At 39.5% G+C, this 72,089-nt stretch overlaps 2 protein-coding genes across 2 annotated transcripts; one reads left to right on the top strand and one right to left on the bottom strand.

The window, feature by feature from the left end:
• Nucleotides 1–16,124: 16,124 nt before the first annotated feature.
• Nucleotides 16,125–36,946, bottom strand: LOC121526714 (RAS guanyl-releasing protein 1-like). Its single transcript, XM_041813409.1, has 17 exons — nucleotides 36,637–36,946; nucleotides 35,874–36,049; nucleotides 26,588–26,693; nucleotides 25,099–25,161; nucleotides 24,888–25,019; nucleotides 23,404–23,557; nucleotides 23,101–23,274; nucleotides 22,216–22,332; nucleotides 21,866–22,141; nucleotides 21,397–21,477; nucleotides 19,613–19,717; nucleotides 19,362–19,471; nucleotides 18,850–18,994; nucleotides 18,725–18,761; nucleotides 18,202–18,345; nucleotides 17,252–17,571; nucleotides 16,125–17,169 (listed from the first exon to the last, which is right to left on the bottom strand). Exons 1-17 carry the CDS (start codon nucleotides 36,771–36,773, stop codon nucleotides 17,035–17,037), a joined length of 2,412 nt encoding a protein of 803 aa, XP_041669343.1. The 5' UTR covers nucleotides 36,774–36,946; the 3' UTR covers nucleotides 16,125–17,034.
• A 10,071-nt stretch (nucleotides 36,947–47,017) lies between these two features.
• exd1 (exonuclease 3'-5' domain containing 1) lies at nucleotides 47,018–54,512 on the top strand. Its single transcript, XM_041812179.1, has 11 exons — nucleotides 47,018–47,300; nucleotides 47,446–47,511; nucleotides 47,636–47,669; nucleotides 47,759–47,832; nucleotides 47,914–47,984; nucleotides 48,730–48,816; nucleotides 48,933–49,037; nucleotides 49,117–49,197; nucleotides 49,321–49,464; nucleotides 49,551–49,742; nucleotides 53,635–54,512. The coding sequence occupies exons 1-11, from the start codon at nucleotides 47,171–47,173 to the stop codon at nucleotides 54,283–54,285; spliced, it is 1,635 nt and encodes a 544-aa protein (XP_041668113.1). The 5' UTR covers nucleotides 47,018–47,170; the 3' UTR covers nucleotides 54,286–54,512.
• The last annotated feature ends 17,577 nt before the right edge of the window (nucleotides 54,513–72,089 follow it).

Here is a 72,089-nt window from a genome sequence, read left to right as displayed (position 1 = left end):
AACGGTTCCGATGGGAGCTTTGCAAGATGGATTCGCCAGTGAAAAACATAGAAACGGGCGTATCCATCTGCTTTGCAAGGTTAGATGGCAACTGGAAGTATAAAAATAAATAAATAAATAAAATTCTTTCACTGAAACAAAGGTGCTTGTAAATGAAAGGACAGTTACACAACACTGCTACGGGACGGTCACAAAAAAAAACCCTGATGCAACACTGCTGCTGTACACGCTCCTCTTATAGTGCAAAAATCCACCTTTCATTGTTACGCACAAGTACTACCACTATAGGAAATTATTAAAGCGGGTTTTAAGCAAATAATACTGGATATTAATAAATAAAGGTTTGATTGATGTATAAAGAGTTTAATTACTCTATATTCTAGTGAGCTCAGCATAAACTATGACAGACTATTAGAATATATTGTGATTGTGAGATCTGTCCAGGGTTCATTTACACACACTCTGTATGATGCAGACAGCTGTATCTGTTTTGTCTTGCATTAAAGCGAAACTTATTCAAACAATAAATGATAAGGTGAAAAAGAAAATACAGGCTTTGTGGTCTGCTAAATTTCCTCACTTCTTGACTTTTGGTTTTCTACATCAAATGACGACATGAAGGACGATGTTTTCAAGTTAAAACACCTGAAAGTAAATATTAACACATTATATGAGGAAGTAAAATAAGGCTCACAAGGCATACATAAAAATGAAACTGTCTGCTAATGATGTGGACAGTGAAACACAGTTTGTATTTAATGGTTTCTAATGCATTCATATACAAACTGGCCTCAGTTCACCACCTTACCGTTGTGTTGACAATTTCCCTCTGCCTCTGAAATATTCATACGCGTGGGTCACAGTTGGCTTACAGGTGCGTACATCTTAATGGAAAGAGGCGCATGCTAACTTCAGGCCCTGTTTCGTGTGCACGCTTCAGTTATGAATCAGACACCAGTTCTGTTGGGAGGAATGGGCCAAAATTCCAGGAGATGGACTTGGATGCAGCCGAGGACCTCCACTTCATACCGCAAGTCGGGCGAGTGCCACCATATCCTGTCTTCTAATAACGGAAGTCACTTGAACTGAACGTTTTCTTCGTTGTTTTCTTTGTGTGTCGCCGCCATGTTAATAGAGAGTTTTCGGACTAACAAACAGCTATTACATTACATTTATTTTAATGAATCGAATTATGAGCCAAATTCACGTATCACTGAGCACAGACATAAAATGTGGTGGAAGATTGGTTTGCTGGCCGGACGTCGCCGCCATGTTACCAGAGGCAGAGCCACTACGTACTTTAGTACAAGTAGAAAAGGAATGTTCAAGTTTACGGAATAAAAAGCTCAAATGATCAGATAAAATTGATTTTAATTAATCATTTATACTCCATAATCCATAATGTATTTTTCATTCAAAATGAAAAATATTTATACATATATGAAACTATGTTATATATAATTTTTTTTTTTTTAAATCATGGAATACATCTTCTCATCTAACTGAGAAAATACGAGACAGTGGATTATGCTTTTATGTTTCACTATCAGTTCTTTTTTTAATATGGATCACTGACTATAAATGATTAAATAAGTCAGTGTCATCTCTTCGTTTGAGTTTTTTATTCCGAAAACTTGCACATTCTTTGTCTACTTGTATTGCATAACGTAGCGGACCTGCCTCTGGTAACATGGCGTCAACGTCCGGCTAGCCAGCCAATCTCCCGTTGTAAAGTTGAGGTCCTCTGCTGTATCCAGGTAGCTACTCTTGAATTCCAGCAAACTCTGTGAGAAGCTTGTGGAAGGATAACCAAAACATTTGATCCAAGTCATACAGTCTAAAGGCAATGCTACTAAGGAAATGTAAACTTATTACTCTGAGGAAAGTAATGAAAAAATTCTCTCTCCCATTACTCTGGCATTTAGCAAATAGAGATAATTTGGGTAATCCTAACTGACCTAAAACAGGAAAAGTTTAGTCTTTTATTGCTATATTTACTTTTGTAAGCAATGATATAAAAGCAGCAGTTTTTTGAACACTAGTTGTGCAAGATTACAATTTGCCCCCCCACCCCCATCATGCAGTAACTGTACAGCTTCTCCTTCCCCTTTTTTCTCCCCCAGATCTGACCTTCAAAGAGCATATAGAAGAGATGAGGAAAAGGACTGATAGAACCATCTCTTCCCCTGACCTTTAAGTGATGTATCGCCTCTGAGCTGTAAGTGATATCAATGGTTTTGTGCCATTATGATGTTCCAAGTACATATGTCACTGTATCCTCTAGGCATTTCAGGCTGACTGTCCTGCACACGAGGACGTGTCACGCTGAAAGCAGCAGAGAGAGGAAGACCAACAGTGAGCAGCAGACTCTTAAACAGCCTGCTGGCCTTCATTAGAGTCCTGTGGCTATTTCAGCCAGCCGTGATGGAGAGGTGTGCGACTGATGGTGTGAGTAAATGGACGGTCTCACCCTCTCTGTGTTATTGCTGCAATGAACACCTTTCCATTAAACATTGATGCACTGCTGAGGCAAACTTAAGCTCCATTGAACAAATTATCACAACTCTAGGACAATGGTGTAACAACAGCCCTAATGTTTGAGGGATACAGTTTGATTGTAGCACAACAGACCATGTGTCAGTGTAAATATGCAGGCTCAGCGAGGGTTTTAGTTTTATTAAATCAAAAGCCTGGGTTAACTAGAGAATTAATCCATCAGACAGACACAACAGATTATCTCTGTCAGTGTGAATCCATTCTCCAATGCTACAGTGTTATATTTAATTTGTATTTTCACTCTTTATAGGGACACTTTCAGCTGTTATTGGAGGCGATCCATTTTAGGTTATCACACTGTTCATGACATATTAATGTAAAACAAAAACATCGCTTCAGTTATTAAATTTGCCCTCAGTTTTTATTTTCTGTCTGCTTATATCAAAGCCACCATGAATCAGCTCTAGCTCTATAGCACATATTGGAACAATCTATGATTGTTTTGAGATACAGTATGCATATATAGGAAGTCTGCAGGCTGCTTTATGTAAATGAGGTGCAGCAGCTGTGGAGGTCTGGCCTCAAGGAAAATAATAAAGTCCTGCCAAGAGGCAAGAAGAATAGAGTAGGAAAAATAATTTAGACAAGGTGGCTCCCCTTTACTGTATGTGTGATTTAGAAAAAAGAGAACTAAGCTTGTAAACTACTTTATTGTAATGCAAAATGAATAAACTTTTGTACACATGCTCCCAACTGGATTCCACGGTTGTGGGCTGGTTCTGAGTTTTCATTCACTTTTGTCATTAGATGATCAGGTAATTAGGTTCATTGGGGCTTGTAGCGTAGTAGTTATGTCTGTGCATGCCAGGTACAGAGGTTGTTCTCCTCCAATTGGGCAGCCCACATTCAAATCCAGCCTTTATCTCCTTCCCCACTTAATACAGACGAGTCAAGAAGGCAGTCGCACGTGTGATTTCTGGGTCCTTTATTCACTACTAATATTCCCTTTTTAAGGGAAATATAGTTCTTTTCTGTTGTATTGTACATTGCAATTGCTTCATCTGCAGCATTATAGGTGTGGGAGCCATTGTCCCACCTGCAGTTTGCAGGGTACTGATGCCCCTGGAAATCCCCGGTCGTATCCTGGGTGGAACCACTGTAGGTTTCATTTAATGTAGCGCCTTATTGGTGGTCCCAGCATTGGCCTGCGGCGCTTGTCGGAAGAGGCTTTTTGGGGCAATGGACTCATTGCAGCTCCTCAATCTAGAGATGTGCTTGATCTTGTGTGCATACTGGACTGTCTCAGAGGCCTTCACTGGTGTTGAGGTGTCCACTCTGGTGTCTGTATTTATCTCCTTTAGCCCTGCAGCTGTACTCTGGAGCATCTCCTGCTGGGAGGGTAAAGGCTTGGATGGTTCACTACCATGATGCTCTATTTGCATCTTTAGTTCCTTCACCTTCTTTCTCAGTTCCCTCTCCACATCAGTCTTCTGCTCAAGAGTGGAGATCAGACTGATGTTGGCTTTTGTCTTATCCACCAGCTGTGCCATCTGTTTGTGCACTTCCATGGAAAGAGACGTGATTCTGTGCAGATCATCTTTGCTTAGAGTTATGATTTGCAGACTAAGGGCATCTCTCGTCTTTCAGCCTCTTGATTTCCACGTCTTTATGTGCACTTTTCTGGATTATATCCTGGTATTTGTGATCTTGGTATTTTAGATCTCTTTTAAGAGATCCAATGATTCTGATTAGTTCCTCTTTAGTCAAGTCAGAATAATCAGAAATCCCCTGTGTTAGGCTGAAGGACATATCTTGATATTCCACCTTGTCCTTCTGTTTTGGCTCAAAGCTTCTGATGCTGTTTTTGGCGTAAAGGATGTTGATTTCCAACTTTCCCTTCTATGTGTCAGCCATCACATGATCAATTGACTCTTCCAAGATGTTGATGTGTGATTCTGTCTTAGGCCGAGCTCCATCTCTGTTTATTTCCATTGTCTTAATGGAGTCTTTACTCAAGGTTGAAGGACTGTTGAAGTGTTTGTGAGAAGAACTTTCAAAGTATCTTTAACATACTGCTCAACAACTGTTTGTTGTTTCTGTATTTTTCCTTTTCATCAAGTCCATCAATTGTGCCCTCAGGCAGAGGAACATCTGCCAGTGCATTGAGTGGCATCAGTCCAGTATCTACTTCATGTAAAGCAGGAAACAGGCAAAGCTCTTTTCTTTGTTGATCATCCCTTGCATCTTGATCCAGTGGCTGACAATGCCTTGGTGGCAGCAGGATCGTCCAAGTCTTGTTGCTGAGATATTGGGATAGCAAATCCAACTTTGCATCCAGGGACCAGGACCTGATCTTGTTAGGTCCCCAGTAGGTGCCATCCTTGTAGTCCAAGTCCAGCTCTCAAAGCAAAGGACTTGGAGGTAAAGGAATCCCCTGAGCCCTCTGGAAGAGATACTGGGACATGATTTCAGATAGTTGGTCATTCAGAGATGGATGCTGGAAGACCTTGAGGTCCTGGAACATGTTCTCCCTGGCTTATTCTGTGTCTTTCCTGTAATTAATCTCGGCCAACACACTGAGGAGCCTCAGACAAACATCTTCATCCAATGCCTGGTAAATGCAGGGCATTGCTGTGTGGATTTTACGTTGCTGGAAGAACAAATCAGCAACCTCTGATCCAAGAAAGGATTGCAGACCTCAGGCAGAGGACTTGGAGGTAGCAAAGCTCCAGGAGCCTCTGATAAATGAAACTTAGCAACCAAGTTAGCAGATATTGTTGCCACAGGCTGTGATTCAGCACGTGTCTGTGGACGCTCCTCCTCACTGGGTGGATATGGTGGGTTAAGGGATCAGGCAATGTCTTTTAGAGGGTCAAAATCCAGCTTCTCTGGTTCTAGTCCCTCTGACAGCGGCACCTCCTCTGCTTTGAAGAACATGCAGAAGTAATACTTCTCTGGTGTCAGAGTCATTTCTTCGACCTTTCTAAAACTTGCCCTCTTGAATCAATTCAACTGTAGAGCCATGTTGAAAACAACTGTTCAATAATAAAGTATCTGGAGAGTTATCGATAATATATCCATACTCAGAATAACACTCATGAGTTCTGTCTGAACCGGAGTGAGAGAATGAAGGCTCAGGAAGCCTTTGCAAATTGGATTTTCCACAATATTTAATGTTTTGAGATAATGGATTTTTGCTAACAAAGAAAGTCTAGAAATACACTCTAATATTTGATGGGCCGCCTTTATCTTTGATTATGGCACGCATTCGCAGTGGCATAGTTTCGATACTCTTCTGCAATGTCACAACCAGAGTTGCATTATTTTTCGCCAAGATCTTGTATTGATGATGAGAGAGTCAGACTGCTGTGGAAAGTCTTCTTCAGCACATCCTAAAGATTCTCAGTGGGGTTAAGGTTTAGACTGTGGTCCATGTGCAAAACTGATCTCTGATCCCTGAACCACTCTTTCACAATTTGAGCCTGATGTTATCTTTGAGTATGCCCATGCTATGAGGGAAGAAAAAATCCACTGATAGATTAACCTGGTCATTCAGTATATTCAGGTAGTCAGCTGACCTCATTCTTTGGGCACATAACATTGGTGAACCTAGATCTGACCAACCCCATTCAAGATTTTTTTCAGACCACATTTCTTCCTCAAAGATGATGGTTCCCCACCATCCTTCTAGTTTTTAATAATACATTCGACAGTTCTTACTCCAATTTTAGTCGTTCCAGCAATCTCCTTAGATGTTTTCTTTGCTTGATGCATGGCAATAATTTGACCCTTCTGAAAAAGATTAACATCTTTTCTACGACCACAGGATGTATCTTCCAACATGGTTGTTTAAGAAAAGAGAAGCTACTCACTGCATCAGTTAGGTTTAAATAACTTGTTGCCAGCTGAAACGTAATCATCCATGCAGTAATTATCCAATGGGAGGCTCTTACTTATTTGCTTAGTAAAAGCCAGGTCATTACTTTCTTTTGGACAAGAAGTGTATTTCACTTTGTATGAGATAAACCCTGAATATATGGATTTAACTTTCTGAAGTAAATAATTTGAAAAATGTTACTAGATGATAGTCACATTTTTTAGATGCGCATGAACATGCCCATGTTAAAATGTTAAAATGAGGGCTTTTTGAAATAAGCTGACATCTTGGTTTTAAGAAGGAAACAAGTTATGCATAAATAGAGATGTGACTGATGTGATCACAAGCCAGCTTATTGTAGCTGATTGGGCTGAAGACCCACCTCAGCTCCATCTCTTTGTCTTGTTACAAGGATGATTTGAGACAGCACTTTCAGTAGGGTTGGACTCAAAAAAAAGCCTCTTTCAGTAACCAAATGGCTGTCACTAAGGCTTTGTCCAGCATTTTCTTCAGTCATTGATTGAGACGTAAACAGTGCCATGCAGGGTCACGGGATCAGAGCACAGACTTTATTCTGAGATGAATTAGATAAGCAGACCAGACCAGCATGAGTCAGCAGTTTGTAAAGTTCACTTCCACAGTTCTTAATAAGTAAGCATGAGTGCATGTGGGATGTTTGTTAAGTGTGCTGAGTTAACAGTTTCTCAAGTTAAAATTACTGTACTAATTTAGTTAGTCTGTTAATGACATTTTCACTGTGTGATGGTGTGTTTGGCATACTTAAATTAGCATAAAAGCACTGCAGTTCTTGAGCAAAGCCTGTTAGAGCTTGTTATGTATCTGTAAAGGATTATTTTAGAGGGAATTAGGAGGGGAGTCTGGTCAAGTGCTATTACAGACCATAGTACGAAAATTAGGACTTGTGGCTGCAGTAGTGCAAGTGTACTTCCAGGGTAGTGCCAAGGTGCCGCTGAGCATTTCATTTCTTTGTTGTAACAGTGGTTCTTGGCAATAACTCTTATACCGTTGGAAAGCCTGTTTACTTCCCTTCTAAATGGGCCCCAAAGAAAGAAATTTACCCAACACAAATTTTCTTACTTTTTTGTGGTATGCTTACTTAAGTTGAGCCCCCAGTAAATGTTTACTTGGTAAATAACTAACATTATCTAAGGCCTTGTCCACACGGAGATGAAAACGATATATAGCTGTTTCGTTTTGGAATAGTTTTCTGTAAAGACAGGATTGTTTCAGGAAATATCCGCGTAACCACGGAACCACTAAAACGATTGAAAACGCTGTAGTTCATATGCCAAGCCTATACGTGGCGCTGTAACTCTGCCACGGAAATGCACCAAAGTAGAAGAAGAATATTACAGAAAACTGACACTAACTTCCTTTCAGTTGCTCTTCTGGTTGTTCTCCGCGCTGGATTTGAGAACATATGGTGTATGCATTTCGCGGTGGTGGTAAAGGAGCATTAGATTTTTCTGTAAAAGCCATAACAAGCTCAGTAGCTTCTGCCGCACGAACACAACCGTGTAGTCCGCTATTACTGTTTTGGCTGAACCCGCGCAGGTGCCTTAAGGGAGCTACGCTGTGTGTGGCGTAACCGTTTCAAGAAAGATGCGGATAGCAGTCCACACAGAGACAAAACGGTAGTTGTTTGCGGATTTATGCACTCTGGGACCCGTTTTCAAAAAGTATCATTTACAGTCACTCAACACGTTTCCGTGTGGATGAAATGCCGATACGACAAAACACTTTTACGTATACACCCGAGTTCATCTCCCTGTGGACGGGGCATGAGAAACTCAACTCAAAACTGTGTTGTAACTAGTGTAGTTTAAATTTGACTGTAGCTCACTGATAATGCAGGTCATTGTCCGATGTTAAAATCGACACTTTTTACCTCTCCTCCTCAGGTCAAAGGATGTATCCTTGGGTGAGATGCACTTAAAGGTGCACTTTGTATGGATGTTTGCCTCCTCCCATACAAAGTGTTTGGTGAGGGCAAGACTTAATAAAAAAAATTCTCAGGAGGTGATTAAACCAACATTCTGTCTGTCACATTCATGAGAACGACCAGGCAAAACAAGGAAGTATGCATGCATGCTCCACTACTAACCTGAGCTGTACAGGCTAGTGCTACCATAATTTATGAAAACCTATTGGGAGGCATGCAAAAACATATCTACTGAGAGAGGCTTTTGGTATAGCTCTTTGCTCCTGTTATAATAAAGAAATATGGTTGAGGACTTGTTAAGCTGTCGCTACATCCAAGCTATCAGCTACAGCGGTAGCAGCCATTGTGTACACTGGCCTTAATACGACTTAACCCTTCATGTAATAATTGCAAACTCATGCTGAAGCAGGTCAGCAGAAGAGTGAAAACACATTTCAGCTTTCAGTGCTGTTCTTTGCTCTTATTTTAATGATGTAACCCTTTCACCACATGCCTGTTAAATATAAGGTACTTTATTGAGCACAGAACAAACTGTACCCTTTCTATGTCTAATGTTGAAAGAGACATCTTGTAAAATAACTGCTAGGGTAAATTATGACTCTCACTGTATGATTATTTAAAAGCTAACAAACAAGCTATGCAAAATTACCTTGGGTAATGTAAGCAAAATAAATGGATGAGTTTGAGAGCATTTAGCAATAAACAACAGAAACACATATCTCAGTTTTGCATTTTTGTCAGTAGATTCAAATAATTCACATGAAATGCAGAAAAACACATTTTAGAAATAGCAAAACACCAGAAGAAATTAAAAACCCTGATTATTTTTTATAAGTTTCAGTCTGTTTTAGCCTTAATTAAACCTCTTTAACAAGCAAAAGGAAGGATCGGCAGCCAACTTCTCTCAAGTTATGGCGGTGGCCACATTAGGCTAACGCAGCTAGCTCCCTTTTTGGCCAAGAAAAACATGCTCAGTTAGCAGTAAACACTCACAAAAGCACGCAAATTACAGCATGGTAACTGGCAACAGTTTGCAGTCCAGCAGGAGAACAAGGGCGTCCTCACACTAGGCCATCCACACCGTGCCTGGGCACATTTGAGCCTAGTATGTTTGGCCAGTGTGTATGCATTCATTCTGTGCTTGGGCGTAGCACGCTTCACGGCCCCGGCACAGAGGGATGAGGTGGGCCAAGGCACGGCATGAATGCAAATTAAGGTTCCCTAATGTGGGAATGTGACGTAACGTGAATTAACAAGAAAAGGACCCACTTTAAAAGCTCAAAGTGCACACCAGGCAGCAGCTGCATGCTCAGCAGATAGAGAGAACTACATAATTTGTCTCTTTGTATTTTAACAAGTTACAAAGATTTTATCAGAGCAGAAGAATTTAACTTCACACAGCTCCACTACAACCTCGTTCTGATGGATCTCAGACCAGTCCATATGTCTGACCAGTTTCTTTGACAAATTTAGGTTTTTTTGGTTTGTGAAATGAATCTTCTTCCCTTGACTGAGCCACAAACAGCAGCTCACAGGATGACAAACACCTTTCCTCCTCTGTGCATAAAGGAGAGTTTGCCAAATAGGAGTGTGTGCCGGGGTTAATCTCATGTCTGATTTAACCTCTCATTACTGGAAATTATAATACCAAACTGTTATCTACTGAATTTACCTATGATTATATTTCATGTCATCAAGAGGTGAAATTGTGATCTTGATCACTGACATTTGAACAGAACATTGTGTATTAATCCTGTGATGTATTCACTTCAAGCTCTCATCAGATGGTTAAAATTGTGCTCATCCCAGTATAAAAAAAAAAAAAAATCTTTTAACTGAAGATTTAATCCTGCTTTGGACACAGGCTGTCCTATGACATAAGAGCTTGTTGAGAAAACAAGCAAAACATTTAACCCAAGTTTGCTCCACTGCTTCCTCTGTGGTAATAATGATGGACACCTTACATAGCAGTCTCCATTATTATTTGAATGGCTGAGTATGGCCTGCATAGAAAAGTGCTCTCAGTTGTAGTTGTCTTACATGACGCTCAGCAGTCTTAAAATGATTGTGCTTGTGATATGTAGGCAGTGTTAAGCACCACAATTGAATGGTTCAATCTTTTATTTTGGAACATGCAAACAGAGATTAAATGATTCAAAAAAGGCTATCAATCAGAACACCATGGCAGTCTGGGACTCTGTTTTTTCAGTAGAGCTTGTTTTCTTTCAGTGCTAGTGTAAACAGCAGGCTTAGTTCCTATTCGGCACAAAGAAGAGTCCAACTGTGTCTGGAAGCAGATGAAGATGTTCAGTTTGGAGGCTTCGTTCCAGCTCAGACAACTTCATGATTTGCTCTTTGTTACTCACCTTCACAGGAAATTCTCACTGGGGGAAACTCTCCTCCTTTTCCCCACTTCTCCCTCTCTCCACCTTGCTCTCTATCTGCTCTTTTTGCTGCAACGCTTTGCCTCAGCCGTCCTTGATCTCGGCATTGTGTTGTTTCAGAAGGTTCTGCTGATTGTTGTAGGCGCTCTGGTTACATCTGCTCCTCTCTTATTATTGTTTTTCTTTTTCTCACTCGCCTGCTGCCTTTTTTCTCCAACAAATCTCCTCTCCTGCAGCTTGTCTTTGCAGTGTTTCTTCTCCTATGTAGCATATCCTTCAGTTCATGGCATGTGGGAGTACTTAACATGAAATGCAGTGATGCAGTTTGGCAGCTTCATGATAAATATGTTCAAGGATGAAACAAGATGGAAAAAATCCAACACTAAGCTCTTCATTTCACCTCATATGTGATCTAAAGAGATGCTTCAAGTTCAGTTTATTGCATCTGCAATATTTAAAAGGTATTTCTGTTTATTTGGCCAACTGCACTATGAGGATCAATTGCAGGGAATAATGGCTGCCCATAAGGGGGAATAAAGGAGAATGTTCCCTGGGGCCCGACCATATGGGGGGCCCATGGAGGTCAGCAAAATCATGGTCTATTGTAAAGTTGCGCAGTAATAACTATTTTTATTTTTAAGCCTGAAATCATCACTCCTATCAAAGCAACAAAATAAATCTGACTTTAATATATGTATGCCTTTATACAATACGGTCTTTTCAAGATGTAAACAGATTTCCCTGAAACATAATCACCTTTTAATTGGTAATGTTTACAATGTTGGTGGGCACACTGAACTAAACCATTTGGATAGTAATATCAGACTTCTCGCAAAGTCATGATGTGCACAATCATCAAATTACCAGAAAATTATGAAGGAATCAAATCAACTTTGAGAGAAAAATAAATAAATAGTTGTCTAAAAAGCAGTGAAAGAGTGGCAAAAATTGGCTTTAACTGGCAAAAATTGGTGGTAAAAAAATAAAAAAAATAAAAGTTAAGAAAGGAAAAGTGGCAGGAATAGGCATAAAAAATGGCAGAAATAAGTAGAAGAAAGTAGTTGGAGAAATGCAAAAATAGGTTAGAAGTGGCAAAAATGGCTTAAATAGGATAAAAGTCAGCTTAAATGGGTTAAAAAGAAAAAAATGGCAGAAATAGGCTGGGAAACTGGTTAAAAGTAGTAAAAGAAAGCCATAACATTGTGTTTAAAGTTACAAAAAATAGGTCAAAGTGGTAAGAATGGGTGAAAGATAGCCAAAAATGGATGGTAAAAATGGTCAAAAGCAGGGAAAAAAACTGCAAAATTGGTTTTAAAGTGACAAAAATCATTGTGTATGTAAGTATTCACTCACCCATCCAAATAATTGAAATCAGGTGTTTGAATCACTTCCATGGCCACAGGTGTATAAAATCAAGCACCTAGGCATGCAGACTGTTTCTACAAACATTTGTGAAAGGATGGGTCGCTCTCAGGAGCTCAGTGAATTCCAGCGTGGTACTGTGATAGGATGCCACCTGTGCAACAAGTCCAGTCGTAAAATTTCCTTGCTCCTAAATGTTCCACAGTCAACTGTCAGTGGTATTATAACAAAGTGGAAGAGATTGGGAGCAACAGCAACACAGCCATGAAGTGGTAGGCCACATAAAATGACAGAGCGGGGTCAGTGGATCCTTAGGTGCATCGTGTGCAGAGGTCGCCAACTTTCTGCAGAGTCAATTGCTACAGACCTCCAAACTTCATGTGGCCTTTAGATTAGCAACGGTAAAATCAGCTGTTTGGCATTGGCAGAGAAGATTTCGCAAATTTTTCATGAGTGCAACCCACGTACTCAGCTCTGCTGCTCATCCCACAAATGCATGTTCCTTACAAATGTGGCACCATTTAAATGGGTAATAAACAGGCTTTCCAATGGTATATGCCAAGAAGCATTGTTACAACTGAGAAATAATCTACCAAAAACAAATTTCCTTACTTTTTGTGCTGAGTGTATATATATATATATATATATGCATTCACATTGATCTTTGCCTGGGGCCTCCAAATCTCTTAAACCACCCCTGCATACATGCAAACCAAAGTTGTTTACTGCATCACTGCAGCATGCAAATCAACCATAATATGGGATGTTTTTGGCTTTTTAAATCCTGCAAGTGGGGATGAATACAATTCTATGAATGCAGCCAAAATTCATGCCTGTGCCAAACCAATTTGGGAGCCATTTCTACAGGAAGTGAAGCTGCATTGTCTGGTTTTCCAGCTAGAGAAACTACTGTGAAGCTTCCCTATTGGAGAAAAAATCTGTGTCCGCAGATTGCTTTATGTGGGCCTTTTTCTGGGGAAGTCACAGCCAGAAACGTTAACAGGAGTTTCTTTGTACTTTCACTGTCAACAATGTTTCCCACAAATTCATTACCCTTGTATCAGCTTCAGGCGTCTCCCTCTCTCTCTCTCTTTTCTGCATTTACCAGGAACTGATAAGTGGATTCAGACTGCTAAAACTTCCTCATTGTTAAAGGCCAAAGAGGGACACAGGCAGATGAGCAATCACACTTCTCTTGGCAAACTCCTGCTGCAGCGCGTCTCCCGTTACACTCCTCCGCTATCATCAAGGTTAATTAAAAATTTCACCATGCCTTCACACAATTTTCAAACCACCTCCAGAAAAAAAAAAAAAAACTCAAAATGTGCTTCTTTCTCTTCTCTTCTTTTCTTTCCACCTCCACTGTAGTGTCTCTCTCTGTGCTCCTCCTTTGGCCATCATTAGATCTTAATGAACTCAGTTTAATAATCAGGGGAATTAGTGGAGCTGAGTTCGGCAGTGGCATTGCTGTATCCTTGAGCCTTTTCCTCTGCTTTCCTATGTGTTTGAAATGAGCATCGCCCATGTATTAAATGTGTTCTCTTTACCATTAGGGGGACATGAAGATGCTCCACATCTTTACCTAATTAGTTTCAGGAGTGTGTTCATTAAACTTAGCAGATTTAGTTAACTTATCAGTGTTTCATGTTGGCCCACTTCCCCTTAGCAGCACTGATGTCTGTGCGATAAATCATCTCTGTCTGGTGCTCTAATTATGCAGACTTGTGAAGTGTCATACTTTGCTCTTAATGTATGGAGAACTCAGTTAGAGAGGTGCATTTTCCTCCAGGCTTAAATGCATCACAATCAATTATGTCTGCATTCTTTGTTATTTGTTTAAGTCTCATATTTAAAACTGAGGTTCACATGCATTTCTCGTTTCATTGGACGACGTCCCTTGAGGTTTAACACATGTTCTCCCTCTATCACTTTCTCTCAGCCAGCCATGATATTAGAAATTATTCAGCATTAGTGTGCATGGAGCCTGCTAGACTTGGGGTGTTACTCCCTTGCAGCTGGGTGTCACATTCAAATAGAAGTAAATTAGCTGTCACCGAGGCCGGGCTCAGGAGCTGCTGCTATGCCTCAGAGACTCTTCTCTTTTTTTTCACTGGGTCTCTGCTTGCTGCCAAGCCAGAGCAAGGCAACAAGTCATTATCGCTGCAAGAAATGAAGACATGAGATATAATTAGAGGCCAAATGGCTTTCTTTATCTAAGGGTGAAGCACAGCTGTAGAAGTGTAAACACAGAATCACAGCATAGAGAACATAGATGTGTAGACTCATCTGGACTCTCCAGGATCACCTGAGGTCCACAGAAGGATTAGGTACTTGGTTAGAGTCTGTGCTTATCAAACAGCAGACAGTTGCCCTCTCATTATCTGCAGGCCAACACTAACTCTAGAGCAGGACTCATTACCTGCAGCAGAGCCCAGGAGAGCAGGTAGATTGGCACTATGGGAAGCTGACAGGGTGACACAGTCTGTCTTTAAAGGTGGATGTCACACAAATCACAATAAACACTGGAAAACTTTCCTTTTGTCATATCCTTGGCAACCTCAGCAGAGAAATGTATCTCCAGTAAAAATGCACAAAAAGTGGCTACTCCTTGCTGACCCTGTACTTTACATTCATAAGTCCTGTTTCCTAAAAATCCTTATCCTGCTGTCTCTAAAAGTAAAGCAAATCCCTTAAGCTCACCACACACTAACCTTACAAAGCAGATGGACCGACCAGATTTCATGTCTCCAATCTGAAGCAATTGTGCCAGATCTGAGACAGACCAATCAGTATCATTTGAGGAGAATGATGCAGTAGCTACAGACAGGGTCTAGTTGCACTGGAAGCCAATGGCAATGACTGCTGCCAGCGTGGTGTTCAGCTGTGGTAGAGTGGAGCTGTGGCTGTTCATACACACACACACACACACACACACTTTAATTTTTTCTGGTTAAATTTCATTTATCTAGATGTTCTGTGTCATTTTAAACAGAAAAAACTCACCTGCTTAAGCCTAATGTACCTGCTGGGTGATATTCGTTTTGGCCAGTAGGTGTCAGTAGCTGCACTATAATGCTATCAACTGATGCTTCGTCCCCAGTGTTACTAATTTAGCAACTTTGTCGCTATATTTTGTAAGTTTTCAGACCCCTCTAGCGATTTTTTTTTTTTTTTTTTTTTGAGAAACTATTGACAAATCTAGCAACTTTTTCTGGTGCTACTGGAGCCTTTTGGAGACTGACATGAAAGCGCTGTAAATAAATACCACCTTTTCTTATGGAACCACACTGTTATTTTTCAGTGTGTGTAAAAAGAACAACAGTTTTATTAGAACTGAACCACATTTCCATATGAAATAAAGAGAAAAGAACAGCACTGAAGGCTTTTCATGACATAAAGGTGTTTATGCTCTTTTCCAGACCTGCTTCCTGTTGGCCTCGGCATGAGTTTTACCCACCAACAAGCTCCGCTATTCACAAACTATGGCAGCACTTGTCTGGTGAGCTCAGGTCACAATAGAGCTTTGTATAGTTACTACCTAATTTTCTCTTGTCACTCTGATTGGCCTGGTATGAATGTGACAGAGAGACATTCGTCCAATCACCTTCTGAGAATTTTGAGTCCTGCCCTTTGCTTTGTGTGAGGAGTTTCCCAGATTAATGGGTAATATATCCATGCAATTGATATACAGAACAGTCTATCTGGCATGTCAGGTTATTTCAGTATCTGTAAAGACTGAATTTCACTCTAGGGTTAATAAAGTATTTCTGATCCTGATTCTGAACCAGGCAAAAACTCATCACATAAGCTTTCAGCTAAAATTATAAAAGTCTTAGATATAGTTTCTTTTTTAATAATACAACACTGACATCATTATGCAAAACATATATTTTCAAATATTTTTCAGCACAAGGTTATCTGATCAAACTGCACCATTTATGCTTAGTCCTTCAGAGTTATAACAGCCATGAATATCAGCAGGAAACTAAAGAGGTTTTATGAGGCTTCAGTGACCCCTGGTGGTCACATTGAGTAACAATCAGAGACTTCACAGAGTTTATTCTAGACAATATCAATACTGAGGGGAAAAAAATGAATTTTGACTTAATCAAAATGGCACTGTGTTCACTTTGTATTAACATGACATTACACACATTGCAAACATGTTTCTTGTTCACAGAACAGCACTGCTACAATGGAGCGCAGAATAACATCTAAAATAAAGAGTATCAATATGATGCCAACACAAGCATAAATAATTCACTGACAGTACCAGTCTACTGTACAAAAAGTTCATTAAAGCCACTTTAATTCTGTAGTGTTTAAGACCAGAAATAATAAAAGAAAAGCTGATAACAGAACCAACAACAACAGTTCCATACATCGAGACCTCCAACCTTTGTTCTGCTGCTGTAACCAGTGAACCCTACTCATCATTACTGATCATAACAATAGTAATGCAGTTTTTATATTCACATGCCTCTGAAAACAGCTGCATTTGATTGCTGTTTTATGTTTGACATAAATATTTAGTCACAATATTGATCAAGAATTGATCAAACGCATTCAGCTCTCTTCACACTGAAATACTGTCCTCCTTCAGTCACTCATTCTTCATGTTTTTATGCACATAACAGAAAATCATTCCAACTCTTGTGGTTCACTAAACTCACAGAAAATGCAATTCTTTTCTTTTTTCACACTTGACCTTTTACATTTTTTTGAATAATTTGTACTTCATTTCAGCTGCTTTGAAAAGAAGCAGACACAGCACAAAAATGTCCTTTGCCTTGTTACATGTAACATAACACCCAGTCTTGTTTGATTGTTTGTGTTGCCTTTGTGTTAAAATGTTTAACTGATCATCACTTCTAACTTTTCATGACCAAAAAGTTGAAAACACAAACTTGCTGCTGTAGGCTTTCAACATGTAGGGGATCCACTATATGCGTCTACGAAGAGGAGTCCTCCTCCACAGGATGGAGAGCGTGTCTCTTCAGCAGTGTCTTTAGCATCTCCACCTCCCGCTCTGCCTCCTTCAGCTTCCTACGTAGTGTCTCGTTGGCTTTCTGGAGCCTCTTGTTGTCCTGTGAATGACACAGAAAAACTGGCATGATTTACTTGATGCATTTCAGATGGATAAAAAGGAGACATTGTCCAAACACTCACTGATTCCAGCGCCTCAATGGTGGGCTTGCTGTCCTCCTCTGCCTCCTTGGGCACCACAGACGCTCTGTTTTCCCACTTTGCACAGTGTCTGTGTTTTCTCTGGGGCACCGGGCTGGGACATGAGCTGAGGGGGGGTGCTGCTGGGACCAGCAGAGATGGCTGGGCTCGGCTGGCATCCAGAGCTGCAGGAGTAAGCTGGGGTCCCTCTGTTTGGGTTCCGCTGTGGACCCTTAGGAGCCCTATATGAGAGGTGACAGGGGATTCTGGGCTCCAGTCTTTGCTGTCATCAGATGGGTAGGGGAAAGGACAATCCTCTGAACCTGGAGATGGTCGCAGGAAAATTTTAATGTAAGACAAACTGAAACCAGAGCAGTCATTATAATGATTTTCCACTTTCAAGATGTCTAAAGCAGTTATGTCTTTAAAGAGAAAAAGTCCTATTATCTAAGCCATTAATGGCATAAAGACTTGATTTAGTGTGTAATGAAACCTAAACACAGCCAGATGATAAAAAAGTACATCATAAAAACTAATTTATAGAGAGGCTGTGTTAATATAGCCAGCATGTTTTGAGAAAGTGCTTTGGTGTAAAAGAGAAAGAAGCTTTCTGCAGCAGGTGGGCAGCTTCAGTATTACTGTAAGTGAAACAGTTCAATATGGCAGCTGGGGGGAAATCACCCTCACCCTGACATAACACCCTGTGGTAAAGAAATTATCTCAAAGCTGCAGAAAAAAAAGTGAAACCTGTAAACTCAGAGTTTTATTGTTTTCTGTAAGGTGGGGCAGGCGGTGATGACAGGAAACCTCTCAGCCTGATGGCTGCAGATATGCTCTATAACCAGATGGCTTATAAAATCAGGGACTTCTCAATTGTGTATTGCTGCTCATGCTTGTGGAAAAACTTTCTCTTGTTGAATGTTGATGTATAGTCTGTGGTCACCTAAACCCACCCTCTGAGGTGCCCGCAGTGACGGGTGTTGAGCTGGGTGTCGAGCTGGGTGTCGGACTATCCATGGCGTTGTTCATTATGGCATTCTTCTTGCACTCAAACGCTACCTGGTCCTTGCACAGCTTGTGGCAGTTCATCCCGCAGTCTGAGCAGGGTTAAAAAGAATGCACACATCATATCAGGACAGCAACACCAGTTTACCGTCAACAAACTGACATTTACAGACGTTTTTTGACACTATCAGTCCTGCAAATGCAAGTCAAAGAGCTTTTGCATTGTAACTGTCAAACAAACAAGCTCTCAGATCTTTTGAGGGACGGGGGAGGGGGAAAAACAGTGGTTCTGGCTGCAGACTCTTATTCTTCTGTGCAGCAAGTTGCGTGCACAACACAAAACCACAATGCACCTTCTTAGAGGCTTCATTTTACCTGCTATCCTGCAGACAATACGTGCACCTCTCCCCTGTTTTAAGCATTATACAGACTGGCTGTCGGTCAAAGATACAGATTAAGCGAAATATTTACCTTTGCATCTGTAGCCTTGTCTGATGACACCCCACAACTATGAAGAAACAGTAAAAAACACTGAATTTATAAGGTGAGAGTATAACTAATCATACAACTTCATCCTGGAGTGTGTGCTGACTTACAAATCCTGAGCAGTTGTCACAGAAAGTGGGTTTCATGTAAGTGGTCTCCTGGAAGTTGTGGACAAAACCAAGGCCCAGTTTGGAGCAGATGACACTTGCCCGCATGAAATAGGCGGTAATCTCCTCTCTGCTGACCTGGCCCTCTCTAGAAAATAGCAGCACATATGCAGCATGATTTAACAGAGAATAGAGCTGTGGGAAATATATAGGAATAAACATTCTCACACGCCCTATTATTTTAAGTCTTACAATGATTTATCTGACTGCATCCAATATTCTATACTCTGTCAGGGTGTAATTTTTTCATTTTCAAGTCTAAATGAGAAATCACATGCTCTTCTGTGGGTTGCACATGAGAAATGGATGTGTAGCAGCGGGTGTTATGGTTAGTTGTGTTGCTATTTTATGCTTCCTGTTGCTACACTCATCACTACAAATATACCACTTTGTCTTCCTTTCCTCTGAACTCACATATGAGCTCGGAGCAAGTGCACGACCTGGCAAACACTTACTTCTCTTTGTCCATGACACAGAAGGAAAAAGGAAAGCTAGCAGCAATTTTTTCGAAGTCCCCTTGAGAAATGAAACCGTTCTCATCATGATCGTAGTTCTTGAACACGGACTACAGAAGACAAAAAGGAAAACACCACTGTTGTGTCAGTTTCAGTGAACAATAGCTGCAAAAGCAGGCTGTTAAAATGGAGTGAGGACAATATAAATGACAATAAGCAGCTGTGCAGGGGTTACACTCTGAAATACTTACATCGACCATTCTCTGCACGTGTTTGCTGATGGTTCGAGGATCAGGTTTAGGAGCCACTCCTGATGCCCAATCCACAACCACCGGGGGTCTAGAAGGGGTGGCTGGCTGATGGAAAAAAATTGTCTTTAGAATCAAACATGAGTATGCACATTCACAAATGATTAATCTACATTTAACCTGCTTTTTAGAGAATATACATTACACACTTTTAAATACACATTTACTAATTGTATAGAGTTAAATGAGACAGCGTCATGTCTTCCTTTCTGGGTGATTTTGCATAAAATTTGCATCTTAAAAAAAGGGAAGCTAGCATGTCTCTGTGTTAGCCTTTAAAAGTGTTAATGCACTACTTGACCAACTTTCTCTTTCAAGGTTTTACACTAATGTCAGGCAGACTAAACGATAATATCATACACTTAAAAACAACTTTACAGCTGCTTTTTTGTTTACTGTAGACAGAGCAGCATCAGATTCTCCATTATTCCAGTCTTTGGTTAGGCTCAGTAAACTGGTCTAGTGTCTAACCTCATATTTAACTTCCAGGTACTGTAACATTCTTGAGCTTCTTGTCCATTTGTACAGAAAAAAAACACATTTCTAAATTTCAGAATATTAATTAAAGCCTTAAGAACCTTTTTTTTATTAATTTTATTTGAATTTCAGCTTAACTAAAAGGTTAGCTTGCTTCTCCTGTTAACACTCAGTGGTGTTTTGTTCCCTCAACTTTGCCTGGAAGGCAGTGGCACACCCTGCCCTCCAATCATGTGAAGTCATGGGCTTAGCCTCTCATCCAATCACCAGTCACCATCATATCAAGTGAGCAAATTTGCCATTTTCCCAGACAACTATGCTAGCTTGCTTGCTAGTTTCTATTTTTGGCATTATTAGCTAATATTAGCTATCTTGGGTCAAATCTGAAAAATGTCATAGATTAATAAAAACAAGCAAACCGAACCAACCCATTTGAATCTCCTTAGCAAATTAAAAGCTTATTTATTAGGTAGGCATCTAGATGCCTTCTAGGATGTATAGTGACTTGCTATATAGAGCCTAGCTGACTTCAAGGTAGACAAAGACATGGTAGGGACATATTCATCTCTTCCAGGCTGCTTATACCGGCTTGCCAGGCAGCTGGTTGGTTGTGGATGACTGTAAGGCAGCTAGGCATATTAGTGCTTGGCTTCCACGCTGCCTATGTATACTGGCTACCTGCCAGGCAGCCCGTTGGTTGTGAATTATTGTAAGGCAGCTAGGAATAATAGATAATGAATCCCATCAAACATCTCTGGAGAGACCTGAAAGTGGCTGTCCACCGAAGGTCCCCATCTAACCTAACTGAGCTTGAGAGGATTTGCAAAGAAGAATGTCAGAAAATCCCCCAATCCAAGTGTGCAAAGCATGTTGCATCATATTCAAAAAGACACGTGGCTGTAATTGCTGCCAAAGGTGCTTCAACTAAGTAAAGTAGTGGAATACTATTTCAGTCTTGTCTTGTAATGCATTTGCAGAAAATGTCTAAAATTCTGAGGATTCAAAGGATTATAGAATCAGGCTGCAACATAACAAAACTGAAAAAAATGAAGGGGGTCCGAATACTTTCTGAATGCACTGTATGTACTATTAGAGACATGGTTTTTCATCTACTTTCTAGATTTGGCTTTTAGTGTGAGAGTTGTACAAATCTTTTTGTTTTCATCTCAACAATAAAGTGGATGATTCAAAATTTAAATTTGCAGGTAAAAACATGTTTACTTAAAAGTGATTCTGTGTCTATAACTCACAGGTGCTTTGCAGTTCTTTGGCTCCCTGGCATAAGACAGCTCATAGATGTCATCCTCAGTGTAGTACAGGTCCAAGGACAGCTGTTAGTCAAGAGAGAACAGATGTGAAACAAGCAGAGAAAAAGATCTCTGTATATCTCACTTTTTCTCTTTGAAATATGTTTTGACGAAGGCGATACGGTCACAGGGGTAACTATTATCTCTTCATGGGCAGTCTGTCGTTCAAATTCGATTAAAGCCCCGCACACGGAGAGCACAACAATGCAGCAATCTGAACTCGCTCTCATTCACACTCAGTTCGTCACCCACACACTCATAGATCATAGACTCTTATCACGCCCACACAAACCCGGACAATCCACATGCTGTAACACGCTCATTTGCATCTGTGCTCATCTCCAATACAATACAGTGAATCACGCAGAGCTATAAAAAAAACTTTAAGAGTCTGAATGCATTTGTGCATTACCGTTAAAAGATGGACCAGGTCTTTGTTAGCGTCCAGCCGGGGAGGGATCTGCTGAAGCTGGATCAGATCATTAATGTGGCTGTAGAGTGCCTGCAGCTTCTGGACATTCACTTTGTTGTCCTCCACATAGTCTGGCATGGCCTCATTGACTGAAATCAAGTCTTTGAGATGGACTCCAAGGATTGGGATCTTAAAACCTGTACATTTGTTGTAAGCTTGTCTGTAGTTGTCATAGTTTCTGCATGAGGACAGAAGGTCTGTCATCTCATTCAACACCTGAGGAGAGAAGAAACAGTTTAGTAACTTGAGCATGTTTTTGTTTTTTTATTATTGGAATGGGTATAATTTACCTTTGTGACCTCGTTGGGTACGTGTGAGGTGGTGTCCTTCAGTCTGGAGATGGAGCTGTGGCATAGCCCTCCCACCACAGCCATTAGTGTGTTGTAATTGTGCATAACATGTAGATTCTGTTGGATGCACACAAAATATCAATCCATGCATGCACACATTTATAAACACGCACAATTATACTTGTTCCAGGTAGCCCTGGTTACATAATCCACGACACTGCAGTTATATAAACCACTTATATTGTTGCTTTTTTCTTACTGTGCTCTGATATCACACTCTTTTTTGGAAGTGCTTTTCCCTCTCTTTTCAGCTCTCTAATTCGTGCTGTCACTGGAGCATTATGGTGTGAAATTCGTTTCCACACCCGTGGGTTTTGAGGTTGTCAGCAGTGAGCAGCAGCAGACTGGTGCATTAGTTTTACATGGCAAGAGGTCCTCTAGAGTACAAGTCGCCTAACGGCTCCCTGAGACCAACACGCCACCTCTCAGCGGGCCTCGTGCACCTTCACATTGAAGAGGTCTGATCCGTGACTACGTTCATGATTTGTCTCTCTCCCACTTTCTCCTCTCTAAGTGTGTTCCTCTTGATGACTCCATTAGCTTGCATTCAGTTAATATTTTTCTATTAGTAAAATCTTTGGATATGCTAAAAGCTTGCAGCAGAGCTCTTGAGAATCATTAGCAGCCCTCTGTGAATATGCATTATGCAACTGCCAATTATGCAGCATACAGCTTTGTTCAGAGTGACAATAGATGGTCATTCGTTAGATAAGGTGTACATGCAAGCAAAGAGGAAATGTGTTTTTAACAGTTGAGCTTTTTTATCTTTCAAAACCAGGAACAGAAAGTGTATCAGTGCTAGTGAGAGGTAGGTAAAACCACTACCTGAGCCACGTGGATGAACTTGGTGAAAACCTCAGCTCTCAGCTGTGCAGTCGGCCTGCTCAGCACCATCAGTTGAACCCACTGGGAAATCCCATTACACAGGGCGATGGAACGCTCCATGGCGGGGATGTCCTTCATGCAGCAGTTGTGAATGTAGTTCTGAAAGTCCATAAACTGGCAGGGAGGACAGAAAGATGAGCTGCATGGAAACTGAAGACTTTTCCACCACATCATTTTTAGCTTGTGTACTCAATAAACAAACCATGTAACAAAGATAATTGAAATTGTAGTGTTTGTACTCACTGTTATCCTGCAGAAGGACTTGAATTCCAAAAAGGTGAGATGCTCAGCCAACTCAATGGGCTCCAGGTGATCAAAAAGCAGTGAGACCTTCCTCTTTTTACTGCTGTTGGCTTTAATCTTCTGGCTGGCTTTCCACGACCAGTCCCGTTCATTTCTAGAGCATGCCATCAAACATACGAGCACCACAAATATTATCAGCAAAGGCTCATTACCAGTGAAATTTATTTACAGTTTAAACACTGTTGTGCCAACAAGTTTACCCTGTGGAACAATTGCCCTGTGTTATTTTTAAATCCCCACATGCTACCATTTTTATTCTACTAGTAAAGAGACTTCGAAGAATATTTGCTTGTATTTAATTTACTACTCAACATTATGTAACAGCTACACACTGATCAGATTAACAGAACAGATTGAGACAGTGCTGACATTAATAATCTATTGTTTATTGTGAGGAGTGAGGAAGACTCTACTGTTGGAAGCAAATCATAATAAAGCCAGACTGAAATTTGACAAATGCATACTGACCAGCCAAAAAGCTTCTGAGCGAATGTTCTTTGGACAGATGAGACAAAACTGGAGCTTTTTGGCAAGTTACATCAGCTATATGTTCACAGATGCAAAAATGAAGCATACAAGACAAGAACATGGAGGAGGCTTGGTGATGTTCTGAGGCTGCTTTGCTGCATCTGGCACAGGGTGTCTTGAATCTGTGCAGGGTAACATGAAATCTCAAGACTATTTAAGGCATTCTGGAGTGAAATGTGCTGCCCAGCGTCAGAGAGCTTGGTCTCAGTTTCAGGCCATAGGTCCTCCAACAGGATAATGACCCACAGCAAAAAACACCCCAGAATGACTAAGATCAAAACATTGGACTTTCCTAAAGTGGCCTTCCATGATCCCTGATCTATATTCTATTGAATATCTGTCAAAGGAGCTGAAACACAGTCTGGAGAAGGCCCCCTTCACACCTGAGAGCTGGAACAGTTTGCTTATGAGGAGTGGGCCAAAATACCTGTCAACAGGTGCAGAAGTGTCAATGAGAGTTATAGGAATCGCTTGATTGCATTGATTGCCTCACAAGGTTGTGCAACAGAATGTTAAGTTAAGGGTACCATAATTTGTTCTAATGAACTGGGCCAGGTTCATTAGTTTGTTTTTTAAAATGATTCTGTTGAACCACAATTCAAAGCAAAGTCTGATTTTCATTAGTTAATTTTCATTAAGTGTTTATAATTACTTCTATCAGTTTCAAGTTACTTGAGTGGCCATTGTGGGTTTTTCTTTCTTTAATGGAAGGGTACCAACAATTTTGTCCACATGCGTATAGAGAGATCCCTGGTGGTTCTAAAGCAACATTACCACCTCACATTTATATAATTCACCATTCATAGCCTGTATCATGACTGATGATGGTAAATTCTTGACTGAACAAACAACTGAGAGTGGTGTCAGTTGCCAGCTGGTCAGAGATTAACACTTACATCCATTTGGTCTCTAGGAGAGAGCAAAGACGCTCCTGTCCCTGCTCCCTGATCAGCTCTCTGAACTGCTCCAGGCTGTCTGACAAACTGTGGTGTAGCCGAAACATCATCCAGAACTCCTGGATCCAGTATCTATGGTTCAGAGATGATACCATGTGAAAGATATGGGAAAACAAAATCAAAGTTAGTCTTAAATGAGTGTTAAACTCACCTGATGAGGTAGCATATCCTTTGACACTCTGCTGGCTGCTCATTATCCAGTGCTGATTTAAATGTAAGAGCTTTGGTTAAGGAGCAGATGTTGTGAATATCAGCCCATGTTTTTAGTCTGAAAGTTAGCAGCCCTTTTGTTTGGGTGAAAACAGCTTGTTGGGAAATCTGCTGATCTTTCACACTGTTCAGGACAGGTATGTTGTGAGTAAAGAGTGAACATATGGTATCAGAGTTTTTTCTGCAATAAACAGCTCATTAATAAAGTCTACAGCAACTAAACAAAAGGCGAACAGAAGTGGCATTTGGTAACGTGGGAGGAAGCACAACTCTGATGAGCGTCACTGAATCATTCTGGCATACAGAAGAAAATGAAAAACAAAAAAACACACAATCCATGCCTCATATACTGCGGAGCAACTGTTGATTCATGTGCATTGTTCAGTAGCAGGACGGTGACGACACTTCAATCAATATCCTCTTTTTATTCATTACTGTTCCTTTTTATTCATGCAAGGTGACCACAGAAAACTGACCCTTTAAATTTATATACAGTGCACACAAAGGCACTTCCTTTTCATACGAAGCAGCTTCAATAAACAAACGGACACTACAGCTCTCGATTGGCAGGAATCAGCTTAAAGTGATCCACATAAAAAGACTAATTGCGTCATGGGAGCAGAAGAACCGCCCACACAATCCCAAGGCCAGACTGTGAAGAAGGCTGTTAATGGCCCCTGTGCCTCTCTCCCTGATCCTTACCTACTCTCTGAATTTATTTCATGTATCCTTTTGGATCTTCGGATCAGTACGAGGGGGGTTAAAAATAGCAGAAGGGCATTTGGCGTTGATGCACACTCTGACGTGGGTTCATTTGAGCAGTGTCCTCCTTAAGCAATAAAGGGTCTGTGTTTATATATAGTTCAAGAGGGCTTGTGTGAGAAAGAGGCAGTGGTAATTAACACCTGGAACCTTGTCAGGGCAAATAGGCCCCTCTGAGAGGCTGTGTGACGCTGCTGATCTTTCCTGAATGGAAGCCTCGATTACAGCCACTCCACTCAAGTCACGAGACCTTAAAAGAAACAAAAAAGCATGCTTTTTAGGTGTGAAGTGGAGAAAAAGACAAAGGTAGAAACAAACATTTTCAAAAAGAGGGACTATAGCATTCACTGCTGGCCGCTATTGAGTGCACAAGGCTAAGAATGGAGGATAAAAAGATAGACGTAAAAGGTCTACACAAACTGACAGCAGGAGTAAACACGAACTGCCACTTGCCTATCACATTTTACACTGACAGCTACAGCCTTCATTGTGAGCCAAGTACAAGCTTGATCTCCTGTTGCTGTTGACAACCACAGGAAAGTGGCACGAAGCAGAGGCAGCAAGCTGACGTTACATTCAGTTCTCAATATGGGCAAAAAGTACACTTTGAATAGCCCTGCTGGGTTGTGAAGGAAGTTAAAGCTTCACACCAGACAGCTGAAGGATATAGAGCGATGAGTTTATCCAGCAGGTCACTGGAGGAGATGAGGAGACGGTGCATGGTCAGGCTGATGTTCAACACGTGGCTGCTTCCACACAAACAACCGTCTGAGTCTGCAAGGCAAAAAACAGGGGTTTAATGGTGTATAGTGGAGAGAAAATGAGAGACGACAAGTCACCAGCTTTAATAAAATTAGTGTGACACACTTTTTTCTTTGTTTAGGTGTTATTCAAAGGAAAAAGAATCAGTGGCATCTCACAAATCCTGTGGGTGTTTCAGCTTCAGTTTCCACCCATTACTGTTGTGATATCATGAAGTGGTTCAAATTAAATTCAGGTGCATCTGCTTATGTATTCAAATGTTTGGAGATTTTTGGATAATTTTGGACCAAAACCAACCATAAGGCTGCTAACTTTCAATATCTTTATTTTCCTCAATAATACCTAAAAGAAAAAATAAAAGCTACAATGTATTTATCACTTTTGGACCTACCCTCTCTCTGTTTGTCACGGTCTTGGTACCATACAAGTGCATCTAAAAAACATCAGAATATCATGGTGAAGTTATTTTTTACCCTGTGATTCACTTCAAAAAGTTAAACTTTTTATTTATACATTTTATATTCATCTCATACAAAGTGAAATAAGACTTTTTTTGTTTTAATCCTGATGATTATGGCTGTTGGCTCACAAAAAATCTAAAATCCACTATCTCAAAGTATTAGAATATTGTGCAAAAGACCCTTTTGTTAAGGTTTCCTGAGCCTTCATTCTCTCATTCTGGTTCAGTACAAACAACCACAATCATGGAGAAGACTGCTGATTGGACTATCCTTATTTCAGATGAAGTAAATTTGCATTTCATTTAGGATTCAAGGGACCAGCACCCTAAGGAAGATTTGAGAAGCCCAGAATTCAAGGTGCTTGAAGTCCAGTGTTTTCAGTTTCCACAGTCAGTGATGGTTTGATATGACATGTCATCACCTGTTGTTGGTCCACTGTTCTTTATCAAGCCCAGAGTCAACGCTGTCAGTGGCCTACCATGAGATTTAAGTGCAGTTCATGCTTCCATCTGCTAAGAAGTCTTATGGAGATACTGATTTCCTTTTCCAGCAGAACTTAACACCTGCCCATAGTGAAGCCAAAACTACCAGAAACTGGTTTGCTGACCTTGGTACTACTGTTTGACTGGCCAGCCAACTAGTCTGACCCATAGACCCATAGAGAGTCTCTGGGGAAATGTCAAGAAGAAGTACCCTGACACGCTAGATTTCAAATAAATGAAGCCCTTCTTATAAATGAGTCAAAAATACATGCTTTCATAAAGATGTATTGTTTAATTTGAACAGCTGGACACAGCATTTTCAGCATATGTAACTAAGTGCAAATGATAATATTTGTATAGTACTTTTAAAACATGGGCTGACTGAGGGCTTTAACATGTGTACAAGCAAACCTAAGAACAAAGCTACAGAACTCAAAGACAAATGACCAACAGCAAAAGCACCAAAGTATAGTGGACCACTTCCTATTTGTATAAAATCATCCTCCTCGTGCACGAGGGAGGCCTCCACCAGTACGTCTCCTATAAATGCACTGCTTGAGGTGTGACGTGTCATGGGAAAAATTTGGTTTCATATGCTGCACTTACAACATTTCCTGCAGCTTCTTTCAGCTGTCAATTCTGCACTTCTTGACATAAGCTTCCTTCACACATGCAGCTCAAATCTTACCTCATTATGAAATATCAAGTGAGACATTTCAAAAGTTATGGTTTTTGAGTGTCTTTATACAGCGTACCGTTGATGAATAGTCAATCAAAAAAGGCAGAAACACAAAAAGTTAAACATCTCTACTACCCAAGTACAGTTATGTTCTGTGGGAAATACTGAACTTGAGGCAAATAAGCAATAAAATAAAAATATGTGAGAGAAGCAGTATGAGGAAGGAAATCAGTCAACGAGATAAAGGTGTAAAAAATAAGGGAGCAATACCAAAACTAAAAACAGCCAAAAATAAAAGGAAATCAACAGAGGTTAGTATAGGATAAAAAAGAAGTAAGAAGAGTAGAAAAAGGAAAAATAAGAGGATAACGTCACATAAAAACAAATCTATAAAAGTGGGTTTTAAGAAATGATTTCTAAATGTCTTTGAATTTGCAGGCCTAATCTATTAATGTTAGGATTTTAATAGCTTAAAGCTACGTTGGGGAATTGAAGCTGGCTGTATGATACAGACTAGAAATTATATGAATATCTCTTCATGACCTAAAATAGCAAACAGTGCAATAAGTAAGAAGATTGCCTTTATCAACACGTGTTTTGTAATGTGTGAAACCACTGCTGTGGGGTAGACATGAGACGAGGCACACATGACAGCACGCCGCCAAAACAACTTTGAATTTTGTAATTAATTAACTAATTTAACAATCACACAGCAAATGCTTATTGTGAGGGACATATATGTGATAAATTTGACTTTTAAAAGAATGCAGCATTATATTTCTCATTACATAACAACACTTAATTTCTGTTGTCCACAGGGGGCACTGAATGTGCCACAAGCCGAAAGTTACTCACAGGAGCATTAACCGCCTGAGAATTGAGCTTTTGTTTGGAATACATTTTTAGTTTCTTCCAGTTATTTGGGATTAGTAGAGCCTGATAAGTTTGAAAGCTCAGCCCTGTCTTTGAACAAGATTTAGTTTTTCCTTTTTTTTTTTAAATGTCCCCCAAAATTACATGCAAATTCCTCTCATAAATTTCTTATCAGATTCCCCAAAATTTACAAATACATATCCCCAAAATTAAAAAAAAGATGGAAAATTTCTTCAAACATCCAAACTAATTCCTTGAAATGTCCATGTTTTTCAAATTCCCCAATAAATCACACATACATGTCCCAAATTTCCAAGAAAATACCTGAAAATATCAAAGCAAATTCCCTCTAAGATTTCCAATGTAACTCTTCAAAACACACAAAAATATCCCTAAAATTTCCATGAAAATACTTGAAAATTTTCACGCAAATTCCCCAAATTATCAAGACAAATTCCCTAAAATGTCCATGAAAAATTCCTGAAAATTTAATTGCAAACATTTCCAACATTTCTGAAATAATTTAAACTTCAATGGACATTCTGAAAAGTTATCTGAAAAAATTCTAATGGCAGAAATGATCACTCTGTTATGGGAAAGCAAACATGAAATGTAGGAGGGCTTACAAAAACATTACTGAAACTTGGATTATGGACAGACCATACTTTGAGTAAACCCAGTAGTCAGACTTATTGCTTCATTGATACTTAATTTGTAAAACACGTATACTTTATCAACTTCTGCACTGAATTAGAGGAAATAAAGAAAAGTGATAAGCAGAGCATTGTACTCCGATGAAAACTACACAGTATTTCCACCCACAGAGACAGTGTGTAAAGGTAACCAGATAAACCGATGCATACTCTATTACGATCCGCCACTTTTTCAAACACTGGCTCTTTTTTCAAAGTTTGCCTGAGTGTGTGAACCTCCACTACTTGTCTGTCTCACTACCTTTTTCACTTCCTTTTTCCTTGCATATGTATCTTACTTCCTCTCTTTGTGACTGGACCCCTGTCTCACCTCTGAAATCGTCAGACCCACAACATGAGAATCTTTCTTGTCAGCCACTTTGAAAAATGTGACTACGTGTGTTCAAAATATTACTCAGTGTGTCACATTAGCAGATTGGACATATAATCACAGAAAACACATTTGTCTGTCTGCTTGAGTGGAGCATCAAACCACTTATCTTTTGTTCAACTTGAAACCACTGCCACATGCTAGTGTTTGACAACACTATTTATATGTAATGGGATGCTCTAAATCTTCCACCCACAATCTGTAGAGATGAACACAACTTGCAGGAAAATAACATCTGTGAATTCTGAGGCTGAAATATTTTCCTTTAAGCTCTAGCAGTATCTTGATACCATCAAGGACACTGGGCGTCCATGGACCCACTTTTAAACCATATCACCTTGGAAATACCTCAGACACCATGGCAACATGTTTTCCAATCTTTGTTATCTGTAAGCAACTCAGTGCTCCAGCCGCAGCTGACTAATCCAGCCCTCATATCCTGCATGGGGTGTGTTTCTGTTCATGACACGCAGCCACCTGCAGCTAAACCCAGTGAATGTTAATGACCTCACCAGCCGTGTCAATGTGAGCGTGGAAAGACAAGTGAAACAAGGATTCAGTTTTTGTAATGATCAAGCTGGTACAGTAACAACCTCATCATGCAGTTAAACATATATTTGTATAGTGTATAGAGTGACATGTCCTCTTTAAATTTTAGGTAAACTCAGCTCTAAACATCTTTTACTAAAATTCCAATACATACACGTTTTAGATCACAGTTTAACAGTAATCGGGTCAAACCTAAGGTTAATCCACAACAGGATGTCATGACTCTACATCAGGTGAACAATTGCTCCATACTTTTTCACAACCCTAAAACCACTAACCCTCCTCATGCAGGGTTAAATGCAAGAGGAAATCCCTTCTGGACTGTCTTTTCCTGGCTGGAGAATTAGGAAAGCTGCCACCCGCTACAGTGGATATGTATGATAGTGTATGGTGATAAACACTGCTGAAAGCACACAGTGCCTGGCCCACTTTTGGGGTTATCTTTGACAATCATCACCCCCTTCAATCCAGCATGTGGCTTTTCCTTGTTTTAACAGAGCCTATCAGACGAGATGGTCTCTTTGTGTTAGAGGAATCAGGATGATGCTATCTTTCTGTATACTGAGTGCACAGGGCCAAATGTTTGATCTTATTTTATATATAACTAATAACATAACCATCTAACTCAGTCAGCTACTACACTTGCACAGAGCAATAGGACAAAGTAGTCTGCAAGAGGCTTTAAGAGTAATGGTTACATTTATGGAGGGAAGTATTTGCATGTCCCAAATCACATACGTCTGTTACTAAACTGTATTATTTACTGTTACTATACTGTATTACAGTACAGTTAAATGCAGTAAAGAGCACTTTATAACAGCAGGTTAGTATTGTCTCAAATCAAGCACTACCGTTTTGCAGTTACAGGAAGTGACAAGGGTTGACTGCCACGATTTCTTCTACTTCCTTTTAACAGCAGACGCAGATGTTAGGCGATTACATTCAAAAGTCAATGGTTATTTTCATTCGTTATTAAATTCATATAACTTGTATTTTAAGTTAACATTACTCACTTACAGAAAATTAACTTATGTAGTCTTAAATACCTTTTTTCTTGATTGATATCTGATGTCACTACTAATAATACACTAGCTAACTTACGAATGCTAACGTTAACTAGCGTGCTTGCATGTGAGCAGTACAACATCTGCTATGTCACCAATATAGCGTCCATTGAGGGTGCTAAGTGTCCATTATTCCAAACACAATACTTGGACGGTTTTGAGTGTGCAAGAAGTATTCTGTATTTGAGAATACTTCTTAATGTGAATGTATTATGCACACTTATGCACTCATAATGTTTGTTATTTAGTGCAGACATATGCACTTTGGGACTGACTGTATCTGAATATAGTAGTAAGCTAAAACTGAGTAAAAGATTGAATAATAACTTAATGTAATTGATGGCTGTTTAAAAATTATTAGAAAGTAAGCTAATGACTGGACAACAGGTAAAGACATTTGGAATTAAGAAATGAATAAATAATGAAATAGTTTAAAATATCCAAATAGAAAGCTAAAAGTGATGATAAAACAAAATACATTTCTTAAAGTAGGTGGGCTGTTTGAAAAGTTAGCTAAAACATTAGATAAAAGTGATAAGCTAATGCTGACAAAAGTCAGATAAAGGTTTACAAAAAATGGTTGAAACTGGTTAACATAATGGATAACAGGTAGCAAGATTCTTAAGCTATCTGGCAATAGAGCAAAGCAGTCTATCAGCTGCAAATAAAGAGGAACAACTTAATGTTTTGGTTTATGAACGCACAGAAATAGTATATAAAAGTTAGCTAAAACTGATGTACGTTTTAATTAAATGGCTTTAAGTGATTGTGTTAAAAAGGTTAGCTAAGCTAGAATCTAGACAAATGGTTAAAGTAGTTAGCTTAGAACAAAGGATGAATGGTTGAAAGCTTAGCTTTAAGGGATATTTCAGTGTTTTTGAAGTTGGGTTGAATTGTACCTGGCAATATTGTCATTAGCCTGCAATGATTTCAGTGTGTGTCACCTTTAAGATGACTCCCTGCTTGTACCAGCAGGGATATACAGTGTAGAAAATGGATAGGCTATGCCACCTGCGCAAAACTTAGCGAGCTTTAGGTTAAAATGGGCCAAAAAACATTGTTAGTTCAAATGCACACTATCAGAAAAAAGAAATCTTTGCTGTTTTATTTTTCACTATTAGCTTAGTTTGTTGTTTTTGTGTCTGTCGTAACCCGCATACCTAAACAACTGTTCAAATGCTGCTACTCTGCATGGCCTAACTTCCTCCAGCGCATCCTGAAACGCTCCTCCAACTCTCACTGAGGCACTGGAGGCTAATATCACTACTATTACCAAGTACCTCATACATCTCAACATCAAAAATATCAAAATATCTCTCTAATGAATGCACAGAGATATTATGTCAAAGTTAGCTAAAACTAATGGTAAGTTTTAGCAAATGGCTTTAAGTAATGAATAGAGTTAGCTAAGCAAAAAGCTAAAATAATGGTTAAAATGTTTAGCTTAGAGTAAAGGATAAATGGTGGAAATGCAAGAAAATAGGCAAATCTAATAAGTTAGCTTAATTTTGGAATGTTAAAATAAATAGTTTGAAGTAAAGTAGAGGTCTTGGCTTAAAGTTTGCTAAATGTGATGGACCAATAGCTTAAATTGCTACTATAAAGTAAATTATAAACGGTTTTATTTTGATCAAAAATAACAGTAGTAATAAAAATAAATGCCAGCTGCAAAAATAACTAACAGTGATGGATAAATGGCTAACACAGTTAGTAAGGAATCATTAAAGGATGATTCAAATGTAAGTAATACTGGATGATCAGTAAAGCGGTTAGCTAAAAAGTTATTTCACTAAAAATAACAGGAAATGGTAAAAGTGCTTAATGGATAACAGTCAAAGTGTTAACTAAATTGACAAATAAAGGGTTGAGAAGTTAGCTGAAGGCTACATTAGCTCTACATTTTTTTTAGTTAAGTGAATACAAATATATACATTTTCATGACATTTTTGTTTTTACAAATAGAAGCACCTATATTACATACACCTTTATTGAGATTTGCATTTCAAATTGAATTTAATCAGGTTAAGCAAAGCAACTAGAGTGCTGGAGTTTTTGTAATACAGCTGTTGAAATAATTAAAAAAGGGTTGGAAACACTGAGATGGAGTTTGAAGGCTTTTCATCAGGCCGACTGACTTTTTAATTCTAGCTGAGCATTTTATATGATTACATTAAATCAGTAAGTGGCACTAATCTGGTGATGGCAATAAACTACATTGACACCTCAGTTCTACATTATTGGAAAATAAAACCTATTTAACATGAATCTGTCATGGTTAGATATCTTAGACAAGTGCACAATGTAAGACAATAAAACTAAACTGGCTTTTCTCGTCCACACAGCCTCTAAGTCTTTTGGTATGCTCATGCAGTAGGGCAGGGGTTGTGTCGGTCCTGACTCCTTAGTCGTAGCTCTGATGTACAGTACAGCTCATATTGTTTTGTCTCGTAGTATAGAGAGCTAATCATTACCAGCAGCATAGAATCTCTTCTACACTTTTAGTAAATCTAATCTTTGCCATTTTTCTTGACACTTTAAAAAGTATTTGACCATTTCCATATTTCTTCCCGTCCAGTAAGTGAAGGACATTTTTTTTCCATTTAACTCTCTTGCTGCTGCTCACCATGTTTGCATTTTCTTGGCACAGATGTAATAGAACAAAAGAAACCAGATCAAACAGTACACATGCACTGAATAAAACTGATTATTTGGTAAAAAGTTAGGAGTGTTAATCTGACTATTAATAATGCAATAATGGCCTTTATGTACAAAACAAATCAGGTTATGCTGTTTGCAAAATTGGGTAATCAGTTAAATACAGACATCAGATAATGATGGTTTATTTGTGTGTGCAAACACACTCACTGTTAATATATTGTTTGATGTTTTAGCTCATAAACGATACACAGATGATATTTAAATCCTAGAAAAACACACAACTACAGTTTATATGATTTGGGGGATAATGGGGTAAGCATGCATTGCAGCAAAGTCCAGTGTGTTCTGGACACACTGATGATGTCAACAGCCATTGATCCACACCTCATGGTTTGCTACATTTCAAAGGCTAGTCAGCATCTGAAGAGTGAAGCTGACCTTTTGGTTCAGTGAGGCTTGAAGCTGCCATCAGGTAATCCTTCAAATAGCTCTTACGTGCACTCTCACATTTAAAAAGGTTCAGGACTGGCAGACCTTAGGGGTTCACGTATGATGTGGCCCAAAGTGGAGCAGGACTGTGGTCCGTTTAATCAAGATACGGAAGACCCCAATCATAATACAATGTCTAACTGTAACCTGGCTCCTCTGTGACTCTGGGACAAGCAGCAGGCTGTCACTTATTTGTGGTTCCACCCTTTTAAAGATAAACTGAGTTACTGGATGTCATTTTATGTGCAGCCCATTGTAACACCTCTCCACTGCTTTTGCTCCATTTGTGTAACCAGGCAACGACAATTTGAAAGCTCGTCTCTTCAGAGATGCAATCACCATAAATCTGAGAGCACTTCAGACAACTTGATGAAGCCAATGATATTTGCCTGATTGATCCAACTACAGCCTACTCAATCACTGCTGTTCCTTTTTCTTGTTTACAAAACCTGCACAATATTTTGCATACAGCACAAATACTAACAAATACAGTTTCAAAAATATAAAAATGCCATTAAAGAAAAATGACTTTGGCTCTGTTAACAAATCCTTTTCACTTTCAAAAACAAAGCTTGCTATGGGCGCTGAAAGGCCTGCCCGAACTTGTTGGAGATTTGTAGCATCATGGAAAAAAACAAAGACTTCTGGGAAACCATGGCACTGCATGTTCTCACACAAACTAAGATGTAGGCCTCTTATCTAATTGTTTTGTTTTTAAAAAACAGAGAAAAATACTGCATGAAAGCATGAGTCAAACTCAAACCAGCATTTCCAGGGAATTGTAGGAATTTGGCGAGGCACAAACAGAGATAGTATCCCACCTTGCAAAAATGAGCAGCTCAGATTGGACTTACCAAAGGAGCGCAGACAGGCCTGGATAATTTCCTCCCAGCTCGCCCCCTTGGTGAGGTGTCCGAGGGACATCATGGATTTGCCTGGAGTCGTTTGTGCTGGGCTGGGTTTGTGGAACCGGTGAGGACGGCCTGGAGGAGAAACTCTGGACTTGGGGCCACATCCTGAAGTCACTCTTCTAAAGAAGCACCAACACAAGAAGAGGGAGGAGGGAGGAGGCACAGGAGGAATGAAAGTGTGTTTCTCTTTACATATAGGGATGTTAGGTGTGTATGTGCATGTGTTTAAACCATAACCCCTTTATATTCATATACTTCTACATTAAACAATTAATGTAAGTGACAAAAATGCAGCCATTGTTCTGACCAAAGAGCCCCCCTCCCCTTGGATTTTTGTTTCTCATTGTTCTCATTTCCTTCCTTTACGTTGGGGAAATGCCGGTTGGTTGATTGCGGACATCCAGTTTAAACTATTGACTGACAAGAAACAAGGATGCATTTTATGGAAAACTCGTGCAGCTTTGAAGCAGGCTATGAGAACATCGTGCTTATTAACCTGGCGCGCGTTTGTGCGCACAGCAGTTTGGTATCAATTCACTTTTACGCACGGCGTGGGCACACATTTGGACACACCTGTTTATTTAGCGACATAAGGAGTTAGTTTAGCAAACTACCAGGCTTTTCTAACAGAAATAAGCTAGCTAATTTTTAACGACAACGCGCATTTCGATCCATTTTTATTAGATAAAATGAATATATGACTTACGCGTCGTCTTTTCCTTTGTCATCCGGCGTTATACTTTCGTTTTGGTTGTTTTCTTTTGACTGGCATCCCATGGCGAGGTACTGGGCGACGAGCGGCTGAACTAGGCTGTCCATCTGTGTCCTCCTCGCTGGGAGCATTTCATCGCATCTGCTCGGCTAAGTGCGCCTCGTCGCTCCCAGCAGCATTGTGCTGACTCGTCAATGGACGTTACACAATTAAGAGTCACCACAGCCTGTGTGAGAGTGGGCGGCCGTGGTGCCGGGCTGTCACTCTATCACACGGAGTGGGCTCTCCACTCCTCCAGTGGTTACCTCTTGCGTCAAAATTTGACGTGTGGCAGGATTGTGAACACTTTACAACCTGTATCACTGATTGAATCTGGCTTCTAAAGTCTCGCTTTAAGGAAGAAGAATAAAAGAGGAAGGGTTATCTTTCATTGCATACACTTATAATAAACCATAATCTATAATCTAAACTATAATCAAAATATATTTTTTTTAAATCAGAGACTGTACTCGTTTTTTTCTTGCTCTTATCAAATCAGTTTAGTAAAAAAATAGATCCTTAGCATCTTTAAAAATACAATTTGTGTTCCTTCTTTTATTCCTTTAAAACTCACTGTTTGTTCAGTCTGGAGAACAGGAAAAAGGTGGACCTTCCTCAAAAGATAACAGTGGATGTGGGCGCCATCATTGTGGATAGTTATCATACTGAACCACCTACATTAGAGAGGATGCTTCCTGAAATCTGTCAACTGCTTTTTGAAGTTAAGTGAGTCTTATCTCATTCATGTAAGTGGAATACATGGCTCTATAAGAAGACATGCCAGTGGATGGTAAAGTTGTTTACACTCACGCTGTGGCTAAGATGTTCTCATGAGACTTCTTACACATTCCCTTACAATTTAACAGCTCCTCAAAGGCACCTCTGATAATATTTTTATAATGTCTTATGTGGCCTCCTATCTAAAGTGACAAACTCCAAACAGCTGAAAGTTGTTAAAAATATTGAGCTGTGTTAACTTATAAATATAAAATAGCTATTTCAGCTCTTTTTTTTCTGAGTTGACAGAACATATGTTTAGTTTTCAAATCTCTTTAAATATTTTGTGTCATTGTACTCAAAGGATTTGACAATCAACCCTTAATCAGCATAGTTTTCCCAGAATGTATTTGGGCATTAGACACTTTTGAAACATGAGTGAAGTGGCCCACTCAGTTAGATAAGGTCTGGCTTGGATAGTCCAAGGATTTTTAAAATGATCTGGCTCATTTGACTCAGCTCTGCAAAAAATAGTCAACCTGGTAGGTTCCCAAATGTTCATGTGGGTACCAGCTGGCTTCATTTAACCTGCAAACTTTATCAGTGTCATGATATATGACTGTCATGTGCTGGTATATTTCTCCTATTATGCATGAATTTCTTTTATAATTAATATAAATACTGTTGTTTCCCTAAAACTCCTCATGAGTCAGATAAAAGATTTATTTTGGGCCTTTATTAGATAGAGGGGGACAGTGGACAGACTCAGAAACAGGGAAGAGAGCGGGGAGAGACATGAGGGAAATGGTGCCACAGGCTGGACTTGAACCCGAGCTGCCCGCGCCCTAACCACTCAACTACCGGCGCGCCCCAGATAAAACATTCTTATGGCTGGACTTCATGACACACCTGATATAAAAATTAACGTTACATCATCAAGCACAGCCTTTAATGCGTGGCGTTCCTGTGAAGCAGTGCGGAGGAAAACATTATCTCTACACTGTAAAACCAAACAGCTGAAGGTTGTTAAAAAAAAATAAGTTGAGTTAACCTAAAAATCCAAAACAGCTATTTCAGCTCTATTTTTCTGAGTTGATTGAACACACTTTTAGTTTTAAGTAAACAGTACTTGATCGTTCTAAGTGTTTCTTGTCTTTGTTCCCAGAATGTCTTTGGGCGTTAGACACTTTTGCACCATGAGTGAAGTTACTGACTCAGTGAGAGAAGTCCCACCTGTGAGGAACAAATATATTAAACCATGGAAATTATACTAAACACAATGGAAGAGAACTTCCTTCATCAATGTGTATTTTAAACTTATTGTCACTTTTGTTCCTTTAAATTGGACCACATTGGGTGGCATTAATGTTAAAAATTAAAGTATTTGATGAATATTAAACAGAGATCCCCATGCACACCCCAGGTAGTCAGGGGCTGGTCGGTAGCAGGTCCAAACTGAACAAGGAGAAAAAATCCGGCGCACACTGAATAAGATTTTACTTAAACTTTATTATGAGCAAACAACGTGTTTCGCCTCTAGCTTCTTCAGGCTTGCCGACTGGGCTTAAAGTTTAAGTAAAGTTTATTTCAGTGTGCAGCAGATTTCTCTCTTTATTTGATAAATATATTAGATAATAGAGTTGGATGAAGACTATAGCTCTTGTAAAAGTGCTTGTATATGTTTTGAGGTGAATCTAAACTGGAAGCCAGTCAACTTTTGATCTCATTATCATAACTTTTTATCTCATAATTTTGACATTTAATCTCATAGTTTTGACTTTAGTACAGTTTACTCATCAATCTCATAAAACAGAGACATACAAAATAGACATGAATTAAAAAAAAAATTAATAATGATATAATAAAGAAGTTCTAAACCAGGGTTCGGATTAACCTGACACGCCAGATGGATTTGTTTCACACATCTATCTGGGAAAGCTTCAATGGGAAATGTTTGAGAAAAGGCAGAGGCTTTGAAAAAACTCAGAGGGTGATTGGGTGAACGTTCCATCCGTCACATCTCTACGGGCCAATCAGCAACAAAACACGTGACGTAGCCGCTATCGAGCTGCTCGTGTGCAGCTACTGAGGAATAACGCGAAACATGGTGACTACAGACATGTAAGTACTCGACTTTTGTCGTTTTTGAGAAGAAAACAACTCACTGCTGTTCTTTGTTCTTCTTTTTACGAAGAAATGTCATCAAGTTCTGATAAAACTGGCACTTTAGCAGCATCCACGCTAATCTCTTTCACCATAACTGCACCAGCTCTTGCTGCTGCTTGTTAACGTCACGACTCTACTGGGCCTGAAAGTACTGCCCCTCGTAGCTGATTGGTCCTGTCACTTTCTAACCAGGCTCAAATGGTTCAGATGGGAGCTTTGCAAGGTGGATTCGCCAGTGAGAAACAAGGAAATGGGCGTATCCATCTGCTTTGCAAGGTTAGGTTCAGATCTTATCATTCATACAAAGAGTTGGCCCTATGAACCTGCTCATTCACAAATGACACATCACTACTGCAGAGGGAAACCACATTTTATTATGGAGGGTTTACTAAACATGATGGAAGAAGACTTCCTGGTATAATGTTCACCTTTTAGTCACTAACTTGTAGTCACCTAAGTTTGCCTACCTTGAATGGAATGAATGTTCAAGATTAAATTATTGAAAGACATAAGGAAAATTTGCAGTGGATGAAGAACATGTACCTTCATGAAAAATACTTAAACATGTTGTTTTGAGTTGGATTTATACAGAATTTATAATTGTAGGTTAGTTTCCACAGTGTAGTTTAACTTTAAAAAGTTATAGTTATGTAACTGTATGAGTAAAACTGAGTTGATATAACTTAAAAAGGCTAAGTATCTGCTTTTAAACAATTACTATTTTTTAGTGTGTATTACTTAATATTTTTTATGTAACCAGTCGCCTCTAATATTTTAGTTCTGTTAATTCATTTGGGATTACAGTTTAATTCTATATTTTAACTTAAGTCATACTGAATTGAATGTATTTCCTCTACTTTAAAATTTTGACGTAACCAGTTTCACTATATATTTTGAATATTTTCAGTTTGTTCAGTCTTACAGTGCAGTAGTATGACTGATAATTAGAGAAATCCTGTATACAAGAACATGTTGACGCTGTTAGATTGACAACAGAGTATTTTAAGTGGTCAAGTTCAAAAGAGAAAACTCCAAAGCAGCAGAACTCATTTAAAAAGTCTTACCTTTATTTTACTTTATTAATTTTTGTCTTAAAATTAATGGTGTGATTGTTACATCTGGTATCATCGGTGTGGTTCTTTTGTCAATGAACTAGAGATGCTTTGTCTGGTTTGTTAGAGGGACAGACATCTCAGCAAATGTAGTCTTAGAAAAGGGTTTTATGAGACGGTGAAACATGCAAGTGCGTTTACCTGCCTTTTTAAGACATATGGGTGTGACCTCACCCCTAAATTCACAATCAGAACTGGGTTCTTGCTATGTTGACTAGCAGACAGAACTTGTCTTGGTGTTTTTAGTATATAACAATGAACAAAGGAGAGGAGTAAAACAGTTAAACTATTTAAAGGAACCTGCATATTAAGACATACTGATATTAGGAGATTGACATTGGTATCTTAACTATATTTTCTATAAAAGAAACACACTAGTTTTCTACCTTGCGAGAAATTATAATAAATGCATTCACATAGGCTGCTACTGTTGTGCAATGCACTCTGGGTGGTGATGTCAAATGGCAGTATTGATCTTTTCCATGTACACAGCAAAAACTGATCTTACAGTGTAAAACTCTGTAGTGAGTCAATTGGTCTAAGCTCCTCCCACTGCCATTTCGAATCTGGAGGATATTTTGGCAGATTTTTCCCATCATGCCCTTTGGCAGAGCATTTAGACTTGTTTTAGATGTGTTTACATGTCTCTAGACATTGCCTGTTGTACAGGGATCTCTGCTGGGATTTCTTTGCTCATGTTTCTGGTGGATTGTTGCTTCTGCACCATGGGTGAAGTTATCCACTTTGTTAGTGAGTTACATCCTATGGGAATGGGTGAGGCAGAAGTAGAAGTAATGGGCTGTATTTCATCAAGACCATAGCCAGTCTAAGATTTTATCACTTAACTTCATTTGTGCCACAGGATACTCCACTGTGCCACGGATATTCAACATGAGATGGCAATCTCAGCTAGTGAAGAGAATTTTGGCTCTTTTTAGCGATCCGGGTCATTTGGCTCAGCTCATCAAGAACAGTCACTCTTTTAGCTCTAGAAGAACTCTTCATTTGGGTACCACTTTGGCTTCATCTGACCTGCAAAATTTAGTGATGTTATGAGGTGTAATAAATACTCGTCCTGGTAATTTACTCTAAATATGTTTAATTTTTTAAGGTTAAATGAAATGTCATGGATTTTTTTTTTTTTAATTCAAAATATACTGTCTCCTCAAAACACCTTGCGGGTCAGATGAAATCTGCTCACTGGCTGGACTGTAAGACACACCTGATATAAAACGATGTTACACCATTAAGAACGAGTCCTTGATGCATGGTGTGCCTGTGGTAGTATGAAGAAAAGATTATCCCTACTATCAGTCACGTATAAGTGCATAACAAATTGATTAGACCACCACCCAAAGTAAGGTTTATGCCATAGCTGCCCTAAATTAACAGCACTGGTAATTACCAAAATCATTTTTATGTTTCTACAATGGTTAATACACCAACATGTAGAAGCTCTTTAACTGAAATGATATTTTTAATGCTAAAATATAACCATTGTTGCTATCCATGAATTTTCAAATTTACTGATTTACAAAAAACTGAAAAAATAGTAAATCACATTATTATTTCTTGATTAATATGTCAAATTATAGTTATTTACTTGCATTCCTGAACAGAAAATTTAGTTTTAGTGGTTGAATGTTATGCTTGATTCATTTCTGACTTCTCAGAGAAGCCCAGTGAGCTGACTCAAATTTGGCTATAAAAAGGTGAATTCAGTTTGAAATTCCTCACTCCTGTTCAAAATGGTAAAACGTAGAGAGAGCTCACTGAAAATAAAAGAGTCCGCATTAAAGCACTTCATGATGCAGCTGTGGCATAAACCTGACTTTGGGTGGTGGTCTAATGAATTTGTTAAGCTCTGTACATGTATAAAAATAACAGTAGTAATAGTAATAATGCCATTAAACGGTTCTCCCAGGCTGGGATCTGAGTCTTTTTGTTCATGTTAAAGAGTCGGCGCTTTGTACCGGCTCGTTCGTGAATGACCCATCACAAATCTCAGCTAAGTTTAAAAAGTGTACTATAATGTGTTCAAAATTAATGAGGTTTTAAATTTACTCCCAAAAGAAAGAAAATAACGCATTGTTGTGTTATAAGGACATTTAAATGTGTGATAAAATAACACTGGGCATTAAAAATTAACACTACAAGAGGGTTAAAATATCAACCCTTTCCAAAGGTTTAGGATAACTCAGAATCTGTGAGAATTATAGTAATGGTGGGGAACATGTTAAATCTAACACTATGGGAGCTGAATTAACACTGACGACTTTGCTGTGGAGTGTCAGCCTTTATGCCAGTGACTTCCAAAGTGGGGTGTATGACCCCTAGGGGAGCCAAAGGGATAACGGGCGGGGGCATGACAAGGCTAAATGAAAACAATGTGCTTTAGCACTGCTAGCTAAGCACAGCTAATTTTGTGAGATGACTTTCAGGTAAATGTAGGGTTAACGATGAATCTACAACAGACATCATAACCACTAATACATGAAAAGCCATATCCTGACATCAGCTCACCTGTATGATCACAGGCACAAAGAGAGACCCTCTCTCCATCCTTACCACATCCTACCTTCAAGGAAAAGGTTATTCAGTGTACTGTTTATTGGTTTATGTGTTGATGTGAATGGCATAAAGTTGAGAACCCACAGTTTAAATCTTTTCTAATTTCAACCTGAGTGTGGTTTTAGAGGAGAGGAAGGAATACAGAATAAAGTTCATAAGAAGGTGGCTGTGGTGTAGATTTAGGTAAACACAATCAGAAATATGTGGGTTAACACAGTGTCACCATTTGACATCATCACCCAGAGTGCATTGCACAACAATTGCAACCTTTTTCCTTAAAATGTAGAAATCTAGTGTTACTCTGTACAGCATACATATGAAAGGCACCAATGTTAATCCAGTAAGGTCAATCCATCCGTCGTCTACATCATTTATCCTTTTCAGGGTCACAAGGGGCTGCAGCCATCCCTGCTGTCACTGGGTGAGAGGTGGGCTACAGCCTGGACTGGCTGCCAGTTAGTCATAAGGCTGATATATACAGACAAACAAGCAGCCACACTCAGACTCACACCTATGGGCAATTTAGAGCCCCCAGTTAACCCAACCAGAGAGTGGACTGCGAAGGGAAGCCACATTAAAGAAACCACACATGCACGAGGAAAACACATACATAGAAAGGCCCTGTCAATAAAGGAAGCTTCTTTCTGTGAGGCAACAGCTAACCCCTGGCACCACCACGCAGCGCTCCAGCAAGATCAGTATGTCTTAATGGGCAGGGGTCCCTTCAGATGTTTTAACTTTTAATCCTTGATCATTGTTGGTCTACATACACAAAGACAAATTCCTTACATAAACCTACCTGGAAAGAAAGGCCTTTAAATGCCTCTCCTCAAATAAACCAGAGTAAAAAGCATCCTCACTTCACTCCTGCCTTTCCTGCAAAAAAAAAAAAAAAAAAAAAAAAAACAGCCCACATCCTCACAGATGATATCACAAGAGATGTAATTAATCACACCTTTACTTTGACCCCAAAAATATCCAATTTAAGCCTAAAAAAGTGAGAGTTTTTAAATTAGCTCTGCTGCTTTGGAGTTTGCCCTTTTTTCACTTGATTAAACTGTGAGAGCAGTGAGGACACACTGTAGGACGAACAATAAAAGAGGCACGCAGAGCGTGATTAAAGCTCTGACAGCCTGAAACCATCGAGTGCAGAAGTCCACAGATGAACAGTCGCTGGAGTTCATGCATTTCCACGGAAACAGTGAGGTCATGAGTACCTGTGTATTACTGCAACAGCTGGACACTTCTGATAACACAGCTAGACTGAAGCCTTTTCTGTTTTAATGCGCTTATCAGAGCAGTCAGTCATGCCTCAAGGCTGCCTCCCTGTGGCTAAAGGCAGATCAAAATCTGATTTCATTTTGTTTGTCATGACATCATGGACCTTAGTGCTAACAGATATTATAAAAGGAAAAATAAAATTAAAAATGCCATCTTTATTGTTACTTTTAATTGAATTGGTATTGCAGTGTGACTACTTGCTTGTGGGTCTTCAAAACACTTAGCTCTTAATTTGATAGCATTTCTAACTTCATATTCCTTAATCCATATGTAAAATATCACATGTGCTTCATTTGCATGTCTGGAAGCAGATCATGTAAAAAATACAACACACCAGTTCAGACATCAACCTTGTGTCACATAAAATAAACACACACACACACAGATAAAAGTGAATTAGTAGTCAGCCAGGTGCTTCTGCCCCCAGTAGCAGTAACCATTTATGTGTTTAGGGTCTGCAGTTAATGATCCCTTGATAAACGATAACATCTAATCAGAATAAAATTCTGTGTTGTACTTCTGCAGGCTGACGAGGGGTATGTAATTGGGTTTTTACCACCCCCTAGTGGAAACTTTCAGTTATTACATGGCCAGCAAAAATGAGTTAAAGGTTGAAAAATAGGCTTAAAGTGGATAAAATTGGGGAAAAAGTGGTGAAAAGAGGGCAAAAGAGGAAAATTTAGATAAATTTGACAAAAATGGGTTACACAAATGCAAAAAAAAAGGGCAAAAATTTGTGAAAAGCTGATAAAAAGCAGAGTAAGTGGGTATAAAGAAAAGAAGAGAGGTTAAAAGAGACAAAAATGGGCTAAAAGTGGCAAAAAAAGCAGCAAATTTTGGTCAAAAGTGAAAAAAGTTGCAAAAATGGTAATGCAAACTAATTAAAAGTGGTTTAAAAGTAGCATAACGGGTTAGAAGTTGAAAAATGGACTAGAGGTGGCAAAAAAGAGAACAACTAATGATAAAATTTGGGTTTAAAATGGTTAAAAAGTGTCACAAATAAAACATTTCAATATCAGAATCCAATAACAGCTTGACACACTTTTCAGCTCCAAAAGGAGCTTACTGTTAGCCAGCCCAGGAGGGCCCATTCATGGTTTTTCTGTTGCCCAGCCAATTCTGTGGGCAGGCCTGTTGGGCCCTAATGCTTTGAGGGACCTGAAGATGTGGTCATCATTGGCAGACCTGGTAAACTTATCATGTTTTTAAGAAATATCAATATCTTTTCAAATTAGATACTATATATAGTGTTGTTTAGTTTCTGAATGAAAAAATGCAGGTAAATGGTCTAAATTGTACAAATGCACCAGTAACATTTGAAAGCCCTTGCCTCCCAAGTCCACCCAATTTTCCAAATGTTGACAATATATTTGCCCGGCTCATTGCCAGTTCAATCTATTTTTCCATAGGTGCCAACTTAAGTAAGGGATGAAAAATGTATGACTAAAAAACATCAGTAAAAATAATCCAGCTCCAGGCACTCAAGATGGTTTGAAAAGGTAACAGGCCTTTAATTCATAGGGCTGCTTGCGCCTTCATCAGGGTGTAGTGACACACTGAGACAAAAAGAATATTTATTGCTGCAGTCACCACAGGTGTGTGCAGGGCATGTAACACCTTTCTCTGGCCTCTTGGGGCATAAAAATAAGAAACATCAAATACAGTTCAGAAGATACCTAATGAGAATCCTTCATAGGAAGCCAACATTAAGTTACTAAATTTAAAAGAGACCCATACTATCATTTGGAATCATACCATTAATCTCTCTTGTAACGTTAAAAATATGACAAATTTCTGTACTTTTTGATACCATCAATTACTAAAATAATGGAGATCATTTTGAAACACAGCTCAAAATGTGGAAATATTGCCAAATACTACACTAAAAAGAATCGGGAAAAGTATGAGCGCAACTGAGTAGCAAACATTTATATTCGACAAGAGTAAAATGAAAGAAAGTAAGTTTGATCCGTCTGCAATTAAAAAAAAAATCTGTTTATTTTACAACAAATTATAATTTTAAACTTGGTATGCTGTGATTAAACACGCTAATTCAAGTGGTTTGTAATTACTAAATGCATCTCACTTAACATGGACTTTTTATACAGCATGAAAAAATCTCGAAAAAGCTGTGGGGTTTATAATTTTAAACACTTTAAAGCAAATGAAAATCAAACGAACTTTTCACTGTTACCCTCTGTCCCTTTTAAATCCACTAGGTGAAACAAAAGCCTGTCTTTTTTATACAAATTACCATCTTTAATGCCCATTCAAATTTAAATATGCAATTTATTTAAATTTATGAATATATGAAATTGTATATATGGTTTTACAAGTATTGAATATTTATTTTCAAATTTTCTACACCCTTAATAAATAAATATTTTTAAAGATAAGCCAGGTAAAAGACGAAAGTTAGGAGTGGTTTTGGAAAGCAACGTTAACCGTTTACACATGTCGTGAAAGAGCGCTCGCGCCCTCACCAGCCTTCTAACAGACAGTGCTAGCAAAGTTACTGCTATGAACAGTTGAGCAGCTAGTCACGGCTTTGGTTAGCAGCAGCACAAGAGCGACGTCAACAGCTTCACATTGCTAAGCTAGCAGCTGCTTAGTGTTTGAAACAACTCATACATGACTTCAAAATGGTTGTGGACGAAATTCAATTCCTGAATATCCTCAAAGGAAAACGCGTCAAACTAACCTTAAAGACGTCGTCTTACCTTGGCGTCGTTCAGCGAATCAACCCCAACAAAACGCTGGTTTTGGCGGACGGTTAGAACAAATACATGGTGTATTAGCTAGCTAATCATAGCTAAGAGAGAACTGATCAGAAAAACTTCTACTTCCTGATGGCAACACAAATGTTCACACTCTTTTGCTAAAATATCACTGTTTTAACTTCTGTGTGTTGTTGCAGTGAGTGGCAGTAATGGCAGTAGATTTCCTGGATCAAAGATGTTCTTCGGGCATGAGATCATCAATGGTGAGTTGACATGCATACATACATACTATGTCATGGTGATAAGCGCAGGCTGAGCTTAATGTTGAACGTTTTTAGAAAACAAAGTATATGTGACGTGACGTTTCTGTATTGTGGCATTTTACAGTGGAATTTACCCATGAAGCAAAACCTGACCATGGGTGAGTGATCAGACAATTATCTGTCACTTTGTGACAACATGCTGTGCGTTCTCTGCAATGTAACTACTAAAATACTGTTTGTTTCCCAGAAATGTCCAAGACCAGACACTTGAGCACCTGAATGTAGAAAAGTTTCAGCCTTACAGGAAAAATATGACATTTGGTAAGTCTTTCAAAGAAAGAGGGAAGCAAAAACTTGTCGCGTGTTTTTTATATGGAAATCACTGGTCATCCATTTTTGCAGATGAAGAGGAGGAAGAGGAGTACATCAACTTTGAAGTGATTGATGGATTTCATGAGAAATTTGGACCAGCTGTAAGTTAAAGTTCTGCGAGGTACTCTCTGTTTGTGTTCAGGGTCTTTGATGACAACCAGTGTGGACAAAATGGTACATTTTATTTCCATGCTTAATTTAAATGGTTCCTGTTAGTCATGTCTTGACAAACATAACATTAATTTTGATCCTTTGATGTAGAAAATGTAAATAAAGTATTTTTCAGCAGTACACAGTTGGGTTGTCACAGTACCAGAATTTTAAACTTCGATAAGATACTGGCAATATCACTCAATATCCATATCTGTTCAAAACCATGGCACAAAGAGTAAAGATTTTGTGTTTTAAATTTGCTGGGATACTCATGCATACTGTCTAAATTGCACAAAAACCATGCTGAAATGTTGTATGTACTGTGCCGACAGGGTTTGGCTTATAGCTGCCCCCTCCTCTCCTCTCTGTTTCTAATAATCGTAAACATAACTCGCACATCTTTAGACTGACTAGTAGCGTCGACAGACTGAATTTTAACTGCCCATAGCTGTTCTTTCTTTGTCACTTTCAACAGCTTTTGGTAAAAATACTACTTTGGATCTTTAGTTGATTTAAAGTCAATGCACTTTTTGATACTATCATTAAAAGACAGGAAATATATTGCTTTTAAAGACATGGGAGAATCTGAAATAGTGTGTAGTTAATAACCTTTTCCTTAAATTTTCTTAACATATTTATTTCCATTTTGGCTAAATTTGGCTTTCTTTAATATGTTGAGTTCCTGTCCTTCAGGTGTTGCACATCAAAAAGCAGCATGTCATTGGTTTGGGTGTTGATGGAGTTGAGGTGTTTCGACATGGGAGACTCTGTTGGCTGCAGGCGAGTCAATTGAAGTTCTTTTTTGAGTCTTTCCATCTGTCAAATGCTCCCTTTTTCTTTATTTTCCCTTTTTAAAAGAAAATGATCAGATCATAATTTGGTCAACGCTCTTGTAGATTTCCACTAAAAGCAAAGTCTATCTGTTTGACATCCTGATTCTCGGTGCACGGGCCTTTAAGAACGGTCTTTCCATGATCCTGGAAAATAAGCACATACTGAAGGTAAGAAATGTTAACATAGAAGATATTGTTTAGTCCTTGCACTGATCATAACCAAAACCTCTTTTCTGATTTGATACAGGTCATTCATGACTGCAGAGCCATTGCTGGATGTCTGTTTGCTCAGTTCGGAGTAACGCTAACGAATGTCTTTGACACACAGGTACATAAATGGGGTTCTGCATAGACATTATTCAGCTTTGTATGACTCTCTTACTGTATTTGTTTCTCTTTCATGTTACATTAAGCTTACGTATTTCCTGCTTTTCTTCCTTTTTTTGTTAAGGTGGCTGATGTCATGTTCTTCTACTCCGAGGCGGGTGGTTTGCTTCCTGACAGAGTCAGCACTCTGGAGGAGGTGGTGAGTCTTCATCTAAAAGTGCCCTCCTCCCAGCTTCAATCCCTTCAGATGAAGACACAGCTTACCAAGGTACAGCACATGATCTAATCTGAGAGGATTTTATTCACTGCATACTTATATCTGTGGGATGATTTTACTGGTGCGCTGTTTTACAGGAAGAAAGGGAGATGTGGCAGAAGCGCCCATGTCCAGTCCCCCTGTTAAAGGTGATGGCTCTGTCAGTGATCCACCTTCAGCCTCTCAGACTGGTGCTGCTGGATGCTCTTATGATGGACTACATGACCTTGGTGGACTCATACCTCAAAAGCAGCCACTTCCAGCCTGATGAATTAGAGCATGTCACAATGGTGGGTAATTAAGAAAATTAATTGTTTATTGATTTTTATTTATTTTTTAATCCAAGGATGTACCCGCCGTACTATAACAAACAGTGTTGTGGAAGTTTACATTTTGTATTTGTATGTATTATTTATTATGATGTGTGCTGCTGACCTCTTGGCCAGGTCACCCTTGTGAAAGAGATCTCAGTCTCAATGGGTTTTTATCTGGTTAAATAAAGGTTAAATAAAAAATAAAATAAATTTCATGTGCGATAGCTCAAAGTTCAGTCAAACAGATTAAAATGAAGTTCATGTCCATAGTTCATAAAGTAAATTAGATAAATAGCTTTAACAAAATGGTTCACAGTCCAAAAAAAGTACATCACTAGTCCAGTTTTATTTTTTGGAATCCTGTTTTTTAATGTTATGCTAATTTTACCATCAGGGAGAGTGTCCTGTTCACGTAAGTGATTAAAGTATCCACTAGTTTAAAAATAATAAAGAAACTTATATTTTGTTAATTTATTGATGATCCACAGTTTGCCTGAGAGTCATAGTTTGGACAACTAATGATGAATCGGGATAACATGAAAAATTAAGTTAGATAAGTGTCAGCACTCAAAATGTCCTTTATAGTGGTTTTTATTTAAGGCAGCAAGGCACAACGGACGCGTTTCGACTTAGTCTTCTTCAGCGTTGTGGACAACGCTGACACTTCTCTAACTTTACTAAGTCTTTTGTCTGGCACCTTTTAAAAAAATTTTGTGCTTGGAGGGTGCTCCTTTTTTTGCTTTTTTGTAACATGAAAAATTTCCAACATTATAAGATATTCAATTTGTGAGTTGAGTTTGTGAGTTTGCCATATGTATAATAACACTGCTGGATCCTTACTGATGTTTCTAATGTAAATGGAGATATCCCTGTGTTCTCTCAAACACAGAGTGATAGTAACTTAATGATAAGGTAACATTTGAGCTCAATGGTACAAAGTAAACCTGTCACCCAAGCTAATTTTTACTCTCGGTCCATGCAGTGTGATGCTGCATTCTTCAAATAATAAATGTGCTGTCTCCTTCTCGTCTCTCTATCCTCACTGTCTGTCTCATAATGAACCTGTATATAGACGTAGATACATTTAATGCACTTAATTACCGATCAGTAGTGAGGAACAGAGGGAAAGATGAAAGCAAAGAGAATTATGATGACTATTACTTGTATTTAACAAGTCACAATGTATCTGGCACAAACACACCTCTCTCTCTCTCTCTCTCTCTCTCTCCCTACGACTCTCTGGTGGGTTAGGGTAAAATTAATTGTAGTACAGACCAATGTAGCACTTTATGTTGCACTGTACACCCTCTTTTAGAGGTACGTGCTGGTTTCAGGCAGCTTCTTCAACAGATTAAATTGTTTGTGAGGGAGGCAGATGAGTATTTGTGAAGTGATGCACAGATTGTGCCCTCATTAGTAACCCCCCATAATATTCTCCCCAAATATACGTCTCTTTTTCGCACAAAAACAGCATTTTTGTCAAATTAAATCAATTTCCATGATATTCCGCATTCAATAGTGGATTCTGTTTTTGTTGGCAATTCCGTAAATCCTTTGATAATGAAATCATATGGCCCTATAATGATTGTTATCTAGTGGTGTAAAGATAATCCGATATGGATCGGTTAACCAATGTGATGGAATGTCTGTACGCTTTGGAGAAAAGCGATTAAGAACTACTGCAGCTCATAAATCTCACATGTTGAGTTGGCGGAGCTAAAATTTAGCTAAGATGCTAACGCTAAACGCAGCACAAACAGACCTGAACATAAACACTTTTCTGAGTTAAAACTCTTCAGTTATCACTGTAACAACAGCCCCTTTATTCACAGGGTTTACAACCATAACGTGTTGTTGGGAGTGATTGATTTGGTGACATAATCAATACATCTGAGCCCACTGATATGATATTAAACAAAGAGGACTTCACTGAGCTGGAGATCAGCTGTTCTCCAGTGAATTAATTCAAGAATGAAAACAATCAAGAACGATCAGCTACACAGAGAAAGGAAAGAACGATGTTTTTATGACAAGTAGACTGAATACTCACATAAGGAGGAATTATGAAAGGAAAAAAAATCAAAGCTGTTTTAATTAGACTGTTTTTAATATTATTTTAACCACTTGTTCTCCAGTACTAGCAGACACACACAGCTCTGTCTAAATTTGTTTTAATTTGTGCTTCCTGGGAAAATGGGATATTCAGTTTGTACTGTTACTGGGATTAATAATGCTAAGGAAGTTACAAGTACAGAAGGACGAACATGTACCAGTAAAACTTATTTTGATATGTATCTCCCGATTTGAAGTCTAAGTAAGACATCTGGGTGTGATGAAAACTTTCTTAAACACAATTTCAGAATGCTAACACAGGAGGCCTGACATTTAGTTTGTTTTATAAATAAGATCAAATAAACTTAGATTATTATGAAATTATCTTGTTTTTACCCTATTTGCTAATTTGTGTAAAAGCAAAAAGTTATTTTATACGATCGAATTGGACCGAACTGAATTGTTCTGTATTTTCATGAACCGTCAGTGAATAGAATCATAGCCTGTGAATCAAGATTCAAATCAAATCATCTTGAGAAGGAGAGATTCACACCCCTATTGTTATCAAATTTTTATTATTTTTGATTTATCGCTTTACAGTCACAAAAAGTAAAACAAGAGATCTGTTTTGAATACGATCAATTGTAAGTCATTGGATAAAATATCTGAAGTCATTCTGTTAAGGATAGCCATTTAGATGTGCTGAACTTAGTTTGGATTCCAGCAGGGACCAACAGCTGTTTCATTTGACATACAGTGCTATGAAAAAGTATTTGCCCCCTTTCTGATTCCTGAGGTTTTTTTTGCATATTTATCACACTTAAATGTTTTGGATCATAAAACCAATTTTTTTATTTTACAAAGACAACCCAAGTGAACACAAAATGCAGTGTCTGAATAATTATTTCATTTTATAAGGGGGGGGGGGGGGGTCGTTGTCCTGCTGCATAACCCAAGAGTGCTTGAGCTTGAGGCCATGAACAGATAGCCAGACGTTGGCCTTCAGGATTTTCTGGTAGACAGCAGAATTCATTGTTCCATCAATCACAGCAAGTGGTCTAGGTCCTGAAGCAGCAAAGCAGCCCCAGACCATCACACTACCACCCCCATGTTTGACTGTTGGCATGATGTTCTTTTTACCTAATGCTCTGTTATTTTTACGCCAGATGTAATGGGCCACACACCTTCCAAAAAGTTCAACTTTTGTCTCGTCAGTCCACAGAACATTTCTCCAAAAGTCTTAGGGGGTCATCAAGATGTTTTTTGGCAAATGTAAGTCAAGCCTTTATGTTCTTTTTTTGTCAGCAGTAGTTTTGGCCTTGGAACTCTCCCATGGGGGCAACTTTTGCCCAGTGTCTTTCTTATGGTTTGACCTTAACTGAGGCCAATGAGGCCTGCATGTCTTTGGATGTCATTCTAAGTTCTCTTGTCATGCAGTCTTTCAAAAAAGGCCAGATAGGTTTGGATCCCCCCTTATAAAATGAAATCATTATTCAGACACTGCATTTTGTATTCACTTGGGTTGTCTTTGTGAAATATAAAAATTGGTTTTATGATCCAAAACATTTAAGTGTGATAAATATGCAAAAAAACCTCAGCAATCAGAAAGGGGGCAAATACTTTTTCACAGCACTGTATGGCGCTACAGTACTGTATGTGGCTTTGTTTTGTGCCCATGTATCAGTAGTTTTTGTTTTTTAGTGACACAATATTTAGAGCTGTCTAACATGAGAACCAAAACCATCTGCTTTATAGTAGACTGTAGTTTGAAAATGACAGCTAATACGTTTAACATACATTCCTTTTGCATCCTTAGGAGAGTGTGTTGGAGCTGCCCAAAGTGCTCAGGCAGATCGAGCAAATCCGATGTGAGAAACAGGAATGGGCTGCTGCTCTTTATCCTGTCACTGAGAAAGGTCTGCTGGATCGCTTCAACCCTCGACCTCAGACTCCATCTAATACCTCACCAGCAGCAGAGCAGCATCGGCAAACAGACGCTGAACCTCAGACTGTGCAATCACCTTCCCTTCAACCAGTGGACCTGAGTCACCCCAAGCCACCTCCAAGCCCTCCAGAAGACCCTTGTGTCCCGTCTGTGGACGTCCCTGTATCCTCTCAAGTTCCATCCCTAACTGCTGCAACAGACCTCAGCACACAAATGTCTGCAAACATTCCCCCGTTTGTGCGTGTAGGAAGAGGCTGCACTGAGTCGCTGATGGATGCAACAGGTAGAGGAAGGCCCCTGGGGAAAGACTCATCAGTACCATCAGTCTCAGCCTTACCTGCTATAGGAAGAGGGTTTCTTCTCCAGATGTCACAATTCAAAACTCCTAGAGGGGACCATGGACTCACCCAAGAAGTGATTTCCCACAAATACTCTGACCCTCCAAAGGACACTTCAGACTCTATGACACCTCAGCCCCTCTCATCACCACCCTCGAAGTCATTCAGGCCTTTCAGCTTTTAAAGTGTCACAGAGTGGCATGTGGATGTATCTTGTAAAGTTTTATGTTCCCTTGTTTGTGTTTTCCTACTGTGACCAGTAGATGGTAGTAAATGTTCTGTTTTGTGCAAGTGTATGTTTGATGCAAGATGTTTCTGAAGGCTTCTGTTTTCAAGTAAAAAAAAGAGAAAGGATTAAGTTGTTTAGCTGTTGAATTCACGATAATTTAAATACAGTTTTATTGGTTGTGACAAAAACTGAGTCTGTCTGTCCATTCTTTTTTTGTAATTTGTCTGAAGTATGTTGCCTTAAAATCCTCGTAAAACTGTTATTGGTTGCACTATGTTCAGCAAAGTCTAGATAATTTATTCTATTAACAAAATCTCAAGAGAGAACATGCTCTGATTGGTTAAGGAGGAATACTACATTTTGCTGTTCAATCAAAAGCTACAACCAAGAACAGCACCACATGCACATTAAACCATGATGTGCTTAACTCAGAGTGATTGATTGCGGGTACAGCTTGGTTTCTGTGCCTCAGCTAATTGGTTGTGAAAAGCAGAGGCAGACATTGATGGAGCTCCTGTTCATAGAGCTAAACATCACTAACTGACTCTCCTTTGATTTCTGATGTCTGCCTAAAGCATAAGGACTTGACACAGGCTGAGCAGTGATCCCACAGCCACGCTGATTTCTGCAGCACATGATCACAGGTGGCAAGCACCTGCCGTGGTTGAAAAAAGCAGATATTATCCATCTCATTTGCTGGTTGAGGTGTCATGCAGACATGCAGAGAGGCACCGTACATCCAGTTTAGCCTGGATCAAGGCATGGACACAACAGCAGGGCATTACTCTAGCCCACAGCGCAAATGGGCCCCCTGTATTAATCACATCTTATTGCTATGGTTATCTGTGTGTGGAGGCTTGGGCCCTTTTCCAGAGCTTTTCTAATTGAAAGCATGAAACAGATAAAGTAGGATTTTAATTAACTGGGAGGCAGCCCAGCACAAAGCCTTGCATCTCTCTTAGCAACCAGCTCCTCCTCAGCTTCTGCTAAACACAAGCAGGGTGGATCCCACCCATATGCCTCTTTTAACCCTTTGAAATGTGGTTGATGCTCACTCTGTAGGTGGGCGTGTTCAGCAAAGAACAAGAGATTTAACACTTCATCTCAAAGCTGATTCAGCTGATGTTATCTTTGAGGTGCTCCAAATCTCTGAAAACATAATTTTCCTCACTACAATTTAATATCCAGATTAAACTCAGCTGGCTTATGTAGCTTTATTTATATTGATTATAAGATTTATTACATAAATATTGGTAGCTTTTTTTTATTCATCTGCTTCACTCACTAGTAAAGTTGTGTAAGGGTTTGTGTTTGTGGTTAGGTCTCTGTGGGGCCAGTCAGGACAGGCTCCTGTCATTGACAACCAGATTGGGGCTCTTAATTTAGAGGACCTTGCATTTCCTCTCCGTCACAATAATGCCTTATGTGCAGCACTTCCTGTTTCTCAGGCCTGAAAGGAAGGAACAGGGCGCTTGTCACACGGTAGTCACACTGCTTCCTCCCTCCCTCCCTCCCCCTCTCTCCCCCTCACTGCTCTCAAACTTCAGACAGTGTTGTGTCCTTCAGAGGGGAAAGATGACTGCACCTTCAGCATCACAGCAGGATGCTGTCGAGCTAATTTTAGCCTGAGTCGGAAAGGTAGCACACAGACATAAACACAAACTTTAGGATGTCCAGCTGTGTTGATTTAGCATCCGAAAATGGAGGTTCGACTGTGGGGCCGATTATTGTTTTGACTGAGCAGTGGGAACCAGGAGGTCTGCTGTTTGCATGAGGTGTTGTGAAAATGGGTCACCCATAAACAATGATAGGCACTTTAAGATATAGCACATATTGTCCTGTAGGCCCTTTAAACAAGTTTCCTTAAGTGGAGGTCTGTTTCCCCTTGGGGATCATGAGAGACCTAAGAGGGGGTTGTAAGATGCTGTCCAGAGGATAAATAAAAAATTAAAATGATTTTAATCTGTATATTTTAGACATTTTTTCTAGTCACATGCTTTGTGGTCCTTTTCAACACACTTTGCTTAAGCCACTTGGTAATTCCCTGCAGTCACAGTAATGTAAAGAACTACACAGCTGCTCCTAAATGTCTAATCTCGCTTTAAAAAAATCCCAGTAAGACAGTAGTGGACAAGTCAAAAGTCATATTAACTTTTAAAACTTTCCCTTTTTTAATTTTCAGTCCATAATAACAAGCTCTTTTTTCTGTGGCTAAGTTAATGTTAAAACTTTCGATCTACTGCAAAAATTTAGTCTGTATCCAAACAGGAAGTCCATTACCTTTTGTTAAAATACATATGATGCAACAGAGTAACATCTGATGTTGGTCAAAATCGTGGATAACGAAGTTTAAAACAATGCATCTGTGCATTCCCTCAGTGAAGATATTGGATTTCTGCTGAAAAGGTTTAAAGTTTGACTGTGGACAAATAAAACTTCAGTCCTTAGAACACACTTTAGATTTTAAGGAATGAGGATGAACAAAAGACTTGAGCTATCGTAGATCTGTCGGTTCAGCCTATAAAGGCACATACGTATTTGTCGAATAGTTGATATTTTTGTCTGAAATATTGAGAGGCATCTCGCTGCAGACCTCTATGGGGCGGCAACCTTGACTGTGGTACCTGACTCTGCAAATTTTTGATTTTCATCCATAAAATTCTGTTGTTGTGAAAAATAGCCATTCACTGTAACCTCTGACAGCAAGCAGAAAATACACGCCATCCAGTACGTCATTCTGGTTCTGCTCGGGTAACGTACTTCTCTTCCCACCCCACACTTAAGGTCACACCATCGTAGAGGACTGCAGCAGATGAGCCCAAAATGCCCCACTATAGAGGTCTGCAGCTCCTTTTGGAAATAGCTGTAAATATCAGCAGAAATGTTCTTATCTGCCAATACTGATATGCTGACAATATTATACGTCCCTAGTAGTGAATAGATGAGGCTGTAAATAACATTATTTGCTTTGCCGTCTCCAGGCACAGTGTGGCACCATCAATGAACAGCAGCCTTTTGACAAAACAAGTGTTAACCCCTCTTCCCCACTATCTTGTTTACTTTCCAGGATATTATTGTCATGCTACAGCGGCTCCAGTTACCAATAACAGCAAAGCGACAAAGTATACACGAAAGACGAATGCTCCTAGGCAACCGTCCCTCCTCTTGACGAGTGTTGGGCTACAGATTTGTTTATAATTAATAGGTTTTTGTTAATAATTAAGAATGGAGGGATAATGTACCAAAACCACTCCCTCTAAACGGCACCTTGACAATTGCCATGTTGTTATCTGGTTTGCACTCCTAAGCATGTCATTAAAATTCATCGTTCAGTTTGCTGACTAAGTGCACGTTCAGATCACGGTGCATTTCTCTGTTATTGCTGAAGGCAGAGGAAAGCTGACAAGCACTGTTTGGACCACTGGACTGGCAGTAATCAGATTGTTTGTGAGCTTTCATTAAATTTGACTCATGATTGAATCCTGCCACATTGACATTTTTAGCTAAGTACAGCATTAGGGCTGTCTTGGAGGTAGAGGTAGCAGAAGTGACCTTTTTGATTGGCTTGTTGAAGGACCTTGGGTTTTACCTTAGTCATACAGTACAAAGAGACTGATTGAGGGGTACTGTTCAGCAGTCAGACTGTTACACAACAAATTAGTGACATGTCAACAAAATAATCTCAATTTCATTATTCATATAACCACATGTAATCCCTTTGTAGTCCCAGGCAGGGAGGAACATAATCAGATATCAGGTTCCACTCTGACACTGAACTATATCCCTGCAGCCAATCTTCCATCTGTTAGGAAAAACCTATTGTTGAATCCTAATCAACACCACCCCCCACTCACTGCCACCACCACCTCCTCCTCTCCCTCTCTCTCTCTCTCACGTTACAAAATGACCCTCTTTTGCTCTCCCTTGGTCATATAAAATGGGAGAATTAATTTTTAACGTGAGAAAGGCCGTCTAATCCAGATGGCCTCTCAAGGATGACAAAAATGAGAGCAAAACACACCATCAGTATTTCAGAGAGCTTTGCTAATGGAATGCTTGTATCCCTGCAGTCAGGAAGCATAGCTCAGGAAGACCCCAAAATATGCACACATTCATTAAACAGACGCATGCACAGATACAGGAACACAATATGCATCTTCATGAACTGCTGCGTTGTGTTTACTCAGGCAGCATGGCGCATCGGGACCTTCAAGGCCTCTCCAAAGGAATTGGCCATGTTGTGACCTTCAGCTGGGAAAGAGGCGCTCAGAGAGAGGATGAGTGACAGAAGAGGGTACAGATGAGAATGTGTTTGATGCAGAGGGAACGGGTCTTAGGAATGTCCTCAGCTGGTCTGACTGTGTGTATAAGCACTTTAATGAACACTTTAGTTTGTCATGCTGGCAGCTTTGTCCTATGGATGGTTGGCCTGCCACTTCGCTCCAGATGGAACTTTTTCAACAGCTATTCAGGCTCCCTGGAGGATAAATCCACATGACTTTGGTTCAGTTGATGTGATACTTCACAACAAGCCTGCCAAACAATGTAACAACATGGTATTTTAGGACAACTCTCCAGTTTCTGATATGTCAACAGTAGAACATCTTTAGTATGAGCATTTTTTATAAAATGCTTGTTTGAAATCTAAAGGCATTTAAACCAATTAAAATTTAGATATGTTTGCTTTTGTAAATTTTGTAAATTTCAATCCTTATTATACACTCACTGGCCACTTTATTAGGTACACCACCTATGGGTTGGGCAACCTTTTGCCTTTGGAACTGCCTTAATTCTTCGTGGAACCGTTTCACAAAGTGTTGGAAATATTCCTCAAAGGTTTTTGTCCACATTGGCATGATAGAATCATGCAGTTGCCGCAGATTTGTCAGCTGCACATCCATAATGTTAATCTCCCGTTCCACCACATCCCGAAGGTGCTCTATTGGATTGAGATCTAATGACTGTGGAGGCCATTTGAGTCCAGTGACCCATTATCATGTTCAAGAAACCAGTTTGAGATGATTCGAGCTTTGTGACATGGTTTATTATCCATCAGAAGATGGGTACACTGTGGTCATAAAGGGATGGACACAGTAAGTAGGCTGTTTCAACAATGCTCAGTTGGTACTAAGGGCCCAAAGTGTGCCAAGAAAATACCCCCCACACCATAAGAGCTCCACCACTAGCCTGAACGCTTGATATGAGGCAGGATGGATCCACGCTTGTATGTTGTTTACACCAAATTCTGACCCTACCATCAGAATGTAGCAGTTAAAATGGAGACTCATCAGACAAGGTGAGCCGGTGTTAACTGTAGCCTCAGTTTCTGTTCTTAGATGACAGGAGTGGAACCCATTGTGGTCCCCTGCCACTGTAGCACATCTGCTTCTAGGTTCAATGTGTTGTGCGTTCAAACATATGGTATTCTGCATACCTCGGTTGTAGCGAGTGGTTATTTGGGTTACTGTTGCCTTTCTATCATCTCAAACCAGTCTGCCCATTCTCCTCTGACCTCTAGCATCAACAAGGCCTTTTCGTCCACACAACTGCTGCTCACTGGATATTTTCCTTTTTTTGGACCATTCTCTTTAAATCCTTGAGATGGTTGTACATGAAAATCTCAGTAGATCAGTGTTTTCTGAAATACTCAGACCAGCCCACCTGGCAACAACAACCAAGTTGTCTTAACCCTGCCAACATGCCTAAATGCCCAAATTGAGTTGCTGCAATGTGATTGGCTGATTAGCTGTTTATGTTAACTAGTAATCAGTATTTGTTAACTCTATAATCTGAGGTAGCCAGAGCAAGATTTACCTTGGTGCAACCGTGGCTCAGTAGGTAGAGTCAGCTGTCTTGCAACCAGAAGGTTGTTGGTTCAATCAGCAGCTTCTGCTGAATGGGTGTGAATAGCTAAGCGTAACCTGCAGTGTCACTCTTGGAGTAATCAGAAAAAGTATGATACAAGTTCAAGTCAATTTACATTAGAACTAGGACTGGATAGCATGACAGCGTCACAGAGACTATGTTAACCCATATTAAAATCCTCATGCAGTTTGTATTTTGATGGTAAATTCCACTTATTTTTTGAATAGTATGTGTACACCAGAGGTATACTAGGCATAGAATGAAGGACATATTCCAAAGACATGATGGTCACATATTGTATTTATAGCCTTACATGCTTGAGGTTGTCTGTTTCTGTAAACTCCTTGTAGAGAGAAAGTTTGTCTTCTCATTGGCTTAACTCAACATGACAGGCTTAGAACACATCAGGATTAAACTCAGAAAGTCTTTATCAAACCAAGATCAGCTGACAATCCAGAGCGTTTTGGGTGTCACTTAACCAATCACAGAGAAACTTGCCTGCCAATGGTCCCCACAGCTTTTCTTGAGGATAATGATGAAATGAGCATAATGATAATGATTTGTGCTAGAAACACAGACATGTTAAAAGGGAGCCTAGGCCTACCAATGCTGCTGTCTATATGACTTTGAGTAATCCTCCACAGCATCAAGAATAAGTTATCCTCCAGATATTCCTGGGTGATTTTCAGGCTTTGCTCGATTGAACAAGGCCGCTATGGGTCAGAGAAAAAGGTGTTTATTCACCAGAAATTCTGGTAATTAGTTATTAGAATATTGGCAACCCCCTTAGCTACAAATGTCTTTGATTAAAAAGATGTGAGATTAGCTTTTGGCAAGTTTGTCATAATTGAAGCCCTCAGTGTGTGTGCACAGATGAGGGGGTAGTTGTAGCCACAGGGAGGAGGGTCTGGAAGAAGAGGAGCTGGAAGGGGCTCCCCGTTGATGGCTGAATTAGTGCCCGCTGGTTTGGCCTGGCAGCTGCTCTCTGAGCTTGGCACACTGACAGCCTGGCACTGTGGCACAGTGTTGTCAGGGCCAACCAGCAGACAGGCAGGGAGGCGGTAACACCAGATCCGCCAAACACAAACTCTTCCATCATAGCAGGCTTTGTCCTCCAACTAGCCTGCCATACGTGCGTTACTTGTTATGGCAATATCATTGGATTAGTAAAAGATTAAATTGGCTAATTAAAAAGGCCAAATCCTATCAGTGTCATCGGGGAGGATGTAAATGCCATCCTAAGCTGGATATGACATTTAGCCGTAATGAAAAACGTGAACATTATGATCTAGGAGCAGCATTTGGTTCAGAAACAATCAGGTGTCACATTCATTGTTGTACTTTATTTCAGAATGATTGTAATGTATAAATCATGTAAGAGAAATTCTATTAAAGTCTTTATTTTAGGTTTGTTGTATGACAGACCACTGTGTTATGAACCACTAGGCCAAAGTTCAATCATGAAAAACACTGGGAACTTTATAAAATCAAGCTTCAAAATTGTGAAAAAGGAGGCTGTAAAATATGCTCTAGGATGGTGTGGGTGTGTCAGTTGAATGAGCTGAAGCCACGCCCACTCACAAGAAAAACTATCCTCTCAAATAAAAAAAAAATGCTTCTGATCAGAGCGTAGCTGCCTGGCTCTGTGCCAGAGTAGAAAGACAGAAGTTTGGAATTAAATTTACTGTTTTCTGGCACAAAGATCTCTGTTATGATACTTTAAATGACTCGTAGGCCACTGTAGTTGATAGATTTGGGCAATTTACCTCACAGTGAAGAAAAACACAACATGTAACTGGTTGTTAACTCTCAACGAAGGCAGTGACATCGGCTAACAACTAGTGATGGGAAGTTCGGCTCTTTTCAGAGAGCCGGCTCTTTTGACTCGACTCTCAAAGAAGAGCCGGCTCATTCGACTCCCAAACGGCTCTTTATTTAGGATCTTTTGTAGCCCTATATTTTACCTTAACTTTGCAAAAAAATGGTTAGTGTGTTGAAAACCCTTTTGCATTCAGTGTTTTTATGAGAAGCCTTATAATTGCATAATTTTGCGTATGTATTCTGTTACAAAACCATTCTTAGGTTTAGCATTTAAATTCCACTGGTTAGGGTTAGAATTCATGCTGAGCGGATGTAGGCGCATTTGCACATGCATAGTACAAATCGGGCTTCCGGGATGGATCTGATAGTGACACCCCCCTCTCTGTTCTCACATAATTGGCCGCATGACAGCCATGCTGGCCAATCAGAACAAAGTTCTGACCAGAGCTGGAGCTGAACACTATGAGAGCTAAGCAGCAAAAGAAAAAAAAAACTTAGCGCCGGCTCTCCCTCTATGCAAGCAGGCTCTTCTGATTCACTACAAAGCATCAGCTCTCAGAGCCGCAGCTTTTGCTCATGACCCATCACTATTAACAACAGACTGTAGTGAGATGAACTGCTCTGTGATTTTATATCATTGTAGAGTTAGGAGGGTGGGGTTTTCCCCATCAAGAACTTCGTTTTCCAACAAATCTAGTGTGTTAAGACACAAAGCTTGGAATTCATTTGATACCACTTAGAATTTCAACATAATATAATGCAGTCATAATATTACTAGCTTGTGTAACCGTTTTCAATAGACTACTTGAATTAAAAGCTTTAAAATGCTGTTTTTGTGCCACATGTTCACCCATTTCACTGCCACTCTAAAGACATACTGAGATTGTCATCATGAATCTGCTTCAGGCTGCTAAAGGTGTTTATTGAGTCTTTAAGGCCCTTGCATTTAGGGTGTCTCTGGTGGGATTTGGGGAGATCCTGGGCCTGCCAGGGCCGGCTGGGCCTGCCTTGGCCCAGATGCAGCGGCTCTTGTCCAGGCATGGCACTGAGATATCTGTGGGGCCTGAACACACCAGCTGCTATCTCCATGTCACAGACAGCTGTATCTGAATATTCATATAAAGTGTATGTTAATGTTAGCTTGTTTGGCCCTGCATGGTGGGCCAATAACAGGCCAATCTGCCTAAAGAGGCCATAAGTGAAGAGTAGAATAGAATATCTTTATTGTGACTGTAGAGAGGTAAAACAAAGTTGAGGTATTTGAGAAGTGATTACATAAGGATGTGCTGCTATCTTGGGCTCCTGTAGGCCTTAAGCAGCGAATCAAAAATCCTTAATCTGTGCCTGAAAGGGACAGGGGAGCAAATGTGGGATGTGTTACATGAACACACTCATCAGCATTTGGGTAACAATTTGTTTACCACAAGTAGTTTTAAAAATAGGTGTTAGCTGCTGTTGCATGCTGGCTTATTCACTGTGTTTATGTTTTGGTCTTTTCATGCCTGGCCGTGAGAGCAGCTGCCATGTTTTTCACCAGCGGCTACTCATGTGCACACCTTGTGTGCAGTCCAGCTCCTCCATTGGTTGACGCCATTCATCTCCAGCCAATATGTTTCTCAAACAATTACATTCAAAGCAATGGCCACCTTCCACAGCCATGGCTTAACCAACCTTGGCCTTCTTTGAGATGTGTTTTGGAGGGAGTTTTGGTGGCTGTTTGGTCAAATAATCCTCTGGCTTGCGCCAATAGAGTCTGTGAATGTGTATTGGAGGGTGTTTTGAGGCTAGAGTTGTATTAAATGAGCAGATGGTCTTTACTTCCCTGGCTGAATAAGTGGAGTGGACCAGTGGGCACACAGAAGCAGATTTGTGGGTAACTGTTTTACCTCCCCTTTCTTTGAGTAGTAATGGGGATGGCAAAATGGTTGCTAACTGCTGATGGACAATGGCTTGGGCTCTAATGAGAGGAAAGTGTTTTGGTGCTGTTGGTATAATGAGGATGGAGTGTGGAAGATAATTGTTGCAACCATCTGAAGGAATCACAAGCCTTTATTTAACCTCAAATATAAAAACAGTACAATGGAAAATGTGCAGTCATGTCAGGGTAGATGGTCTGTTAAACTGAAACAGAAACAAGTATCTTATCTTAATAGTGAGTCTACTGTATGTAAATCCATCACAGGACAGTAAAACCATAAGGTTTCAGTGTATGGTGCTTGTTTACTCAGCCCTTATCTGCAGTCTGGCCCCTCACTGACCCTGCAAACATGTTAGACCAGCACAATGCCAGTAACACTAGTTGTAAAACCCAAAGGTCATGAAATCTTTGATTACTGCTCGTGAGGATCTGCTTGTCAGCTATGTTTGTCTGGCGAGTGTCTTGGCGATTTATGGAGGAAATGGTGTGTGGGTGTTCTTCTCCCATTGTACCCAGTGTCCCTCGCTCACCCACAGCTGGATCCCTTTCTGTCAAGAGGATAATAGGCCACCATGCTTTGGCGTAAACCACCATTTAACTGCATCAAACCTTAAGCCTCAGTCAGCCATTGATCATTAATTATTTGAATGTGTTGTCCCTGTTAAAATGTTTATTTTTCTTTCAGTCTTGGATGCATTGGCTCATTCCAGACTTGTCTCTCTGGAATGATTTCTAAAAATGAGCAGGTTTTTGCTTCCAGGACATGATTACTATTGGTTGATTACAGACTGAGTGTGCATACTTGTAAAAACAGTTCACATTCTCCTAATGCACAAAAAGTTTGAAGTGATTGCTGCACAAATACCCAGGATGAATCCAAACAGATGGCAGTAATTGCCCTTTCAGAATGGGTGCAACTCACAAAGCTAAACAGGATTTTGAACTAGGGATACCCCAATCAAAAGGGAAATTCTGTTTACTTTGTTAAATACTATTATACTCTAGTAAGTAAAAGCAAAACTTGTACATTGTAAACTGGGTTTGGTAAATCATGTGAAAGGCCTTAATAGATTAGATTTTGAGGCCATATCACCCTGCTTTACCCATACCAAGCATCTGTGAGTGAGATCTGCCATTCCACATCAATTTCAATCAGGTTCTGTTTTGATATAGTAGCTGTTTTAGTGGTTGGTCAGTCCACTTAGTTTAGTAGTGTACTGAGAACTCAAAAAAATGGCACTGTGACCTGATAAAAAGAGCCTAAAAATTATCCTTATTCTGACATTAACACACTTTCACTTGCTTTGTTTAGCAGAATAGCACAAAAACTGTTAAAGGAGCAATGCAGTACGTAGCCTTCAGTAAGAACAACTGAATTACACAATGTATAACTCATTAATAACATGTTTTAATATATGTATATTGATTAACACAATATTGCAGATCAAAAAATTAAGCCCATTCGATAAGGTAAAATGGTTAAATAGTGTAATAAATAAAAGGTAAAAGTATGAAGAAATTAACTAAGTTTATGGACTGACGTTAAAGGGATATGTCAGTATTTTTGAAGTTGGGTTGTTTGAGGTACATGGCAGTACTCGTGGCATTAGTCTCTAGTGATTTCAGTAAGCACTGACCTTTCAAATATGACACGCAGGAAGAAGCTAGGACATACAGTGTTGCTGATGGGTACACTATCGCCACTTCATTTGGAGAGTTTTAGGTTGCATTTCAAGCTTTGGCCTAATGGCTACTTGCTCTTCTGCCTTAGCATATCTGATCAGCTGTTTAGGGCCTTGGCTTCAACAGAGACTGAAACGACAAACTGAGCTAAAACTAGTTATTTCAGGTCAATTAGTCAGCTCCTCTGTTCAGGGTCAGTTTTTCCCATTTATTTTCAGAAAGTTGAAGAAGGTTCACTGGCGTTAAGTAAGGCAGGGAACTCTGGATGGGGAGTGATGCAGGCTGCTATCCTCAATCAGAAATGTCCTGAAGAAATGCTGTGAAGTGGCCAACAGCTCTCTGTGTGGGTGTGGGCTAACAGTTTACACACCTAAACCAAAATATCCCATTAAACAGGGATATTTTGGTATTTTTGAACATTAGTTAGATAACCAGCTTGTATCCTTCCCATTTCAACACAGATTTCAACATCTGATGGAACTGTTAGTTGCAGACGATCGAAGGTGCTGGATTTCAGTTAAGTTTGATTTGCAATGCTTACCACCAACTCCAAACTGCAGATCACATATATTTTAATGACAATCAGTGGATAAAGATCAGTTGCCAGCCAATCAGGGCAAATGTATTTTGCTTACATGTGACTTTAATGGCTTTTGAAAAACTTTTTCAGCATCCTCATGTGAACCTTCCCTAGCTAGTACAACCCAGTAGAAATGTTAAAGTAAATCTGGCACATAAATGGAAAAAATAAACACTCATGACAGCAAATTTTCTCTGTTTAAGAAATGAAAAATATGTCTTTGACAAGTTGATTTCCCCCATGAGAAGTCACTGTTTTCTAAACTGCAGAGGTCACTTTTTTAATTCCGTCTGACACCAAAAAAAAAAAAAAAAAAACTTTATATTGTGTAAATAAAGATAAGCGCCACATGCTATTTCATCTTCTGAAATTTATGGTTGCAGATTGTGGATGTAACAGGGCTCACACAGCCCTAAAAAGGAGACATTTTTGCAGAGGCGTACCAGTTTCCCATCAAGCCTGTGCCTTTGCTCTCTGTGGCAGCAGGGCCAGAGTACTTTCCCGTCATTATGAGGGCTCCAGAGGAAAAAGAGACGCCAAATGGTTTCCAGGTTTTACTTTAATCTGAAGAGGGAGGACGCAGAAAAAGGTCGGGGCCTGGTTGCAGGTATTGCCTCGTCATCTGTGAAAAAATGTCTGGGCTGTGGGAAAGTAGTAAGCAAATTTTGAGTCACCATGCTGTGTCATCATAAACGATCAAGCTCTTTGTCCTGCACAGAAATGAATAAAGCACATCAGACACACATTTCAGAACACATGTACTGTATTTTTGTCAAAGCGAGCATATCTCACTGCTAAGAATATCGCTTATACATCCCTCTTTTGATCACACAAGCATTATTCTCTGGTTGTGGACCAGAGGCAGCCATTAGAACAATAAGCATTGTGATGTTTGACAGTGACAAGCCCCTCCAATTCTTTGAGTTACACCAGGGGATGACACCCATATGTGGGGGGAAATGGGTGTAGATTAGGAAGGGAAATGACACAATTTCCAAATTTGCTTAACAAATGAAACAATATCGGGAGCTCCTTGTTTCTGTAACTTTCACATCATTGGTTTTTGAGGGCAACATATTTTCTCGCTAAATGTGTGTCCTCTTGGTGTTTTCAGGCTAAACAGTGAAAATAAATGTGACATCCCAAACACAACAGGTTAGGTGGTTCCTCTGGCGTTGCTTCCTTACCATAGGGGAGCCATAATGTCTGAAGAGGAGCCACGTTGTCTACAAAGGCTCCCATGTTTCTTTGTACACTGATAGGTTTACCAGCAGCAGCATGGAATAAGGAGTCACTCTCCCATAGGACAAACAGGAACCTGTCTGAATGTACTCGATGCTTATCTGTGATTCCCATGTCTACTCTCTGTGCGGTGACAATAAGATTCCACTAATGTTATTTTGATGGTTCTCCTACTTAGATTGTTGAACTCAAAGCCAAGAAAAGAGGCACAGTGTCTGCCACTGTCTGCCAGTATGAGGCTAAGCCAAGGGACAGCTATTGTAGTTTAGCACATAAAATAGGCTGGCTTTTTTCAGAATAAAATCTGTCACGTCGTGCAAAAGTTGTACTACAAGCTGGTAAGCAATGACTGCCAGTGAGGCAATGAACTTTTCTACCAGAACTGAAAGGTTTTAGGCAGAAAAGATGTCTTTGCTCATCTCCCAGCTGGAGTTTGTGGTAATTACAAACTCAATGGCTGGAGCGGTAGTAGCTTTAACGGCCATTTTATCAGAGCTTATTAAAAAAGAGAAAAGAACCACACTTAGGCTTTTCTTGGTGAAAAAAATACTTTCACTCCATTTCCAACCAGCTCCAGCAAGGGTTTGATTCGCCAGCTGGCTCCACTGGTAGTTAACGCGAAAGGCTGGCTGATGTCGAGCTCATGTCGTGATGTTTTGTCGCTGTGATTGGTCTGCATTGAATGTGATGGACAGAATGTTTGTCCAGTTCTCCTCAGAGTCATTTTTCAATGGTTCTTCTCCCAAACACATTGATGCAGCAGTTTCCCATATGGATGTGACTATTGTAACATGCAGTGAATGAAACATGATGAATGAAACAGTCTCTCTTTGGTTCAGGTCAATATTATGAGGCTTCAGAACACTGATTCAAAATTCGTAATACATGTTATTTTCTCAAACTTTGCCAAAAAAAATTTAAGGCAGTTTGGGCTTTATTTAAGCATCTGTCTGACCTCTTAACCACATATGTATCACTCAAAAATGTACATATTATTTTTTTCACCACTGTGTTGACAGTGGTGACAAATTGCATCTGTAATTTGACTCTATATTTTACAGGTAATTGAGTGGCTGGAGTCCACAAGACAAGCTGGTATGGCTCTAAGCTAACCACTCACCAAACTGGATCCCTGCTGGTCTTCTATTTGAAGCTGACGAGACACAGTTCCAGTGGAAGGTGATCAGATTTAAAGAGATTTGTGTGCCCTGATGTTATGATCCCAGATGTTTGCTTTTCTGGCTTGCAGGACACATATTTGTGAGAGGAGTCTCCTTGTATTATAATGTGAAAATGAAAATGACCTCACCAGCAAACTCGCACTGCTTACACTACAGTGTGGTACAGTTTGTTTTGCCTTTGCTCTAAATACAGTCTTTTACACCTTTCATTGTGCTTCACTCGTTTAACTCTTGTAATGATCAGAATATGCCAAAACAAGTTTACAGACTGGCTGCAAGGTTAGCTTCAAAAACAGCATTGACAAGAAAGGTGCATTGATCTAATTATCCTATCTTTAAACATCTATTCAGTGCAAACCTAGAAAATGATGGAGGAATTCTTGAGGGACACAATCTTGACTGTTCTGCATTTACAAGGAAACAATACAATGAAAATGAAACTCTTCTTGGTTAGGTTGCTCCCCCATGTACGGTTCAGGTCCAGCCTGTGGCTCTTTCACCACACGTCATTTCCCACTCTCTCATCCCAACTCTATCCACTGCCCTATCTCTCCACTAAAGGCAAAAAAGCCCCAAAATAAATCTTTAAAAGAAAATGGAACCGATTTTAAGTTTCAAAAAAGTTCACAACGACCACCATTCACACAGAACAACCAAAAGACCAAAAAAAAAAGGATTCTGTATGCACGCCTGGATAGTAACTGGCATTGAGGTTTTGTCATGAAACTAAATTTGCATGCACACATATGCTAATAGCAACAGTGTATGCTATCAGCAGCTCTAAAAGTTTAGAAAATAAAGAGGAGCTGCTCATTTCAAAGAAGAAAGTCCAAATCAGAAAAAATACATTTTCAGCTTATTATGTCCTAAATTTACAAGAAACCAAAAGTTGTTGGGTTTTTTTGTTAAAAAGGCATTTATTTACAAGGAAAAATATACATTTTTTAGTTAAAAAAGTCATAAATCTGACTCTATAAACTAGAAAATTCTAATTTTATAACATCATAAATTTAAGCCATATTAAAGTTGTGAAATTATGATCAAACGAACTGAGAGTAGTGGTTGGATAGCCCCACTTTACAGAAATTTCTCTTTCAAAGCAGAGCTAGAGGTGTTTGATATCTAGGGCTTTAAACTAAGGAGGGTTAAGGGTCATGCTTCCCCACCAGGCTGTTACATGTGCTATTTTTAAGCAATAAAATGTTTAGATTTAAAACACCAACAAACCTACATTGTTTGGGGGAAGAATGATGCAGTTCAACTCTACAAAGCATCCTTTACAGCCAGCATCATTTAATTTAAATGCTGTTCTCAAAGTGTGCCCATCATTCTAAAACCACCGTACATTGTATCAAAGATCACTGACTCTCACTGCTTCTTCTACCTAAAAAGGCAGAAACCTTCTCATATTGTTTATTTTAATTTACAGAACATGGATATAGTATGAATCTAACGTAAAGATTTAAAATTGGCACTATTCATTAAAAAAAGAGCATAATAGCAAAATGAGAGCTTCTAAATTTAACTGTTTTTCAAAAATGCATACAATATTTATATCTAACACATTGGTTCTCAACTGTTCTAGCCTCAAGGTTCCAACGGTTTCTTCAATGACAAATTGGACCCAGGTGTCCAGAACTTTTAGCATTGCATGTTTAATTAATAAATGACTTTGCAGTTTGGATCTTGGATGAGACTAAACATACGACCGAACAAAGAGACAGGACAAACCTAACAAGTTTTACATCCCATTTCCCCACATTTACCTGTAAAATTTGGCAAATTTCCAGAGATTTTGATAAATCCCCTCATTGGGGTGGGAAGAGCAGCTTTGTTTTTTTCAAGAAAATGAGATAAATGAGTTAAAATATTGAGAAATTATTTAAATTTACCCATGTAAAAAGAAGAATGTATGGATGCATATCCACAAAGGACTGCAGTACGTCATAGAGTTTTTGCCACCATTTTTTTGACACATTCACTGAAATCTCCATGACCTGCTTTTGGGTCCTGACCCACCAGTTGAGAACCACTCATCAAGTACAATGTTAAAAGTATTTTTATACCGCAGTGATGATTTATTTAAATGATTTATTCAGTTGGCCTACAAGAATGAAATTTCCAAGCCTCGTGCCATCTAGTGTCTCTTCTAAATCCAGATAATAACTAGACAAGCACTCGGAGAGCGCAGACCTCCCAATCTCCCAATAGTAAAAAATCCTTTAAAAAATTCCTGGATCCAGACAGTGATCTGGATTCACTCCCAAAATCTAATCAGTTCCTCCTAATGCCATTCCTGACATTTCCTGAAAATTTCAGCAAAATCTGTCCATAACTTTTTGGGTTATGTTGCTAACAAACTAACAAACAAACTAACAAACCCTGCCGATCACATAACCTCCTTGCCGGAGGTAATAATAAAGTAATTATTTATGGGCTAAAACCACAAGTACTTCCTTAATCCTCAGTCTTACTAAAAAGTCTGATTTGATTGGACTCTCAGCTGCAGGACTTGTGCAAGGAAAACAGCTTCATCTGCTACGAGTTTCTCCAGCACAACAGACTATTTTCAACTATATAATCTCAAAAATTCAACTGCCTTTTGTGAATTTCTGACTTTTTCTTGAATATTAACAGGTCTTTCTTTTTGATTTTTTCAGAGTGGCGCTAATATGCTGTTGTAATAATAAACACACAGCCAAAATAGGAACGTTTGTGGGCACAGACAGTTTGGGAGGTAGCTGGCCCTAAATGACAAGGAGAGTAAATTTTAAGAAAATGTAAACTGGAAGTTGGGCGCACACTCACTGACAGTCACTGCCAAGGAGCTGAGCCAAATTGGGTTTGTTGTTCTGACATAATGCCTCATACTTTTTAATATCACGGAAAGACAAAAATATCCAATTTCATGTCCAGTCCCGCCGACCCAATGACCACAAAGTCTAATTAACAAACTCCTGATCTTAACATCTGCAGTGCACTTATTTCTTCAGATTGCAAAACATACCGTTTAAACTCTTGGCATGTCCAGGAGCTCTGAGAGGAACCAGTTTCGTTCAAATTTAACCTGTTTGTCTCGCCAACAGAAACACCTGCAAGAGAAATCCAGCCCAAGATAAATGTCTGACGGGCTTCCAGTGGTATCCAGCATCACAATCATGATCCCCAGCTCGTCATCCAGCCATCCTTCCCTGCTGTTCTGGTACTGCGGTTAAAGTTTGTGGTTAAAGTAGATTTATGTTGTGACAAAATAAGCCAGACTAGAGGGAGTAACATGGGACATTCCAGCTTTAATAGTAGGACTCTTGGTTTTGTCTGTCTTCTATCTCTGCTCATTATGCAGTAGAAACACAGGCAGTAAGTCAGCTTCCAGTCAGAGATCAGTATTTTTAATATATTTGCATCATATATTTAATAGAGAACAAATCCTGCCATGAAAATCAAATACAGACTCACAAATGAAGACTAT

This window comes from Cheilinus undulatus, linkage group 18 (assembly GCF_018320785.1).
Source record: "Cheilinus undulatus linkage group 18, ASM1832078v1, whole genome shotgun sequence".
Lineage (NCBI taxonomy): Eukaryota > Metazoa > Chordata > Actinopteri > Labriformes > Labridae > Cheilinus > Cheilinus undulatus.
The sequence above is the reverse complement of the archived record's forward strand: the minus strand, read 5'-3'. Positions and strand labels throughout refer to the sequence as shown.

What these genes read in the sequence shown, in the direction of transcription:
- LOC121526714 (XM_041813409.1), bottom strand. Translation starts at nt 36,773, where the DNA reads ATGCTCCCAGCGAGGAGGACACAGATGGACAGCCTAGTTCAGCCGCTC. An exon ending in ACCTGGTCCATCTTTTAACG is followed by an intron (nt 21,478 to 21,865) that starts GTAATGCACAAA and finishes CTTGACTAACAG; the next exon opens with CTGTCCTTGGACCTGTACTA. An exon ending in CCATTGAGGCGCTGGAATCA is followed by an intron (nt 17,170 to 17,251) that starts GTGAGTGTTTGG and finishes TGTCATTCACAG; the next exon opens with GACAACAAGAGGCTCCAGAA.
- exd1 (XM_041812179.1), top strand. Translation starts at nt 47,171, where the DNA reads ATGGTTGTGGACGAAATTCAATTCCTGAATATCCTCAAAGGAAAACGC. An exon ending in GGAGACTCTGTTGGCTGCAG is followed by an intron (nt 48,817 to 48,932) that starts GCGAGTCAATTG and finishes ACGCTCTTGTAG; the next exon opens with ATTTCCACTAAAAGCAAAGT. An exon ending in CGAATGTCTTTGACACACAG is followed by an intron (nt 49,198 to 49,320) that starts GTACATAAATGG and finishes TTTTTTGTTAAG; the next exon opens with GTGGCTGATGTCATGTTCTT.